General features: G+C 34.7%; 1 protein-coding gene across 1 annotated transcript; it reads right to left on the reverse strand.

The window, feature by feature from the left end:
- Positions 1-19,003: 19,003 nt before the first annotated feature.
- On the reverse strand, positions 19,004-41,015 carry LOC149576189 (adenylate kinase 4). The gene is made up of 6 exons (XM_089816610.1): positions 40,870-41,015; positions 33,583-33,728; positions 33,356-33,475; positions 33,000-33,167; positions 28,343-28,432; positions 19,004-19,521 (listed from the first exon to the last, which is right to left on the reverse strand). The coding sequence occupies exons 1-6, from the start codon at positions 40,982-40,984 to the stop codon at positions 19,423-19,425; spliced, it is 738 nt and encodes a 245-aa protein (XP_089672736.1). The 5' UTR covers positions 40,985-41,015; the 3' UTR covers positions 19,004-19,422.
- Between the last annotated feature and the right edge of the window lie 31,074 nt (positions 41,016-72,089).

Here is a 72,089-nt window from a genome sequence, read left to right on the forward strand (position 1 = left end):
GTAATCCTCAATATTAGACACATGCTTATAGCTAGAGCAAAGTTGTATATGATCCTTCACATAATTCATTGGATCATACTATGGCCTAATGACTTCATAGTCTTTCAATTTGATATTGCCTTCAAATGCCTTAATTAAATTCCTTGCATCTGACCTAGATGCACAAGAGTATAGTCCTACAACGATTGGGAAAGAAATTCTCCATTTCTTAATAGCTAAGAACAAGGTATTAACTTTTAGAACTTGTCTACATAATTCAATTAACACTACCTTGTCTTTAGGGTACGTAGGAAACCTCTTTGGAAAGCCATCGAATGCACCAATTTAGATGTAAGAGAATGTTGGGAATTGAATGAAGCAGCACCCAAATTGGGTCACTATCAAAATTGCCTCTAGTGGAAATCTTCATTCAACATACCCTTGTATCTCTTTGCATAGCCTCATGATGAAGTCATCATTCACCTTCGCATACTCTTCATACCTTTTATCCAGTTGCAAATATGGGTAGAATTCATAAACCTTTGTGTCTTTGTTAAAATTCTCGATGCTTGGCAAGCTCGACCACAAATGAATGGTCACCAAAATGTATACCAAATGTGATGACATGTAAAATTGTTGGAACACCTTTGCTGAGTTCATCCGACTACTCAACTCATAACAAATAATTTGAGCCCAATCAATATTTTGTCCACCAACACATATTGTTTGCACCAAAAAGAAATGGTGCTCAATAAAATTTAGGATTTCCTCATGTCCTTTTAGTCTCAACAGCAGGGCCAAGATATCTACTATTTCGCACATCATACTGATTCTAAACAAAGGCTTTGGGATCTTAATCTTCTTTCTCTTCTATGGTTGGAACCATGTTGTCAAAATGTCACCTTGCCTCGAAGTCTTTTTCTCATTGAACATGGAGGCAGATGAGACAAAGTCAATATCATAGCATTCTACTCGGTCTGGAATTACCAAATGTGCTTTGCATAAGACCTATGTTGAGCATGAGCAAGACAAAATCATCAGGCATCTTAATTTACTTACATTTTACATCATGTTAGGCCATGCATTCCCTAATGAGTTCAGGCACCTCGCTGCCATTGGAAAACTGACATCCTCCACAAGCCCACTCTCTTTGAGCTTCAAAGTGATAGGAAGAATGAGCTAATTGTTAAGTCTTCTATGCAAATCTTTGAGATTATAAAATCTAAAAGATGTGCCAGTATAACTCTTAAGCTCATTCACTAATCCAGGAAAGCTATCAATTCCACCAATCTTTTTGGCCATTTTCTATATAACATCACACAGAGAAAGGAAATTCATGCAGATCATGAAGTTATACCAAAATTCATGAAAATCATGAAATTATACCAGTTGCAATATGTAGAAGTGAACTTACCAACAATTTGATCTAATTGAATTCAAATTTGAATGTTGGGAATTGAATTTCTCATGTCACGTGACTAAATGATGGCCCTTAACTTTGATTTCTCCTTTAATTGTGCAATGATTGAATTTGCAATTAATTCAATTGGTTAACGGTTCCATTTCACATCAAATCCATCATTAACAGAAGGTCATAAGTAGATTTTAACCTTCAAGCTCTAGTGCAGTGAAAAATGGATTTTATGATTATCCCTCTTAATATTGGCTTTTGGAAGAGTAGCTCGAGAGGTAAGAATCCACCTTAGATGAAAAAAGCCTTATTTGTTGATCCTTGGGGAGAAGCCTTTTCTACTTCTTTCCGCAATGCTCTCTTTCGTTTCTTTTGAAGGAGTAGGACTTTCTTTGCTTTTCGAAAAGCCTTATAATGAGGAAATTCTCCTTTGTCAAAAATGCACCAATTTGAGTGTGCTTCCACAAGTGGAGAAGTTGATACTTCACTTTTCCTCAACCACTATGCTTAGTCTTCTTAATTTTTCCTATGCGCCTTTAGGAAGCATATTAGTAGAATCCCCGCATGAATATTTTCCTTCTAAAATCAGTCGCTACCCAAAAGTGTATTAAACTTACCTTTTTGGAGATGTAGCATTTCAAGTGCGCTTTTGGACTGGAGAAGCTTGTTTTCATATTTTCCAAAAAGGCCTTTATACCTAAGCATTTTTACCTTGGAGTAGCCCATTATGAGAATCTCTGGACAAATATTCCCTTTGAATAAGTCGTTGTATATTTTAATTTTGCCTTGTCAAAGAAGTGGGTTCTGGAGTGCTCCTTCAGCGGAGGAGTAGCTAAAATGGTGCAACTTTGACGCGGCATGCATCTATATGGAATTGGCTCATCTGATTGCTTCTTTGGATTGCAATTCATCTAAACATCTTCAGGCAATACATTCTTCATGCTCACACCTGGTATACTTGCTCTAATTTGCTCCTTCAGGAAATCGGGGTCATGAGTGTGTTGGCGTACTGCAAATCATCATTTTATGCCATGGCTCTTCATGTCTTCAGGGTTCTACTTCAAAAAATTCTTCCAATACTCCTTGCGAAAAATAGGGTTTGGATCATTCGATTTGAACTATTTTTAACCAAGGCATCCTTCTTTCAGAAAAGTGAGTTGTAGAGGAACAAGGAGAAGTCAACGAGGTGATTCCCCAAATACGCCATATTTTGACATTTCTAGTTTTTGGGTCTTCATAAATGGTTCTTCTTTACTTGAAATCCTCCCTAGCATCTTCGAGATGTATAGTACACCTTCATGTTTTTGTAGAATGTGTTTTCAGATAATCGTATAAATGGCTTCGTTGCACTCCTGAAACAAGCATTTCCAGACATTGTTCAATACTTTGCTTTTCCTTCATCTCCATGGATTTGGGCATTTAAATCTTTTTGAGCATGATGATACACTATTTCCCTTAGCACATCCTTCCCTTTTGATCCTCATAAATGTATTCATCTTCCTCTGTGCAATCTTGGGAAGTCTTGTGTTGATCCAACATATTCTAGGCTTCCTTCTCATCAGGGGATGATGCTCTACAACACTCCCTTCTAATCCTAAATCACCTAAGACCATAATACACCAAAATCATGAATCCATCAATAAAGGGTTAGGGAGAAGGCGAAGCAAGGAAATCCCTAAAATCCAATAAGAAGGCTTAAAGGAAAATGATGAGAAGAAAAGCCATCTAATGGAAACCTAGAATTGGACTTTAACACCCTTGTACTTGACTTGATTCCAAGATGAAAGATTAAAAAGGGAGAGACTGAAAGTCTAGCAAAGTTGGCTCTTATTGTGGACTTAGGAATTCAAATGCCTAAGCAAGGGCCTGGCATCTTTGGTTTTGCATAGCAAGAATAGAAAACACATGAGAGGAAAACTAAACTAAGCACACAACAGAAAGAAAACTAAGCTAAGAAAGAAAGAAAGTGACTAAACTAGGAAAGGAAAGAAGGCTAGCTAAAGCACACAACAAGAAAGGAAACCTAGACTAGCAAACTAACTATGTAGGGGTTGCCTACTTTCAATTTTGAATATGATATAACTTCAGGTTCTGGCCATCGTAGGAATATGGAAAAACCTCTCTCGTGGCATAGGCCAACTTCAAAGCACTATTTTGATTAACTTGAACAATTTTAAATGGCCCTTTTCAAAGAGACTCAAATTTATGATACATACCTTTTGGTTCACGCCTTTATCCCACAGCAAGACCATATTTTCTTGCATAAATCTTCTTGGCCTTGCTCTCTTGTCAAACATGCCTTTCAGTCGCATCTAATGTTGAGTGATTTGATCTACAAGATCTTCTCTTTCCTCTTAAGGGTGGGTTAGGTGCAAGATTCTCTTTTCTAGCCCACCCTTGAATGTGTCGTCTTCAATTACAGTCTTCAACATGCATGTGGCAAGCTCCAGAGGCAAAGGTAGATTGGCTTCAACTCCATAGACTGATTCAAATGGTGAAATACCAATAGCTTGCTTGGGTGTGATTCTATTTGTCCATAATGCATCATGAAGCTTCTTATGTCAGTTCCTCTGGCTATTTGAAACTAACTTCTTCATAATGTTGACCAAGTTCTTATTACTTGACACGGCTTGTCTGTTTCGTTGGGGATAGTAATCAGAAGAATGGTGCAAGTGAATGCCATTGTCATAGAAAAACTCAACAATATCTGTAAGTGAATGCCATTGTCATAGAAAAACTCAACAATATCTGTAGATGAAAATAAGAGGCATTGTCCATAATTAGCTTCAATGGCACACCAAACCTGACAAATATATGCTCCTTTAGGAATTCACACACAGCTTCAGAAGTTGTCTTCTTCATTGATTTGGCCTCAACCCACTTACTCAAGTAATCAGTAGTCATCAAGATATGAGAGTGTCCTTGGCTGGATAAAGGATTTATGGGTCCTATAAAATCTAATCAATGTCATGAAACAAGGATTCTATTATTACTAACCTAAGGGGCAGAGCAGCTAGCTGAGGCTTACCATAAAACATCTTACATTTTTCACAGTTAGCTACCCACTTATAGGCATCACGAAACATATCAGGCCAGTAGTAACATTGCCTTAGAATTGTAAATGCTATGATAGTAGAGGAGAAATGTCCTCCACGTGCCTCATCATGAAAGGCTTTTAATATATTCACTTACTTTTCCTTATCTCTGCACCTTAAAAATGTGTCATTAATAGCCTTCTTGTATAACATATTTCAAGGCCTTAATCTCTAAATCTCTTATTTATTTGGCACTTAATCCTTGAAAACATTCACCATAAGTAAGAAAGTATGCAATATTGGAGAATCAAGGGTCTTGAAGACTTACCATAAGTACTTTTGGAGCATCTTCTATTTGATTTTATTTTTGATTCTCTGTCATTGATCTACACAATCCATTTTTTTGGACAAGCTTGGTTGGTATGATCTCTATGTCATATTCTTGAACCTTTTCCACCCAAGCTCCTCTTGTATTGCATCCAATGTCTTGCTAGGTCAAAATGCTTTTGACTACAGAGTCTGGTACATGTATCACAGAGTGAGAATGGAACATATAGAATCTAAATTTCTTGAGTTCTCTTATCAAGGAATAAGCATGCTTCTCCATCTGAGAGTACTTTAGTTCATGGTCTTTGAGAGGCACACTCATGAAGGCATAGGTGTCTGCACTCCCTCCTTGTAATCTTTCATTAGGATGTAAAAAAGTGTATGAGTTGATGCATAGTAGTAGATTATAAACTCCTTAGTGTAATATGGATGCACAAGAACAGGGTACTTGGCTATGGTTGTCTTTATCTCCTCAAATGCCTTCTTTCCAGCATCACTCCATTTGAAAGTTTTATTACCTTTCATCATGTCCACTATGCATTTTGTAATCTCTAAAACGTTTGGCACAAAACACCTCAAAAAGTTCACCTAGCCAAAAAAAGATTTTAATTCAATCTTGCTTGATGGAAGGTTAAGTTGCTGGATTGTTTTTACTCTATATGGATCAATTATAATGCCTTCTTGAGACACAATGTGGCCCAGCAACTTGTCTTCTATAACACAGAAGAATGACTTCTTGGGGTTCAATGAAATATCATGCTCTCTGCATATTTGTAGTTCTTTCTCCAATTCCTTAAGATGGTCTTTCCTCTTCTTGGAAAAAGGTGTGAGGTCATCCAAATAGACAACAATGATTATGTCCTTTAAGTCACCAAAAGATAGATTCATGGCAAGCTAAAATGTTGCACCTACATTAATTAATCCAAATGGCATTCTATTGTATGCAAGTGTTCCCCATGGAGTGGTGAACAATTTTTTATACTGATCATCTTCATTAACATATATATGATTAAATCTAGAGAAGTCATCTACCATAGACATCAGTTTTGGTCCTGTAACTATCTGCAAGAGGTAGTCCATGTTAGGAAGTGTGTAGTTGTCCTTGAGTGAGGTCTGGTTAAGGTTTCTAAAGTCTATGAATATACTTATCTTACCATTCTTCTTCCTAAAAGGTACTATGTTGGCAATTCAAGTAGAATGGTGGATTGGATATATAATCCTAGCTTGTAGCATCTTGTCAATCTCTCTAAAGATTGCATCTTCAATTATAGGATTATAATTTTTTCTCTTTTACATAAATGGTTTTGCATCCGATTTGAGGGGTATCTTATGCTTGAACTTCCCATTCATGAAGTTCTTGATGTCTTCATAACCCCAAGCAAAGATCTCTTGATAATTAATGAGCAATTTCTTCATTTCTTCATTAGTGCAGCATTTTCCAATATTTATCATCTTAGGACTTAACTCACTTCCTATGTTTAGCCCATCATATTCAACACTAGTTCCTCCCTTTCTCTTCTAATGAACATATCATGTCTATTAAAGAGATTTTCCAATCAAACCAAGTGGGGACAAATCTTGCTACCTTTTAATTGAATGATGTTTGGCTCAAGCTCTTTCTTGTTGTCTAATAGCAGGTCATGACATGGATGAGTACTTCCCTCAAAGTATTGCTATGCGCAAGGTCTGGTTCCTTCCATGAAGTGATGGATGTGTTTGTCATTATTAAACACTTACCATGATTATGTATTGTCAGGCACATTGGGTCTAAATAGGACTTCAACCTTGTAGAGATGATCCTCAAAATCTGGATGAGGAAGAAGTAATGATGTTGATACTGCTAAAGAATCCACTTTAGTGTTCTTCTCTCTAGGCACTCCCACAATAGTGAAGGAATCAAGGTCTTCAATCTCATCCCATACCCTGTTACGGTAGTTTCTCAATCTGTGATTCTTCACTAAATATTGGTTTCTGACTTGCCTGACAATTAGCTCAGCTTCGCCTTGATCTTTTAGCACCTTGACTCCACTTTGTTTGTTCTTGTTATGCCTAGGAGAAGAGTATCATATTCAATTGTATTGTTGGTGTTCTTGTACTCCAACTTATATGCAAGATGAGTCATCTTTCCACTAGGTGATACCAATACAACACCAGCACTACAGGCCAGGGAAGCACAACTTCCATCAAACTCGAGAATCCATGTTTGGTCCCCATCAAGTCGCTCTACATCTTCGTGTATCCTAGGTGCCTCAGTGAACAACATGTAATTGGAAAATTGCATAACTTGGTAGATGATTTGGGCTTTGGGATCATCTGACTTCATGACTATGAATTTGACCTTCTCCTTTGGTTCAAGCTTGACGTTCTTATTTCCAATTGGTATAATTGCATGAGACCAATCAAGCTTGATTTCTCCTCCCATGTCTTTACAAACACTATGGCTTAGAAGCATGTCATAACTAGTTAGTATGTCTGCAACTAAGATAGTGAGCTTTAGTCTTTTGGTAGGGTGAGTAACTATGGCAACTTGGGCATCCTTAATCTACTCGACAAGGGGAACTTGCTTGGCATCCATGGAATAATAGTACCTAAAGGTCTTATTCAAAGGCACACCTAAAGCTCTAGCTACGATAGCTGGCATTACATTATCTAGTGCTCTAGAGTCTATTATGCAATTGCTTAGATTATGGTCATTTATTAACAGGGAGACATAGAAAGGATTTTTTTTTGGCCAGGGAAGGTAGCAAGGATAGTAGGTTCCTCTTCTTGGAATAACTTAGGTAATACAGGCTCTTCTTGAGAAGGGAGGCTTACACTAGCACTAACTATATCTTCATTCACAGTAGCAATCACAATAACTTGATCCTTATTCTTATCTCTATTATCACTTTTGCAATACTCAACAAGCTTTTGCAACTGACTTGGATTGGACTTAAGGTAATCAAGAGAAGAAATTTGGATTCTTGCATCCTTACAATACTGAGCTATATCAAATGAGTAAGATGACTTACCATTTTTCTCTTTTTGTGAAGTTGAAGGTATAGGATCACTAGAATTACCAAGTGAAGAGGGCCAATAGAATTAGCCCAAGGTATTTTCATGCTTTCTAGTAGAATAATAGGTACTGAGTGGAAAGTAACACTTGATGCAATGACAATCCCATGCAAAGTTAGGGCATTGCAAACTAATGGAGGTTGTGTCCTAAAAACTGGAGGAGAAGAGGACTTTCTTCATCTTCACCAAGCAGGATTGATAGGTAGAGTAGAGCTCTTCTGATATCCTCCAACTTAACTCCTCTTTTGGTACAGTGAAATATGGATTTTCTTACTCTCCCTCTTAACATTGGCTTTCAAAAGAGTAGCTCGAGAGGTGAGAATCCGCCTTAAATGAGAAAAACCTTATTTGTTGATCCTCAGGGAGAAGCCTTTTCTACTTCATTCCACAATGCTCTCTTTCACTTCTTTAAGAGGAGTAGGCCTTTCTCTTCTTTTCTAAAAAGCCTTATAATGAGGAAATTCTCCTTTGTTAGAAAGATGCCAGTTTGAGTGTGCTTCCGCAAGTGGAGAAGTTAATACTTCACTTTTATGCAACCTCTATGCTTATGCTTCTTATTTTGTCTTGGGCGCCTTTAGAAAGAAGATTAGCAGAATCCTCGCACAAATATTTGCCTTCTAAAACAAGTTGTTTCCCAAAAGAGCATTAAACTTACCTTTTCAGAGATGTAGCATTTCGAGTGTGCTTTCAGAATGGAGAAGCTTGTTTTCATCTTTTCCAAAAAGGCCTTATACTTAAGCATTTTTACCTTAGAGTAGCCCATTGTGAGAATCTTTGAGTGAATATTCCCTTTAAATAAGTCATTTTATATTTCAATTTTACCTTGTTAGAGAAGAGATTTCTGGAGTGCTCCTTCGACAAAGGAGTAGCTAAAATGGTGCAACTTCAATGCAGCATGCATCTATATGGAACAGGCTTGTCTGATTTCTTCTTTGTCTTAAAATTCCTCTAAACATCTTTAGACAATGCAATCTTCATGCTCACACCTAGTATGCTTGCTCCAATTTGCTCCTTCAGGAAATAGGGTAACGAGTGTGTTGGTGCACTACAAATCATCATTTTCTGCAAAGGTTCTTTGTGTCTTCGGGGCACAGCTTTGAAAAATTCTTCCAACATTTCTTGTGGAAAATGTGGTTTGGTTCATTAGATTTGAATTTTTTTTAACCAAGGCATCCTTCTTTCAAAAAAGTGAGTTGTAGAGTGCATTTCTAAAGGAGTAGTCAAAGAGGGGATTCCCCGAACATACCATATTTTGTCGTTTATGGCTTTTGGGTCTTCATAAATCATTCTTCTTTACTTGAAATCCTCCCTAGCATCTTCAGGATGTAGAAGTACACCTTCATGTTTTTGTGGAATGTGCTTTTGAAGAACACTATGAATGGCTTCTCTACACGCCTGAAACAAGCATTTCTCGACATTGTTCAATACTTTGTTTTTCCTTCATCTCCATGGCTTTCATGGCATGAACGAGGGTTTCATGGCACTAGGGTTTCATGGCACTAGATTCCCTGTATACAATCACTCTTCCATATTTTATTTTGTAGCTCTAGCGTTATTTTCATGGGCTTCCTTGCATATATCGATAAGTGTCCTTATGAAACACTACTATGTTGTTGCAGTATTGGGACTATCCTACAAGAAACCTTTTCTTCTCAAATCATATAACACTTATTGTTTCACTTTTTATTCTTGTAAGAGTAGTTGAATTAACAAGGGGTAAACAATCCTTGATGTCATTTTATCTTCCATAGTGGTTCCTTAGCTACCTTTGTTGCAATTAATACTTCATCATCCTGGCTTGTTGGTCACTGTACCTAATATGATGTTATTTTCATTGTTGTCACTATGCATTAGAAATTAAAATCTTGAAAAATTTTGATCTTTTATGACTCTTTTAGTACCATATTTGTCCCCCTATAGCATTGATGGTAATTTTAGTTCCATTGAAAGATATTGATTTATTATTGTTGCAAGGACCATTGCTTGACCTCTTTATACTTTAGCATAGCTCAAGTAAGGACACCATTATCTACTCTTCAAAAAGAAAATCTCATTATTACTCTTTACTTGGAACCCTTCTACATTTTGCATTAGGGTTGCTCATTGATGTTTTTCATATATGTTATTCATTTAATGGTTGCATGTTCCTTTGATGATTGTTGTATAATTCTGTACAATTACCTCATAGTTATCTTCATTTTTAGTTTCTCCCTTGATTGTAGCTATCTTTATTTTTTTTATCCTTTTACAAATAGTGAATCGCACATTTTTACTATTGGTTGTCCCTTCTCTTGACCATAACATCTATGATTACAAAATGCTTAGAGTGTTCCTTATATGACTATGATGTGGTGGTATTACTTGATGTGACTATTATTCAACATTATCCCCATTAAGTTCACTACCATTTGTATTTCTTATTTTGATATTCTTGAAAGCACGCATGTGACTATACTAAGAGCCATGTCTTAATTACTACTTTCTATAGGATGTTACTCATTGTTAGTGCTCTTGTGGCCTTGTGGTATTGATGAATCACTCTTCCATTTTGGAGTTAAATGATCCCTTGTGTATCGCAACATCTTCATTTGTTCATAGCCACCATGTTGATACATTGGAACAATGTTTGGCCTTTCATAATTGTTTGTATTCCCTTAATGAATTCATGGCACAATTTTATTTTTCTTGATTAGATCATTGAAGTTATACCCCATAATAACAATGATACCTCTTGTTGGTGATGTTTGAAGGCATTACAATATTCTCAAATGTTGATTGCCTTTTCACTTTTCCTTTTTACTATTTTGTAGCAAGGTAGTCTCTTATTGTAGCATTGTCACCCTGATGGCATTTGGCACTATTTCATTTGAGAGCATTATTATAGACGTAGCATCTTGTTTAACAATGATAGTTATATGATTTCTAACTTTGTTCCCTAGACTATTTGTGGCTTGGGATGATCAAGATTCCTATAACAGTATATATCTTCAATTGCACATGATGTTATTGCATAAATGCTGATTTGAAAACTTGATAAGTTCTTATGATTTATTTAAATTGAAACTCTATTGAGATTATGTATGGTAGGAAACTTGAATAGTGGGAGCAACGTGATATGAATTTACTAGTGTTGGCTAGTTGATTCTTGTCCTTCATTTATTTGATTTCCTTAAATGGCCCCTTTTGATTAGATCAAAAGGTTTCAAGCTTGTATCTTATCCCTTTAATGATTTATTTTAAGTTGTATTGACAAATAACAAACTAAAAGGTTTCACATCTGAAAAATATGTCCCTCTAATAGTTTGGATCCTCTTTTTCTCTAATCTGCAACTTTCACATTTGATTTGGACAACTAAAAGTTTTCATGCTCCAAGCATGCCCCTTTAATAAATGTGTCTTCTATTAGCAATTGAATTAAACAATTGGTTAGAAGGTTTCACATCATGATGATGTACCCCTTCAATAACTCGGCGTTAATACTCGTTACAGCACATGACACAAAAATGTTAGATAAAAAATAATGGATCTTTTTGCTCCCTTGCACTTTTGGATGATGCTTTCATTCTCCTCGTGCTTTTTTATTCCCGTCATGCCTTTGTATAGCTAACTATTGCAACATGATGGATATGATATGTTTTTATTGGTGGGGTTCATGTAAGGTCCATAACTAAATCTTCTAATAAAACCTTTAAACACATGCAAGTACACATAAATGGTGAGTGCAAAATAGGAAAGGTTGCAGTTAGGACTACTTCAATTATGCTTCCATCCAGAAAATGATGTCTATGTTCCTTTCATGTTCTCTTTATTTTTATTTGAATAAGTAGGAATGTATTATGTTTATCATGCTTCCATAATAAGCTATACCCACAACTTGTCTAGGCACATATGTATCTTCTTTTTCTTTCAGTGGAAACACCCTACAATTTTTGTACACTGTAATGTATCTCATGTATATGTAAATGAATGAATCATTCGGAATTTAAGAGTAGCATATACTTTATTTATTTTTCTCTCTTTGCGACATATGAATTGAAGTCTAAAATGAACTAAACTAAAATAGGTAACTTCTTTTTCATAAACAATAACATAAGGAAAGTTACCTATAGACCTCTTAGGGGTTATTTTGTCTGCCCACACGGCTAGTTTTAGATTATTGTGCCAATCTCTCTGGTCATCTATGGTCCTTTTAATTGGCTTGATAAGATTTTTATTAGTATACTCGGCTTGTCCATTTCCCTATGGGTAATGATTGGATGAAGTACTCCAATAGATGTCATTTTCAAAAGCCCAGTCAATGACCTTTAAGCCTACAAATGCTAATGCATTATCATAGATAATAGTATTAGGGGTACCAAATATGTGTACCAAGTCTTGGTAGAAGTTCAGAACAGCGCCCTCATTTGGTTCTTTTGAAGCTACATTCTCTACCCATTTAGTGAAGTAGTTTGTGGTTGTTAATATCTATTCGTAACCAACACTAGAAGAAGGGTTTATAGGGCCACTAAATTCCAAGCCCCACTTGCTAAAGGGATTCTCTATTTGAATATGATACAAGTGACGAGTTGGTAGTCACTACTTTCCAACAAAGATAGCATATTTTTCACATTTTCTAACCCACATACATGTATCTTTAAACAGATTTTCCCAATCATAACCAGCTCTCATTATTCTGAAGGCTATAGTTCAAGGTAAGTAAAGACTACCAGCTTCCCTATCATGAAATTATTCAAGGACTTTATTAATCTAATTGACTTCTATACATCTCAACAAAACTCCATTAAAATCCATTCTATACAAAATCTCATTCAAAATAGTGTAAGGAATAACTTGTAATCTAAAATGCCTTCTCTCCGGATTATTATGGTCTTGGAGGCATTCATCGGTCACAAGGTAGGAATCTGATTTGCATCATCAAGTTTTAGAATCTAATTTTCCTATCTTTTTTTTCATGGACACCTTCAGGCAATTGTTCATACAAGCCTTTACCTTTGACCAACTTCGTGATTTGATATCATAATCATATTCCATCACTTTTGCTACCCGACTAGCCCTTTTATCGTTTATATCCTCACTTGACAAAACAAAAACTCTTTAACGGATGGTCTTTTACTTCTTGGGTTGTTTGCCCTCTTGTTGGGAACTCTGGTGTGTTCCTCTGTTTTGTCGGGTGGTTTTCCACGATTGTATTTTGATCCTCATTGTTATATTTTTATGGCCTTTTGTTAAAAGGTTTCGAGTCCTTTCAAAACCTATTTTTACTTAATCAAAACCAACAAATGAATCCTAATGTTCACCAATAAATGTCTAAACTTCTTAAGACTTCTACTTACAGCTAACACATTTTTTTCAACAAACAAAAAATATAGCTCGTAGTCCTATAAAGCTTGTTTGAACATGTGATTGGCTACTCTTTACCTTGTTTTGTTGCACCACCATGACCAAGATGTAGTCAACATTGCCAAATGCATACAATATGAAATCTTAATCATAGTCTGGATTTATGAGTGTTGAGGTTGATGCTATGGCCTCTTTTATTTCTTGAAAGCTCTTCTTCCCCTCCTTGATCCAACTGAAACTCACATTCTTCCTCAACATAAAAGTTGGTTGCAACAAAATAGCAATATTCGAAATGAACCTCCTTATAAAATTTATGCTATTGAGAAAATTTTGAAGAACTTTCTTGTGAGTTCGTAATGGAAAAGCTACCATAGCACTATTTTTTTCTAGATCTATGCCAATACCATGCTTTGAAATAATATGACCAAGGAGCTTACCCTCATGAAACTGCAAAGATGCACTTCTTTGGATTTAGAGACACGTCAAACACCATGCATCTCTAAAAAATTTACCCCAAATGGATGAAATAATCATTAGCATTTTTTGATAAAATAATGATGTCATCTAAGGAAACCAAAACAAACTTGTTCATGAGGCCATGAAATGCCATTTCCATATGCTTCTAGAAAGTTGCATCAACATTAGACAAACCAAAAGGCATCTTTTTGTATGTCATAGGCACCCATTGAGTTCTAAAGATTGTTTTGTATTGGTCCTCCTCTTTCACCAAGACTTGTTTGTATCCTAAAAAATCGTCTAACAGAAAAACGTTGTTAGAACCTAATGGAATTTACAAAATCTATTACATTTTGGCTCTTAAGGGAGGCTCTATTTAGGTCCCTAAAATCCACACAATCTAATTTCACCATTCTCTTCCTTGTTGGAACTGGATTAGACACCCATTTCATGTGTTTAATTGGAAAAGTGATATTGACTTGAATTAACTTACTCAATTCAGCCTTCATAAGATGCTCTAACTTAGGGTTTAGGGGCCTTTGTTTTTGTCTCAGTAGTTTAGCACTAGGAATTAGTTATATAGTGTGATGGGTTAAACTAGGGTCAAATCCTGTTAAATCATTGTATTCCCAAGCAAACATGTCACTAAATTCTTGAAAGAGTGAGATGAGATCTTGTTGAGGAGCTTACCTTTGAAGATCTCAATTGATTCGTATTGCTCCTCCTTAATGACCATGCTGGATTTTTATCTCCTTAGTTGATCATCAAACTTGCAAATGGACTCCAAAGTCACCAATCCTTTTGGTAACTTGTTTGACCTTAAATATGCAATCTATTCTCTAAATTGTTGTTGCAACTTACAATAGTTACCAACTGAAAACTCACATTCTTCATTCAAAAAATTAGCGATCTACTCATCACTATCAAAGACCTAGCAATTAGTGTTGTTATCTCAAATAGAAGGGCTAACAACTATCTTAACGTGTTGTTGGACATCAACATTTTTAATTTCACCTAGGATATCAAATTCTAAACCTATGGAAGCCAACTTATTTGTTTGCCTACTCTAATTTCTAGAAATGGACAATAGATTGAATGCATCGAATTGTTCAACGATGCCCTAAACTTTGTGTGTATACTATTTTAACAACTCACTTTTTGTGACATTAATATCTCTTACCTTATTTACCACCAACTTGTTGTTCCCATAAACTCGCAAGCACTTAGTATTTCATTTTCCTTCCCATTCCAAGTCATGAATGAGAGATTCATATTCTAAAGTATTATTAGTGCAACTAAAAGCAAACCAAAATGTAAAATAATACTTTTCACCTTGGGTGGAAACCAAAATCATCTACCACCTCTACCACAATCATCTCCTCTATTGTAATCTTTACTTGGCACTAGTCCTCACACTCCTCGTCTCTTTCAGCCTCATCCGTGGGTGGTGGTCTCTCCTCCGATCCTATCAATCTAGGAATGGGGTGGTCTTGTACATATTACTCATACTATGTTGTCATCCTAGGATCAACCACATCCTTCCTCATTGTCCACAACTAAAAAGGAATCTATAGAAAAAATTGTCTAGCCATCTCAAATGATATTATAGGACCCCAATCTCGTCTCCCTTGATGGGTAGAGGCAAACTCTATAGTACCCTGAGGCATCCCCCTGATGTGTCCAAACTGTCTCATCACTCTGTTAACCATTTGTCTCTATATGACATATGACATCCTCCCAATCAAAAATCTCATCTCAAAGTAATAGCCCAACTACATCTTGACATCTCAAGACTCACAATCCATATATGGCCTCCAAATCACTGAACTAATGGTATCCAAGGTGTATCTCCAATACTCAAGCTGACCCATCTTAGGTTGGAAATGAATGGATGCATATAAGAAAACATATAGCTACCCAAGGCCTCTGCATCTCATAACAATTGGACGTGTGACACCTATGTGCTCCCACGCCAAAATGTGGAGCAATGTGACACTAGCTGACAATACAACTCATCTATGATATACAATCTAATACAAATCATGATATAGGTGTGCAAGTAGACACACTCCCCAATAAAAATAGACATAATTATTAATCATCCTATATAGAGTCCTCCGCCAGCCAACTACAAATATGGGACATTCAATCCGGACAAATATATGTTGTTATGCGGAGCCTAATCAGACTCGAAGGCTAATTTTTCTCTGCTTTATTTGGCACAATTTCCCTGAAGATTTTACTATGTACTACAGGGGCGGGGATTTGTGGGCAACACCCCCAAGACATGGTAAAGGGGTTATGCCCCTTGGAGGGTCTTGGGGTAGAGCCCTAGGTGCTATTTTTCTAATGGATGACTTATTCTAGCCCTAATTTTGTGAGTGCAAAAAGCTTGTAAAAAATGGCTTAGGGTTAAGATTTCATAATGTATGATGAGAATGTAGCTTCTTGCAACAATATTGAGTTTCAAGTGATTACAGATTGTAATCAAGTTGTAATCACTAGATAATAAGAAGATTGGACTCATTGTTAGTAGACGTAGCCAGGAATTGGGTGAACCACATTAAATCTTTGTGATGCATTTCTAGAGGTTACAAAAAAAGTTGAAAATGTAGGGTGAATTGAACAAAATAGAAAGTATAGTTTATGCTGATTAACAAATCTTTTTGCAGTTGTATGTCATTTCCAGGAGCCTAGATTCTACCTTTAGTAGTGCAAATACAGAGTACCAGCTTCAATCTCCATGACGCATTTCATGGGGTTACAAACAGAAAGTGTTGAAGATGTAGGGTGAATTAAACAAAATAGAAAGTAAAGTTTATGCAAACTAACAAATCTTTTTGCAGCTGTATGTCACTTCCAAGAGCCTAGACTCTACCTTTAGTAGTGCAAAGAATAAAACTGACACTGAGGCAAGTTATAAACAACCATCATCTTTTCATTAATCTTTTCACAAATTCTGAAGTCTTTAGACAGATCATTCAGTCTTCAATCACAAAAGTAACATTTTTTTTCCATTAATGTGCCACAATTAGCATTTATTATATTCATAATATCCATTGCCTTAATATATACATCACTAAATCAGTCTTAAATTGTACTTTTGTGCGTCCTAGACTATACCTGAGTTTCCATTACAAATAACAATAACTAAATGAATTTCTTCTATTTGAAGAAAAATGTAATAATGATTAAACCCACACATAAATATCAAACAATATGAGGATTAAGCCCAAAAAGTATCTCTGTCATCATAGTTTCCTACCCCTAAATTACAGCCCAAGGCATTTTATACTTTCTATAAGCTACAATCAGAATCATTCATATTTAAGATTTGAATTTCAAAAAGCGGATTTTAATTTTGGTGCACAGATCTCATCCATGAGATTTCAAATTTTAAATTTGAAAAACCAAATACCAAGGCCTAGGAAATATTATTGTCATTGATGTCAAAGGGTACTATTGTTGAGGATTTCTTATCAACCTCGTAGAAGAGAGGTTTATCCATTCAGCAGTATCATTATTAATAGAAAATGTATTGAAGATGTTATGGCATAAAGATTACAATATGAGGAGGATACCAAGAAGAGTCAGTATAACTATGTGCAACAAGGCCCATATGAAGGAGACATAAGTATGAATGAAGAAGAAACATACAATACTCACATCTTATATATATGATGGCCAACTTTGAAAGAAAAATGTATTGATTGTTGACCAACCCAAAACATATTCATGATGACATATACATGTTGACCAATCCCCTTCATAATGTACGACATAAAACTTGCAGATTGACCACACAATTTACAAAATGGCAATGACCCATTAATCACCCATGTTAAGTGATACACAAGAACTTAGAGGGGAGCAACAAAATACATGTTATGAAGCAGATTTCTAACATGAAGCAGCAATTCCATAAAACGCTGTGATTAAGAAAAGAAAAAATGCAATAATTAAAGAGAATGACAAAGAAATGTGATAGTATGAATGTTAGTTAAAACAAATACATTGTGATCAAGGCTTACACATCTATAAGGAAGATTACTAATAAATTATATGAACCAACTTGGAATTTAAATAACAACAATTCGTTAAATGGGTTTAAACTGAAGACAGAAAAAATTGAAACGCTAACCTTCTTAGATATTTGCCTCTTTCATGAATAGTCAACTCTTTTTCAAAGAAGGTTAAATAGAAAGTGTGATGGGAGCTAAAATAGAGTAAGCTGTAAAAAAGAATACCATTCAGATTTAGAGCACATTTATTCAGAAGACGGGAAGAATTTGGAGCACAGTTATGAAGCAATTATTTGTCATGGTTTTCTAGTTTCCATATAATTTGTGAGTTCTACTTGTGTTGCACAATTGTTAGATGTTATATTTTGGGAATGATATTGTACAATTGATGCTATTGAGATTATTGAGTTAAAAAGTAAAAGGTTGTATTAATAATTATATTGATTCCCCCCCACATTCCACAACGGCAGCCCTCCCCACCCAAACCACCTCAGTATAATTGTGTGCTCACAAAAGGCAACTGAGGATGGAAAATAAAACAGCAGTAGATAAAATTTTAAATATCCACAAATTTTCAAAATAAAGTATTAGGCCAATAATTTTTTAATAATATTTAAACTTTCAAATTTCATTTAAAAAGAAGCCTGACGCCAATTGGCATGGATTGGTGAGCCAAGTCCCAAATGAGTGACATGTAAGGCAAACAAAAATGATTTAAACTAGCCAGGTGTTCTGAACTAAAGACTAATTAAAAGCTCAAAACTAGCATCTGCTCAGTACTGTTGATAACAATATGTCTGTATAGGACAAGCATCAAAATGCCTAATGCCCAGACATTTTCACACGTGTCTCCCATAACCTGAATTCATTGCAAGCATGCTTTTCCACTCAAGTGATTTCTGCCAGCACCCGGTATTTTAAACAAATTGTCCCTTCATGATGGCATTAATAAGACGAAATTGTGGTAGCAGAGCACTTCCAAAAACACTTTAATAAAACCCAAGCAGAAGTAAAATTCTGTAATATGATCGGATGCTTAACTTGAAACAAGGCTCTCAGAAGTCAGATTTTGGATCTAGAGTTGATGAATATACCGTCTGAGCTCTAAAAAACCCAATTAATCATGGAAAAATGATTGCCCTTACCTTAAACTGTGCAATATGCCTCATATATATTCCAAAAAGAGTAAAAGAGAACCTGTGCTGTGTACGTTTGATAACCAAACCTCAGGAGTGTTTTAATGGCTACGCAATTAGATCATTAAGCAAAACGGCCATAAATTGTAATCACAGGTCTAGGAAGAATATTTAACTGATAATCATAAGCCCCTTTCTTGCTCTGATTTTTGGCCAGACAATACCTCATTATATACATTGACCTTGGAAGAATAGTTTGTATGATTTCTTGATTAACTAATAACCAAAGTAACAATTAAAATTAAAAAAAGTCATTTTCAAAATTCCAAGACACAATTACTCAGTTCCCACAATCACTCTCAGGAAACTCTTATTTATGGAAGTTGATTATTTATTTGATGCACAGCATTCTCAATGCTGATTTTTTTTCCCCATACATTAAAAAACCCAAGATATCAGCTTGTGGGATGGAACATGAGAAATTTGTAGTGGAATCAAAACTATCTGGGACATTAAATACCAAGAGAAAAGAACTGCAATGAAGAGAGTTCATGGAAGAACCTTATGGCCGATCTGACAATGTGCCAGAATCATTAGATAAAATCCTCGAATCTTATAACTCAAAAAAGACTTCTGAGGTTACAACAATAGCTCGTTCACTCCTACGAAAGTGCTTTCTGAATCTCTTGGGCAACATCCTTAGCAGGTTTCTCAGCATGAAGCTTACTAACAATGCCCTTTTGGACATAATAATCAATAACCTATAGGCCAAAAAGTAACAATGCATCAGTTTTCTCATAAAATTGAAATGATCATGGGTCTAAATAATTGTTTTTAGATAGACTTTCAATGCAGTTTACAATACTAGAATTTCATTGAGAAATACAGCTTAAATGACTAGCATTTCAAGAAGAAGAAAATTAAGTTGATATATATTCAAATATAATATGCCAAAAGTCGATTCATACATCCCATCTACTAATATGTATATTGAAATTAATTAGCACACAGCAATTCATAACTACTAGTTCAATAAGTACTCCAAGTAAACCTCAGGTGAGGATTGTAACCCAAGTGACAACTCTTAACAAATATTAAAGGCAAACAGCAACATCAATCTCCTACTAAGGACTGTGCAAACTTACACCCATTGCACACCAACATTTTGATGGGGATATGATGGCACAAATTCTCGATACCCTCAAGCTCAAGTTGTATATTTACCTTCTGAGGTAGACAACCCAAATGACTTTTCCCTTGCAAGGTCAAGGAGCACTGTCTCTCAGAGACCAGAGCAAACTGTTAATGATGGGACGCATCCATAACCATTCACCTACCACAATGGTTCCTTTTCCTTATGCATCACCAATTGCATATGTACATCAATAGATTTGATTTAGACTCGGGAGAGAAATTATCTCCTTCAAGTGGTCATTTTAGATTAATAAAAATTCACCTGAGTTCTACGTTTATTTTTCGGATTAATGGATGAAACTTCTAGTTAGGTTGACAGTATGAAATTGAACATCATAAAAAACCTTACAATGTCAAGAACATCCCTTTAGCCCATATCACAAGCCTAGGATTTATCATTTTACTATTTACCTTCCATTCATTCCCTCTACCTTGGCAAATAGTAAACTTGAGAAATTCAAACTGGAGGATACACCTACGGAAATGTGTGCATGACCTTAGGTCAACAATGGCTCATGTTGCCAAGGAGAGTAATGCAAACCTTGAATGACAGATATACTATCCATTGGGAATGAATGGTCAGCTCATGCAGTAGCAACCATATATAATGTGGGCACATTAACTAAAGTATCATCAAGAAGCAACTTTTGTACAAGATGGTTGATGTATGCTGATGACCATTCCAGTTGATGGGAAAGTTAGTTATATGCTGGTATTATTTGTAGCAGAGTAACAAGACTCACCGCGAGTCTGTCAAGTTTCCCAAGTCGGCGAGTCGAGCAAAGCTTGCCGGGTCAAAATGACCTGTGACTCAGGCTCAGCGGGTCAGGTTAGGTGACTTGTCTCACTCGCAGATCATGACTGTCATGACCTGGCCGCAGCAGTCAAGTTCAGATTAAGGAAAAAAATAAGAAAATGGTTGTTTTTTAATATATTTTTTTTGGCCTTTCTTATCCTTATAACCCTAAAAGGGCTTTCATAACACTCTATTGTGAGAAAAAAAAAGAGAGAGAGAGGAAGAAGGGAAATAGAGTGTCATTGTTTTGCAACCAACTGAAAGGAAGAGGAGAAAAGCTTACATTTGTGACATTGGAGCAGCTATATACTTGCATTTAGATCATCAAGGAGTTTATAGGAGCTCTTCTCAACACTTGTCAACTCAATTCAAAGAGGTAAGAGTTGATTTTTTGGATTTAGATGATTTTTTTCTCTGAACTTATGGGTTTTTTGGATGATTTTTTTCTATATGTTTATGGGTTTTATTTTACTTTAGATCTTCATAAAATACAATGCTTAAATGGTAAAATGACTTGTTGCACCAACCTTGACATTTTTCCTTGCTCATAATGGCTCCTCCAGTTAAAAAACCCAAGCTCTCTGAAGGCAATAAAAAAGATGAGTGCTGGAAGTACACCATAGGCTTTCCGGGCAGAGGTAGAACTCAAACAAAATGCTTATTTTGTAAGGTCATTAATAGTGGGGGGGTAAATAGATTGAAATACCATGTCGTTGGCATACGTGGTCATAATGCTGCGCCTTATAAAGTTGCAACTGTTGAGGCTCAACGTTTTTGTTATGTTGCCTTCGAAAAATATGAACAAGAAAAGGAATTAAAACAAAAACAATTACCAGAGTTAGCTCAGATTGGTTCCACTCCACTTCCCATCCACACTCATCTGGAACTGCTTTTGTATCCACTTTTACACCCCTAGGTTCAATACGTTGTGTTGGAAAAGGTTCCCTTCCCCCCTATGGTCCTAGAACTTTTGCTAGTGCTACTACTTCTACATCTATTCCTTGCACTGTTAGTGGCGCTGCCCCTGATAGTAGTACCAACATTACCTTTCGTCCTAGTCAGAAAATCTATTTTGGACAATTTTTGTGTTCCACGTTCCACTCCTAGTGCACAACCCTCGCTTAAGAGCTTGGGCTGGAATAAGGAGATCCATCACGCTAGAAGAAGAGCACTTCGCAAATTTTGGTTTTTCTGCAATATTCCATTTATTACAGCCAGGTACTTTTAATTTTTTTAATTCAATTTTGATAATAAAATTTTATAGTTTTAACTTGATGTTGAAATATGCTAATTTAAATGTTTTTATACATGTAACAACACTCCTTATTGGCAGGGGATGATTGATGTGGTTTCCATCAGTGGTATGGGGTTTAAAGCCCCCACTGAAGATGAGTTGAGTGGCCTCTTCTTACTAGAAATGGCTAAGGAGATGAAACTTGAGTTGGAGAACCATAGAAAGATTTGGAGCCAAAGGGGGTGTACCATTATGACGGATGGATGGACAAATAGGAGGAATAGGACTCTCCTAAATTTTCTTGTTTCTCGCGGAGGTAATTCATCATCCTCTACTTCTCAAAATCTAAAATTTAATGTATTATTGAATAACTAAACTTTGTTTTATTGATTATTCAATGATAATTATTTTGTTTTATTTTCACTTTCAGGATCCACCATGTTTTTTAAGTCTAGAGATGCTTCCCCACATGTCAAAAATGCAAAATACTTATGTGAGACTATTGAGGTCATAAGGGAGGTGGGGGAAGAGAATGTTGTCCAAGTGGTGACTGATAATGCAACTAATTATGTTGCTGCAAGTAAAATTTGAACTTCCAAGTTTCTAAATTTTTTATTTTAGTTTTTCATTAAAATTTTGAAAATTAAAAGTTTGTTAACACATCTAAATTTTTAATTGTTTACTAACTAATTTAAAATTGCTGCATGAAGACTTTTGATGGAGAGATGCCCAAGAATCTTTTGGACTCCATGTGTGGCCCAGATGCAAGTAATGGGTGTCAATCACTAAGATGTCCTAATATCCTTCCTTAGCAACTACTCAAGACTAGGGTGGTGGTGATTGGTTTCCTCAACACACCAACTTCACCTCACAATGTCATCCCTATCTTCCAAGTAGCCTCAAGCCTTCAAAAAGGCAACCAAAACTTCTCCACACGTCACTCCCTTGCACCCTCCAGGATCTCTAACTCCAATACACCTCTTTGTACCCTTTTCCACCATTTCACCAAGTTTCATAACCCTCTGATAGGTTTTGGGCTTCCTTCTAAGCCAAAACTACAAGTTGCTCTAGGAGGCCTAATAGGGGCTCTTTACTAGTAGCCCTGTCCAACCAAAACAAACACCATACTCCAAAAACTTCCAAAGAACTCACCCAACTAGTTACAGATTCTCTAATAACATACGAAGATCTAACTAATCCCACAAGATGGGTTCTGGTTCGACTCTCCTGACCCCTTAATTCTCGAGCCCCTAGTTTAGGACTAAATAGGGCTAATACCACTGTCTGTGTTAACATACCTCCAATACTGAAACCCACACCAAAAATACCTCCACCAACACTTAGGACATCCTTCCACACTGTCATCTACCAAATCTCAAGCACCCATGATTTTCCTTCTGCCTTCTGCAGCGTTATTCTTGACTGTCAACACACTAAGCAAATCAAATGCTTAGCTCAAATGTTGTCAGAAAACCCCAAGCAAGTGGGTGGTGGCAAAACAAAAACTGCAAGTCATCTCCATCCTATACCCCTTTTGTACACCAAGAACTATGGTTTTCCACCGTGGGGATTAGGAGGGAGACTTCATTATAGCTAAAACCCTAACCACAGCCTAGGTTAACCAATAGGCACAAATAAAACCAAAAGTGTTTTAAGCTTATTCCGCACGCCCAAATCAAACCAATACATTTACAAATAAACCAAAAGACAACTTTCCACAATCACAACATGTACTTAGCATCACCCTGCAAAAAGATCTCAAGTTTGTGCTCACTATCTACACATAGTTTCCCACCAAAAACTTGCTTTATTGATTCAAATTTCATACAATACTACTCCAACCCTTTCCTACGTTGAAGACATCCATTTTATAGGCCAAGCCTCTTGACCTTACACATTCATCCTTACATGATCAATTAAAACAACAAACTTACTGTTGACATTCCAATTTTGCGAGAAAAGTTGAATGACAACTTTTTTTGATAATTTTTGCAACTTTTCCATATTCCAAACAAATGACTTCAAATGCCTATCAAAACTTAAGGAATCATGCAAGAATACTAAAAAACATGAAAATGAAGATTACTAATCAACTCATAGTGTTGACCGATGTTGACTGACCTTTGACTTGCCCATTGGCCTTATTACAACATGCAAGAAATATGCCTTAAATGCATTCTAGGGATGCTTGAGATTACCTTATTGTCTTGGGTCATCTTGGACACTTATTGACCTCCTAATCTATCCAAAATTAGTGTTTGACCACCTTGTTTAGGACCTTGGGCCCCTGCACCAAGCCCATTGCCTCGTCCTCGTGTTAGAGGATATTGGCAAGATTGAATGGGTGAAATCATGTGTTGATAAGGCCAAATTCTTTGCCAATTCATCTATAACCATGCCTTGTCCTCAACATTATGAAGGAATACACGGAAGGAAAGAAGTTGGCTCATCCCAGTATCACAAGATTTGCCTCTAATTTTATCACTAAAATCCTTGCTGAGTTCAAGGTTACCTTTGAGGTGTACGTTTGTTGGTCCACGATGGACTTCCTCATCCTTTGCCACCACCCCTACAGGGATAGATGCAACAAAATGCATTTATGATGAAGAAGGTTTTTGAGAGCCATGTAAGGAGAATGTGGAGGTAATTTAAATTTTAAAAGCTTAAGTCCTAAAATTTATAAATTAATTTATCTCATACATATTTTTGTTTTATTTTCATTATGCAACTTTGCAAAGTTTCGTCATTCACTAAATTATTTTTTTGTTTAATTGTTCTATAGATCATTGAGCCTCTTGTAGCCCTCCTACGAGTTGCTGACGAGGAGAAGCCCGCTATGGGTTGCATATATAAAGGCATGGATAGGGCCAACGAGGCTACTAGAGCCAAATATGTAGGAGTTGAGGACAAGTATGGCCCTATTTGGGACATAATTGATAGGAGATGGCAAAATCAACTTCATAGACCCATCCATGCACTATTACCTCAATCCGGCATATTGTTTCCATGATGATTTCAAGGCAAATGAGGAGGTTCTTAGTGACCTATACACTTCGATATCAAAGATGGCCACTAATGCCACAAATATATTGCTTGAGATGGATGCCTATAATAGTGCAACATGGCCCATTTTTTCAGGTCAAATTTGCAAAGAAGGTCATAAAAAATTGCAGCCAGGTAAAAATTGCAAATTAAGCCTTATATAATGTGCAGTGATGCACATATATACTATCTAGTTTCTAACTTTCTAGCTTTATTGGTTGAAACTTGAAATGAGACTAATATTTTTTTCTTTTCCTTTTTTAAGAATTCAGACAGATGGTGGCAAATGTTTGGGCCTTCAACAAATCGCCATACGCGTATTGAGCCAACCAAGTAGCATTTCTAGATGTGAGCACAACTGGAGCATGTTCGAGCACATCCACTCGAAAAGGCATAACAAGTTGTCTGTGGAGAAAATGAATAAACTAGTCTTTGCATTACAACTTGCGCATTAGGACCAGGGAGATTTTGGATAGTGACACCTCCCCAATTACTCTAGAGGAGGTTGATCTAGAGTCTAAGTGGATCACTGAGGCTATTTATCTTGTCTTTGATGATGAGGACTAGAGTGGGTTGACAAGGCAGACAAAGAGGCTAAGGCCGTGGCTATGGCAGCAAAGGAGCAGAGAGATATAGTTGGTCCTAGTGGCACCTCACAAGCACTGGCAAAATCTACAGTTGATCCTAGAGGCACCTCTCAAGCTAAGGCTATGGCTAATCAATCATCCAAGACCTACCTTAGACACCTTACTAAGATGCATATTATAGATTATACTAAGGCTGGGGATGAGGATGAGGATGAGGATGAGGACTAGAAGCCATAGCTACAGTCTTGTTTTAACTTTTTGTTTAACATATGATTGGAACGTTTGATGAAGACTACTGATGTGATGGATTTGATATACATTTTGATGGGTTTCGTGGATTTTATATATCTACATTTTCTATTTACTTTAGCTACTATTTAGCAATTTACCTTGTACTTATGTAATCGATGTATGTTTATGTATGTGATCAAATTACCTTCTATTTCATGATGTATTGTGTCTTTAAGCTTTATTCAATAATGGGTGCATGGAATGTTCTTCAACTCCTAAAAAATCTCAAAATTTGAAGGGTTTTGTCACTTTGCAGAGTCATTGCTGAGTCACTGGCGAGTATGAGCCGGGTCATGAGTCGAGTTACCCTTGTTGAGTCCGAGCCGGGTTCGAATCTTGTTACTTTGATTTATAGTAGCAAGGTACATACTACACAATAAAGTGAAATTACACAATTAAATATAATTGGTTTGATAGCTGGTCATTACAAAAAAAAATCGGATGATGCACTATTATCTCTCATTGCTGAAAATTAAAGTGTATCAGCCTCCAAACAATTAACACCTACCAAATCTCTCACCAGCATGTTCAGGGGAGCCTTCTTATCTAGAATATAACTCGACAAAACCAAGCACCTTACATATTACGCTTTAAGAATGTATTACAATTCGAACAGTTGGCTACTAAAAGATAATATCATGATACCTATAAGGCTATAACAGAGTCCTCTAAAACTTGATTCCCTTGGCCTCTAATATGCTAGATATTTAAAAATTATAATAAAAGCACTCCAGTGAAATTCGTTTGGGGATTAGCCTGCTGTTGACTTGTTAAATCCTGCAAAATTGTTTGGAATCATCCAGCATCTGCCCAGATATTCTAAACTCAAGATTTCTAACCTGAACAAACCCGTGTGATTAAAATTCAGATCCAATCCCAAGGGTTACTTTTTCAATGCTACCTTTTTAAGTTGTAAATAGAAGTTAGAACAATTAATAAAGGTTATTATATCTTAACAAATTTATTATGCATTGCAATATTATAAATTTATGATAATTTAAATTTTAAACTTGGAATCTCCACATGTGAAAAGTCTCATATATAGCCGCCACTTGTATCTAGAAGTTTGCATTTCTTCTATTTTTTCCAGGTGGATGCTGATTTGAGAGGAAATAACATCTGAAATATGAGCTTCAAGATCCAAGATTTATATTTTAGACAGTTACACCACCTTGGGGGACGGGGGGATGGCGGAATGGGGGAACAAGTTTCCAAGATAGGGGGACAGGGGGGCCCTAATTTGGGGACGATGGCGGGGGACAGGAGGGGGTGTGTATATATACATATGGTACATTAAATGCTAGTTATGAAAAGATGTATTGCAATATAAGATATAAAGATGTAAAAGAGTAAATACTTGAACATTGGAAATCGAACATTGAACATAAATTGTTGAATCAGCAAATAGTCAACATCAGGACATTCCTCATCCTTGGCGGAGGTGGCGGATTCTAGTGGCACCCTTGCAGACGAGGGGACAGTCCCCGGTGCATCCAAGTCTCCGGGACGTGGGGCAAAAGGAAGGGGGGGAGGGGGCGGGAGGGGACCCCGTGTTACTATGGACTTTTTCCCCAAGTCCCTGGTGCGTCCAAGTCTCTGGGACATGGGGCAAAAGGTGGGGGGGGGGATGCATCCCCGTGTTACTATGGACTTTTAGATAACACTCGAAGAGGTCCAGAGACCATCACATATATAATATATTAAATGAATAAATAAGATATATACCCCTCATGTAGTACGTTTATTGCTAATTGGTAGTGAATGAGTTTGTGAAATGCCAAGAACAAATAACACTCTGGTCATTTTTCAATGGCTACAAGGCTGCAACAGGTATAGCTGAAGAGTTTCAAATTCATATGAGTAATCAATCTTTTGCTGTTCAGTGTTGTAAGAATTTCAATTGAAAGCCTGAAACATTTTTAATATGTATGCCAACTGTAAACAAAGTTACCTAAACCAATAAAATATTTACTCGTCAAAAGAAGATGTCTGTCCTACACTTGCAAAAGAAAGGTCTGATTTGGAATAAGCTATCATCAAGGAACACGAGTCAGGATCATACATATTATATTAATAATAGTGACACTCATTGAACACACTGAAACCTGCAAAATGAAGGCTCCATTCACCTATATTTACATTGCAAAATGGAAAGGCATTCATTTAAGGGAGTCGGATAACCAGACATTGAAAGGTGTAGATTGAGCTCAGCGCGCATGTACACGTACAGCAATTATTTGTGCCTCAATGGAATTTAACATTAGTGCAGTTAAACAACCAATTTATAAATGTTAGTTAGCCTCAAGACTGTCAACTACAAACTAAAGGAAAGCAATGCAGAAAGCAGAATAGAAATGGAAAAACTGCATTTCAGAGATATAATTTCACATAAGTTCAGTTCAATTTGAAAGAAACAAGAATTGTTTTACACAACTTACAGGCTGTGTTTGTCTGTGAAATGCTTCCAGCCTAGACTTGAGAACTTCTGCATTATCATCCTTCCGTTGAATCAATGGCTCCCCTGTGACCTGTCAAAGAAAACATCTATCAGAAATGCACAAATTATATAGAAGACCTATGACACCACTGCAATCATCTAAATATTCAATAAAAAGATCATACATATGTATATAATCATTACTTAGTTAATACAAAATATATACAGTTACAATCAAAATAAATTAGGGCACTGAAATTCGTACCACTAAATGCATTGACTCGGATGACACTGAAACATTCAATCAACATACACTCCAAGCATTTTCACAAAAATGAAAAACTATTAAACAAAAAAACAAATCTGTTGCCTGTGAAGAGAAATAATAACACTGAACCTGTCCAAAGAGAAAATAAAATAACTCAGCAGTTCCAGTATAGCACGGAAAATAATTTCATTTACCTTGGGAAACTCATTCAACAAAAATGAACTTGGCACAAACTTCTTTTTTTGTCCCCTGAATGGTATTTTGTGCATTGCCCACATAAACTTCATGGAGACTAGGAGATGGCATATCTGTTTTAAGATGATATAACTTGCTTGCATATGGATTATCAAAAAAACATATTAATATGAGAGGATTGTATGAATTCATTTATTTTCTGAATGTAATTGAATAAATATTTAGTCTAGGTTTTAGGTTGTAAGTATGTATACATTTAAAACTTTATTAGTTCTTTTGTATAGATGTACCTAACGTACCCAGCCTCTTTAAACAATATTCTCATACCAGTCTACCATACTTATATCCAAACTACAAATACAATTCAGTGGCTAAGAAATGAAGTAGTGGGCCTAGTTGCCATCATTGGTGTGAACTATTTACTTAAGAAGGAATTCTTGTGAGATTTTGGAAAGATTGTTTCTAATTGCTTGCAGAGACTGGTATACTATGATAAGCCAGTCCTCCTTGAAATATTGACAATTCCACCACCACTACATATATCCCTTCTCGACTCTCCTAAGGCTGGTTGCTTATGTTCTGTTTGAATGATGACAACCCTCCATTGGAGCATGGCAGTTTTTATTATGCTCTGACAATAAAGTCTTTTCCCATGCCATTTCACTCAGGTATTTTTTAATGTAGCAAGGTCAACAACTATAGATGGGCTGCAATGCAAATGTTTTCCCTCTATTATTTCATTTTTCTTCTAGAAGTAAAATTCAAATGCTTTCTCCTCTTCTATTTCCTTTTGCTTCTAAAGATAATCTGTAATTGGCTTTTTCATCAATGCAGTGAGCACGATCACCATGGAATGGGACTATTAGCAATCAGTAATCTTCAACCTATGCTTGCTCACTCTGAAAAGAGGGTTGGCTTTTCAGTGTTGCCCCACTACCTGCCTTGTTTTCTTTCTCCTCGATTGAAGTCCCTGAATTGATTTGGACAAGCTGCTAGAAATGCCCCCAATACATTTGCCATAGGCTTTTCTTTCAGTCTATTTTCATTTCTAAAAAATGAAAATTCTTCTTCATGAATTAAGGATCCTTCATAAAAGAAAATTGGAAAGAAGAACAGCACCATCCAACAAACAAATAACCAACCACCACATCTAAGATTGACAACAAGATGAAAGATAAATTGGTTGGAGATGGTCATTCCAAGAGTGGAAAAAATTACAAGCAGAGGGGATTTAGTCATGGAGGAAACTCCGTAGTTAAGTGCGCTTGAGCTGGAGTAGTACTTGGATGGGTGACCTCCCAGGAAGTTCTGGTGGTTCACCTCTGTGAGCATCACCTAGATGCAATGAGTGCTAAATATTCTATCCATTCTCATGAGAGATGGGTGCAAGTGAACCAATACTCATGAACATGGATCAATGAATTTGACACAAAAAAAAGAACTACACATTTGAATCCTGATAGCAATATCACAATTATCTAACCTGGTTGCAGGATCTAAATGAGGATTTTTATTGATAACTATATTACATTCATTATTTCAATTAAGTGTGACTTTAGGGTAAGATCCAAGGACCCTCCCAAAAGAAGACATTACATACCTGCTGAATGAGAAATCTGGGAATGAAAATGACAAGAATGTGGTAGAAGTAGTCTTCTTAATATCCTATTTCCTTAAGTGGCTACATTTAAAAATTATGGTATAGTCTCATATATTCTTGCAAAAAGCTAAAAATGGTGGTTACTAAATGTAAGACAAGAAAATGAAGGAAAGTTGAAAATTGATGAATAAAATGGCCTTCATCCTGAACTCTCTTTGAAGTATTGCATAAAGTTGGAGGTTTGAAATCTGCTAATATTGGACAAATTACATGAAATTGGATTGTTTGAAGTCTGCCAATATTGGAAAAAGTGCCTCATTTTCAACTGAAGGCTTCAATTTGGATTGGAAAGGCTGCTGATGGCAATGGCCCCATAGTATGGCTAGATTTCATCAACAGATTAGTGTGGCTGCTTGCTGACAACATGGACTTCGTGAGGTTGAGAGGCTTTTGATGGGCGCTAGGCATTCTTTGATTAGAAGTCTTGGTTAAATTTTCTATGCAGGAATGTGATTTCGTACTGTTTTTCAGGTCTAGAGTCCCTAATCATAGATGTCTTTAGCCAAAACAAAATTGAAAGACAAAAATTTGAATTCATTAATTATCTTAGTGAAAACAACAGGATGAGGGGCAGCCAGAAATCATTTCATGATCTGTCTTCCAATGCCTGCAAGCACCGAAAACCACTGATATAATGTTTCGAAAAGATTGTTATTAACAACAGAAACACCGATGATATGTCAAAGATGTTTGGAAACTAACCATAAAAGAAGTTAATGCTTTGAGTAAAGACAACCCTGAAAACCATGTGCACCGCTTGCTTCAAAATTCAAAAGCTAAAAAGCATGGATATATATATCTTCTTCTTCTTTCGTCTGATAATATCTGTTAATATTTATTCATTTTGAACAAGTGGACCAGCAATATTAGTTTGACAAATCTGGTAGATTTTATCATGCCCTTGAAATCTACCATTTTAAATTTCAACAATAGTACTTCATAAACCCTGCAAATTAAATTGCATCAAACTGTATCCACTAGCCAGTGATTTTTATCACCAAATTTCTATTTTGCTATAAGTAATAGTTTAGGGGAAAAAATTGAGACCTAAGAGATTTATTAAAGAAATATACCCAATTTTTAAGCAACACGCCAATTTAAAATATGTAGAAATTCTTTTATGAATGTTTATATTAAATTTTCCTATATATTTCTAACTTCTGTACTGGTCTTCCCAACATTTCCCAGAATTCCATACTTTGAGATTTTCCCTTCCAACTAATCGAAGCCTAAACTTCATAAAAATCAATCACAGGCTGCAAAGAATCCCACAAGTCACAAGCTGGAACCAGAAAAGTTCTCTGTTTCAAAAATAAATAGTTGAAGGACAACGATTGTACTGCACAAAGAATTCAAACAATTAATCAATGTCCTGAAAAACTTCAAAAATTTACAGTTGGTTAAAGAACTTGATACTAACAGAAAATTCAACAGTGTGAACAAGGAGAATCAAAAAATTTAGAAGGCCCTGAATAATGTCCCCAGTTTAAAATATTGTTAAGAGGGAAAGCAACCATTTAAAGCCCTCGTTTACTAATAATAGTTTCAAAGGTGAAATCCTACGGATTAAATTTATGAGTGTATTTTTAGTGAATCTTAAAAAAAAGGATCCACTTAGGCTGATCAGATGTCCAATTTCCTGTTTTAGAATGAACAGCTAAAGTCTCGTCTTTAAACAATAAGGAAATTTTCTACATCAGACCCTGGACATTTTAAGACAGTAAGCAGGCCACCATCCATCCACAAAAAAAAGCTTTCATGGTCTATATCATCATGAAGATATACATGGTAATAGTTGTATGATGTAAGCAAGTTTGCAAAAGCCACTCAGGCCTTGACCTTCCTGCTCCACTAGTTGCATCGTTTTCTTCATCTGATAGCATATTTAACAGCAAGAATCAAAGATACAAAAAGACCTCTAATAATCTCTCAACTCTCCAATAAATATTATTGCTAAAGGCAGAGACAGAAAATGTGTATAAACTTTTTCAATTTATTAATAGTTATAAAGGAATCTTGCAATGAATTAGGTTGATTAGTGACCATTTGCACCAGATGATTAAATGAAAGGTAATCACCAAGGCTGATCAGCTGTCTGATTTCTTGTTTTAGAAGGAAAAGCTAAAATTTTGGGTTAAAAGAATAGGATAATCATATGTTTCTACAGCATATCCTGGACATTTATAGACAGTATGCAGACCACCATACTATCCACAGAAGAATCTTTCATGGTATATATTATTGTGAAAATATGTATAGTGATAGCTAAATGATGCAAGCAAGTTGCCAAAGCCACCCAAGCCTTGACCTTCCTGCTCCATTTGTTGCATATTTTCTTTACCTGACAGAGTATATATTCATCACTTCTGACATATGCAAAATGAAACATTTAGATACATTATAAAGCAAGGTCCAAAAGTAACATTGTCAAATGATAGCATACATGTAGGAGACAAACGTAAATAGAAACATGGTGAAAATCTAGATTCAATTCAAAATATCAAGTAAAAATCACTTAAGATGATTTTAGCATACATCATCAACACCAGGAACTTTTGGAGGGGCAAATTTTGTGTGATATGATCGTCCACTAGCTGGATGCATCCAACGACCAGTTATACGCTCCTCCAGAATTGCATCATCAATAGCAAAATCCAGTACTTTATCAATTTTAGTCCCTTGTTTTTCCAACATCTCATCAAGCTGTACCAACAAAAGAATGCCTTATAAAGAATACAAGAGAATGAAAATCACAAGTAAAAGATGATTAATTCAAAACAAACTTATTTTCAAAATAGTCAATGAAAATAAATGAGTACGGCAATGCTTCTATCTTTTTATATTTGGATAGTGAATAATGTTCACATACAGACAAGGATAAGATTCTAGACCTTCTGAGCTTGAACAACTGTACGGGGAAAGCCATCAAGAATAAAGCCTTTCTGGCATGACGGCTTTTTAATAGCTTCATCAATAATGCCAACAACCAGATCATCAGAGACAAGATCTCCCTGTATGATCCAATGCAATTTTTCAGGTTATAGTTATAAAAGAAACTCTTCAAAAAAGCAAATATACTAAGCCATTCAAAACTCTAACTTCCAATTCTTTACTCAACCTTATCCATTGCCTCCTTAGCTTTTATGCCCAAGGGAGTTTTGGCAGATACAGCTGTTCTTAGCATATCACCAGTTGCCAAGTGACATAAGCAATATTCATCTTTGATAAATGGTGATTGAGTGCCTTTCCCCGATCCAGGAGGACCTGCCACCAAACATAAAAGGCTATGAACGAAACTAACACACAGACTTAATGCACCAGCACTAAGCCTGCTTGTTGCAAACTTCAGGAACCAGCTAATGATAAGAAAAAATATGCTGGTAGCACAAGAACTCAATGATTGAGATGAAAATTAATTATATGAATGAAAATAAATTTAGATATTCAAAACTAAGATACATCAAAAAGCATAAAGCTTCAGTAAGCAAAAATAAAGTTGATTAGTTAACCTGAAACATCAGCAAAAGAGAAATTTAGATTAATCCAGGGTTTTAAAAACAGCAAAAAATGTTTTTCTCTGTTAAATTAAGAGATTACAGAAGATCTTTCCATAAGAGACACAATCAAGAATCAGAGTTGGAAAAGGAAGTTACTAAAAACTACCTAAATGACTTACAAATAGAAAGTAATTAAAATCTATCTAAATGACTTAAATGACCATTATAAGCTAAATATAGCAATATTACTTTAATACCCTCCTTAATGATGATTCCACTAACTACACCAAGCTTTCCCTGAAATTTTACAAACTTGTCTAGACTTTAGGGTGGGGTCCCATGGAGGGGCTTAAGCTTCTATTTCTCTGTTGCCCGGGAACACGTCCCCAGCATTAAAACCTCTGTCCCCGTACCGGAAACGTTTCAGGGACTTTGGGACGGCTAGGGGACCTCCCAGCCCCATCCCCCTTTTTTCTGAAAAAAGGGGACAGTTGGGGACGCCTTGGAAGTCCTTACAACGGATGGGCATCCCCAATTTTATAGACAACACCAGCACTTATACACTTATAAAATATTTTTCTTTTATAAAACATTTTCTTTTATAATTTTAAAGTGGGCCCCTCCTTCCAAGTTCACCCTAACATGCTTATTATTGTTTGGTAGTTGATTCTTGCTATTTGGTGCCCTCTGACTAGTATTTGACAGCATCACGTTGAGAATCATGGAATTAATATAGCTGTTACACTCACGCTACAAGCTCAAAATTATGTAGCAGATTGTTTGCAAGGTGTTGGGAAAGTCTGAAAAGTGCATTATAGACCTAGAACATTCATTCTTATGTCATTTTCTGGCAATAAATCAGTGCTTGGTTGGTTTTGGGTTGATCTAGGTCCTTTGTGGAATATATAGTGAATATTGGAAGTTGCGTCAAGATACCGTCATATCATAACAAACCTATACCATGATCAGAACTCTGTAGAGGACCTTTCTGTATTAATATCAATCCACTTACAATGAATTGGAACTGTAGTTTCAAAATTAAATGATAATAGTGTGTTTCAATTTGGAAGGTGGGTTATTGTTCTTGTTGCTATTGAAAATGATTCTAAATTATGTTTTAGGTATATTTGAAATTTTTATATTATTATTTTAATATTACATGCACATTGTCAATAATTCCAAATTATGAATGCATTATAGTATATTGAGCATTATGTTTGATTATTGAAATGGTGTATGTTAAGGTTCTATGATATTTAAATGACATGGTTTATCCATGTCTTCGTATGAATGTAATGAATATATGCAAATTTCCCTATATTTATATAGCTGTCTCCATTATGCACTGTAAACTTGGAGCTTGTCCTAAGTATTTAGTCATTTCATGTATTTAATATTTGTTGCCAAGTCAACTTGTGGCTTGAGGGTTTATTTAATGTGAGTGTTTATTTAATGCAACTTACTAGGCCAACCTATGGCTTGGTTTGGTATAAGTAGAGGGTGTTGTCTTGTCTATAGTCATTCAGATTAGCATGGAGTAGCTGTGAGGCACGAAGTTTAGCAGAGCTTGCAAGCACAAGTTTAGATTCTTCTTGGGGTTTTCTACCAGAGTGTGGGTCTGGGCTAGCTAGAGTTTGGATCTTGTGAGGTCTTGCAAAACAGTTATTATAATTGCTTATGTATTTGGCCATAACCCAGAAGGCCTTAAATCTTATTACTCTATTATGAGAATATGTGTTGCAATTGATCTGAATCTTTGAGTTATCATTGTTCTTCCGCTATTTGGTTATTTGTTGGGGGTTTAGGTTAGTTCTTTTGGGAATACACCTACGTTGTACTGCATTAACTGTATATTTCATTATCAATAAAAATGACATTTTTGTGGTGTGGCTGGGTTTTCCCCTTCAAGTGGAAGGGTTTTCCCAAGATAATATCTCTTGTGTCTTTTGTACCTGTTTTTGTTCTTTCTTATGGTTGTTTATCTTTATTACTTGTGCAAAACATTAACAAAATCTACTATGAATACCCATTTGTTTATTTAAGATTTCAAAGTACTAGAAGAAAAATCTATGAGGCTAAAAACTTCCTTAAATTTCTGTACTTAAACCTTTTAAGCTGAGCTGCATTAGAAATTCATGGGATCACTAGTTTTAAAATATTCCTAAAAAATCTCTGCAACACATTTTTAGAAAGCTCCCTCCATGAGACCCCACCCTTAGTAAGAAAATCCAACTGCCTTCCAATATGTTGTTGGGTAATGAAGGCATCCCTCCCACTATCCAGAGATACAGAAAACAAAATTAAATTGAACTTCAGCTTCTCAAATACCATCGATTTCTGTTGATAAAGAATCAGAAAAAAAAAATGAAACCCACGAATTGTGACTACCCACAATTTCCTGGAAAAAAATCACTCTAAACCTTCACAGTTCCACAAATTGAAGTAACAGGTTAAAAACCCTTCACTGCTTCAGAGAAATACAGCAACAATTTCTCAATACTTTTGCAAAAAATGCTGTTCACCACAGAAACCCTAGGGGCAAAAAAGTGTCCAAAAACCCATTGTATCGCAGCCGAAAAAACAACTTTTAAAGAAAAAAGTGTACAATAAACAGGACCAAAAAAGAAACCCTTCTTTGCGCTGCTCAAAAACAAAAGCCATCAATTTGAGTCAGTAAAAATTGATCAAAAACTCTTCAATAAACAACAGATGACCTTTGATTTTGTCATGACCATAAATTTTATTTAAAATAAATCTAAAAACTTCTGAAAATTACCAGGAAATTTTCAAGTCAATTGACCGTTATATTCATATGCTCTTCTGACATCATGGAATGATAATGATGATTGATTGATTACAAAGCATAGGAATACTCCTTAAATAAGAGATTACAGAAGATCTTTCCATAATGAAAACGATCAAGAACTAAAGACAGAAAAGAAAGATATTAAAAACTGTAACGTCCCCTTTCTAGCATTCATAGCATGATGTTGTCGTTAGCCTATTTCCCCACAGTCCCGTAGACTAACTAGGACATTAAAGGGGCTTAGAGGCCATTTGGCCTAGACAGTTTCAGTTGCAAGTCTTTCTAAGGGGTTCTAAGGCAACTTTGGGCATACTTACTATTTATAGTAAGTCATCTTGGACATGGCCGGACATTCAGTCACAGTGGTATGTCGATGGTAATTGTTTAAAATCGACAGGAAGACTTATTTATCATTGATAAGATTTGTTATCATTGATAAAGCCATTTTATAAAGTTAAATTTAAATATTTAACTTTATTAATGCATAGACTATAGTTTGTGGGAAATATTTAAATTAAAAGAGTTCCCTTTATTTTTATAACACATTGGAGTAAGGTACATAAAGAGAGTTATGTTTTATCCCACATTGAGAAAACGAAGGATTGAGCTCTTGTGAGAACACTATAAAAGAAATGGAAGAGCTTTTTTTTTTGTATGCTTGGATGAAGATTAATGTTATGTTGCTGGATATCTGATTTCGGGCTTGAAGGACGGAATCCCTCTTTGCTAGCATTCTCTTCGCTGTTGGAAGACACAGTCAGGAGGATCAATGGTGTTTTCACTTCAGGAAATACACTGGGTTTCATTTGGGGCGTTCGCATAAAGAAATTTACAAGGGTTTGAGGTGCAGATCTGAAGTTAGTTATTGCTATAGTGCCGCATGAACAGTATTTTGCTACAGTCGGCATGAACAGTATTTTGCTACAGTACGGCGTGAACAGTGTTGGTATCAAGTTTACTTGTTTTTCCGGCTGATTAGAAGTTTGGAAGGCTGCCGACTACATCTGCAAAATACTACGGCAACTAATTCCAAGTTTCTTCTGTCAAATTTTGATACTTTGCATAATAATTGTTGAATACAAGTCTGAATAGTTGTTGCAGCCTTTAAGGCAGCTGTAAGTGCACATCTACATTTAAAAATCACCCTTTATCAACAGATTGAAAGAGTTTCCAGATTTTTCATATATTGTTGAATGTGTGCCAAGTGTTTGTGAAAATGTTATGATGTGTATTATGCATTTTAATGTCACTTCATAGTTGCTCGTAAATCTACTCAGTGGAAAGCAATTTATTGAGGAAATCAGCTTTATGAGTTTGCATACAAAGTGTTTGACAATATTCCTTAAGTTAAATTTCTACAAGTCAAAGTTCAAATCAGGGGAGGATATTACAAAAACTACTAAACTACTAAAATGACCATTATAAGATAATAACATTAGCCTATAAAAATACATATTTGTATATTTCCACCTAATATTCAAAATTGGCATTGCATGTACCAATGCACTAATGCTACAGATGCTAGTAGCTACCAACTACTGTGCTTAGCTCTTTTCTATATGGCATACTCCTCAGACTTTTGCAAAGCCTCTTTACAATGTAAAACAAAAGTTGCTTCAGGGTCGAATAAAAGAGTGTGGAAAGTGGCCAAGTAGTAGAGTATCTTGATCAGTTTCAATATTGAAGTGCCATGTTTCATGTGTTCTAATCACCTACTTTGTTCTTCACTGATGCATTCTCAGGGTACAGAAATCTCTGTTATCCTATACAAAAGAACCAGCGAGTTTCTTTCTTTCTAGACTGGTGTTAGGAACCTCCCGTTGTAATTATGTCCATTCCAGTTGCATTGCTCACCACAAGCATCCCTAAAATAGACTTCTATTGAAAATAATATGAGCACAAACCCAGAGCAGAAGCTTATTTTTTACCAAAAATAGACAAGCTACTGCACATTTGTAAACACGAAAATCAATTTTCAGTGTCAGTGTTCATTTTTCTGGAAAATTCACATATAGGTGTATTTGTGAATGTGAATTCCCCTTAACACAGGAAGAAACGTGGAAGATCTATCTTTGTCATATTCAACATAAAAAATTAAAAAACCTTACCCCAGCACTATTCCCTCGCAAAGCAGATTCTGGTCACCAAAAATAAAACAATGGCATAAAAAGAACTGTGGTGAGGATATACATCGAGGCATTCACATATTTATTATTTAAAATAAATAATATAAAATTTCTCTTAAACTTTAAGCCTACATTGCCAGTTCAGGTTCGGGGACAGATTTGCCTATATGAGAATCTGATTTGTAAATGCGTGAAAAAAAAAATCTATTCTGATTCATATGGTTTCATGTGTGTGTGTGTTTGTCTATACGTTATATATACTAAAAAAATGAGAAAAATATACATAATTGTAAAACTAAATCATTTCATAGCATAAATCTATGATGCTTGATCATTGATCAATGCCAAATGTCAAAGATAAACATTGAAAATTTAAATACATGATCACTGATCCATGTTCAAGATTCTAAAAAAATTAATTTAAGTGACTTTGGCCCCACATTTTCTTTGTTTCGCCCATGTGTCCCCGAGGCTCTGTGTGGATCCACGCAGCATTCCCCTGGATCCATCACAGACTGATTCGCTAATCCAAATCTGGTTCAGACCCTGCCCCGTCCAGGGTGCGAATACAGTAACATAGTTTTAAGCCTGTAAAAAAGTGCTGTGACTGAAGATAAAATGTGAAGATTGACCTATGTATTTGTTTAGAACAAACAAGTAAGGCTATCATGCATAGCAACTTAGAATCATGTTAAATAGTAATTTAGAAAATATCAATGCTGTTACTAGGTGGCAAGAATTTACAATAGCTATAAGATACCGCAATGATTCACTGGATAAGCTATAGATATTTTTTTAATATATATATGATGTTAAATAGCAATTTAGAAAATATCAATGCTGTTACTAGGTGGCAAGAATTTACAATGGCTATAAGATACCGCAATGATTCACTGGATAAGCTATAGATATTTTTTGAATATATAATATTATATATATATATATATATATATATATATATATATATAGAGAGAGAGAGAGAGAGAGAGAGAGACGCCCCTTAAAGAATTGGTGACATCAAAGAAATGATAAGATTTTAAATACTGCTTGCCGTGTACTGAAAACAAATGAATCAGAATAGCCTGCGTGCACTTAACATTCAGAATGCCACATGAAACTTGAAATGAGTATTGCTTGAGGAGAGATGATGGAAAACTTGGATATTTTATGAATACTTATCAAGAAATTTTGGATTTGACTATATGAAATTCCTAATGATTGTCAAAAACACATTTGAAGGTACGATCTATCCTTATTTGTTTACCATTACTGCGAGAGTCGCGCCCCAGGAAAGATGCAGTGTATTTCTCTTCCTAATTATATTTTATTCGTGGGAGAGGCTAAATTTGGTCTTTAGATTTAAGGAAGACATGCTTGAAGTGAAGCAGTGTGATTCATTAAACTGGAAACCAAGCAGGTGCAAGATTACAGGCAGGTTCATTGCAATATTTGAGTTTACCAAATGGCCCTACAAATGTAACGACCAAACTTAAAGACAGGCATTGATCTACCAACACTGAATGTAAACCTGAATAAAAAAATGCAAAATTGTGAAGTGCGGGCGAACCAGACACATCCATATACCAATATACAATACGAGTTCCACATAAACATACATATACTCGGGATGACACTTGAGGAGGGCATGCCCGAAGAACAGCTGATGAAATTTCTAACCGGGTAAGCAATTGGGCAATGAGGGATCGATGAAAACGAAACAACCCATGTATATGATCCAGTCTAAGTCCACCGAACAAATAAACACTAATTGGGTACAAAACAATATAATCGTCTGAAAACCCTCGAAAACCCTACATTCCAGTTACCCACTAAGCCTAAAAATAAATAAAGAAATCCCTCCTTCATTTAACACATGAAATAAATCTAAGAGAACTGATATACCATACAAGACAAGGCATGTTTCTCGTACTAATGAGAGAAGAGTTTAAACGTCCAGGAAAAAAATACAAACATACCCACTAAAATGAGGCGTTTATCAGGCTTGCTAGCACATTTCATTCGCCGAAGCAGCTCGGTCATGAGATCGAGAGAGGGCACATTCCCCAGATCCAAACCATTGGTAGTCGCCATTTTCCTCTCCTACTCTCCTCGCCTTCTCCACCAATATCAAAGAGAGAATATCAAACGTAAAAGTAGACCAAAAAAGTAAAAGCACAAGGAGGAGCAGTGTGAATGGAACTCTGTAAATATCCTCTTTAAAAAATATATATTATCGGAAGTTATTATGAGGTTGTATCGACATTACAGTCAATGTTAGTTGAGGCACTCTGATCGATCGTAGATGCACCTAACGCAGGTAATTATTAAAAAAAGTTCGGAACTTTGGTCTTTATGGTGCGGTGGATGTTGGGAACATAGTACTCGTACCAAATGTCCTTGCTTGCTACGCCTTCTGAATGGACCATTATTTTTAACAATTTTTTGTCCGACGCTTTTCATGACCTTTGGGTTTAGTTTATTCTACGTAGAACAACATTTTTTGGTTTTTCATGACTTTTTTCTTGGTTTAGTTTATTGTAGATAATTTGAAATGAAAGAAAATTATTTTAATGTCTATAAGTATATGTGGGATAAAACAATTGGGTGGCTCATGTTGTTAGGTATATTTTGTTAGGTCTCCATTAAAAAATTAAAGTTACTTTAGAATATACTTATATTTAAAGGCTGATTAAAAGCGTTTCATTGAACTTGAGTGTATTTGGATTTTAATGTAGTTTATTGAATTTATGGAGTTGTGTATTTGAATTTTAATGTAGTTTATTGGATGGATAAAATGATTGGCTGGCTCATGTTGTTCAAATATACTTTGTTGGATCACTATTAAAATATGGGATTAAGCTACTTGTAATGTTCTTGTATTGGAAGTGATTAAATGCATTCGATATATATTTATGAAATGTGTATTTGAAAAACATATAAAGGGGAAGTAAAATTATTTTAAGGGGTTGTTTGGCAATGAAAATATGAGTGGAATAGGCATATGTAAATTTTTAAAATTTCAAATTCTTTGTTTGGGTGTACCAAATCGGAATTGGAAATATTCCAATTTTGGCTAAAAAATAAGCGTTTACTATTCCACTTAAATACGTGGAATTAGAATACGTATTCCTATTCAAATTTTATTTTTTCAAAAAACATAATATTTTCGGGTCCATGCTCATTTTTTCATGTGTTGTTTTGGGCTTTGTCATTTTCTTTTGCATCAAGCCAAGGAATTTGTCATGGGCTTTTTCTCTAAGCCATGCCAACCCTTTCTTACAGCACATCATAGTGATATTCATCCACAATTGGCTTACATTTCCACAATGATCTGAGATTCGATCGCACGATCACACTCTACCAAATAAAAATCACTAATTTCTAAAATATGTCACAAAATGCCTATAGATTTGCCAAGAGGACAAAGTATTTCTTCGTACAACTAAAATTTGTCCTCGTGTTTCTTCATCAGATCCCCATTATCATAGAAATTAATGTCGAACACGGGTTCGGGAGTGCCGACGAATTTCTTGATTCAAAATTTTTAATTTTGTCTAACCAAATACAGAATAAGAATATGTATTCTCTTTTGCTATTCTAGAATAACAATTCCAAAATACGTATTCTTATTCCTATAGCCAAACGAACCTTTAGAGACTTAAAATTCTGTTGTTCATATTTGATTATTGAATCTTATTTTTTATTCTATTGCATAAGACTTGTTTGGATTTTCGATCACTCTTTGGGGTGGGGGGGGGGAGAGAGAGAGAGAGAGAGAGAGAGATTACAATTCATGTAGAAAGAGTAAGTAGTATTAGATGTTAGTGTGAAATTGTTTCATCTTTGTTTTTCGAATTAATTATATGTATTATTTTCACTTTTCATATTATATAATAAAATATATATGATCACATCTAAAAAAATATTAGTGAAAATTTAATATAAATGGTGGAAAATTTATAATTTTAATGATTATATGGTCAATATTAATAAAAATATTATGAGGCTACATAGTTCTTGTTTGATGAGTATCATATTTTGTTCATTGGATATTTTGAGTAGAATTAATATCTAAACTTATTAACAGAAACACAACTTATTTGAACATTATTTTTTATTGTATTATCATTGTAGATAAATATAGTTGGTATAAGGTTACATTCAATGCATACTAATTCCAAATATAATAGCAAAAAAGTTATAAATGCAATATATTGTTATCGAATTTTTGTAATGCCCACCTCTAGTTGACTTTTTCGATTGTACTGTCAGATTCTTTTAGGTTTGTTTTATGTTTATGTTTATGATTAGCAGTACTTGGTTACAGATTAGATTAAATGGTTACTAGATTAGATAAAATGTATTTCATATTCAGTTGATATATGTGTTGAGTTACTTAGTTATTTCATGTGTTCAAGATTATTTCGATGATGTTACATGTATGCTCTTATAGTAATTTTAGTTATTTCATGATGTTAGTTAGAGGAATGATTTGTACGCAATTTTATGGTTACTTACCCCATACTTGCATGTGTATGGTGTATGTGTATGTTTTCTTTATGTTTGAAGTTTCTAATGTGGTTAAGGGAGGGAGTCGTAATCACCTGCTAGTCGGGATCTACACTATGTACCACTCCCCGTCATTACCTATTTAATTTAGAATATATGGGTATGTACATGTGTGGATTTTATGCAGATTGTAGGTACCAGTTATCAACTTCCATGAATTACCAAGATGAGCATACCCTATCACAGTATCTCAATGGTATAAGTGGGGATATAATTCTTGAGTCCAAATCCTAACCTAAGCCAATTGTCCTAGAAAATAGAACAAGTATCTGAGTTAGTTTCACCTTTCCAAATTCGTCAAGTGATGTGAATTCGTGCTTTTGACCTTGAAGTTTGTTTTGGTATTATGTACTTTATGATAGGTTTTCATATTTGGTTTTGTGGGTCTTATGATTTTTTGTTATAATTAAATCAAATTAAAAGATAATTTAATGATTTAATTTGATGAAAATTTAATTTAAAAAATTTAATATTTAATTATATTTAATTAATTGAAAGAATTAAATTTAAACATTTTATTGAAGTTCTAATTTTGGCATGCTTATATTTATTTTATTTAATAATTATTATTTAGGAGTTTGATTTTAAATAATAAACTCTAAATAATATTGTTAGTTAACTTAATAAATATTATATTAAAAACATCTCGCAAATTAATTGAAGGGAGAAAGATAATTAATTTGATAAAGATATTTTAATTAAATGGAAAAAAGGTTGTGCATGAATATTAAAATATAACAAAATAATAAAAGATAAAGATCAACGAGTCTTCTCCCATGATTGCACAATCGAAGTCCTAATTTTTAAGAGAGAACTCTTTATTAGAGATCTAGAGCTCATTTTGCAATAACACGGGTTTGGAGGAGCCAATTTTCGAAAGGAGGGTTTTCGAAAGAGAAGGAAATTCTAGCATGTTTTGTGTGTTCGTTGTTTTAGCATTAGATCCAAGTAGTATCTTGTGGGTTTGTGTAGTAGATGCTCATTCTTGTTTTTCTCTATCTTCTCCATGTTTGCAAACTTGTTTTTAGAATTGAATTGAATTTGAAACCCTTATATGTGGTTTTATCATTCTTCATTTGAGAAAAAATCTATACATGATTTGAGAATCTAAAACCGTTGTATGTGATTTTATCATTCTTCGTTGAGAAATCTCTGTATATGAATTGAGAATTTGAAAACCCTTGTTTGTGTCTTTATTGCTCTTCGTTTTCAAAAATGTTTGTAATGAATGGAGGGATTGAAACCCTCATTATTAATTTGAGGTTTCCTATATGGATTTGTTAAAATCGAGATTTGGGTTTTGAAAAGAAAACAAATTTTGTTTTATAGAATTTGACTAGTTGGTTCGAGTTTCTATACCAAGGTTATATTGGAAATTTTATCATATATATATATATATATATGTAATTACACAGTAAATTTGTAATTACTATGTAATTAAATTATTAAATATATTTTTAAAAAGTGACTCTTATAGTGATTTTAGTTATTTCATGATGTTAGTTAGTGGAATGATTTGTATGCAGTTCTATGGTTACTTACCCCATACTTGCATGTGTATGGTGTACATGTATGTTTCTTTATGTTTGAATTTTTTGATGTGGTTGAGGGAGGGAGTCGTAGTCACCTACTAGTCGAGATCTACACTATGTACCACTCCCTGTCATTGCTTGTTTAATTTAGAATATATGTATATGTACATGCATGAATTTTATGCAGATTGCTGGTACCGAGTATCAACTCCCCTTAATTGCCACGATGAGCGTACCCTATCGCAGTATCTCAATGGTATAAGTGGGGAGATAATTCTTGAGTTCAAATCCTAACCTAAGCCAATTGTCCTAAAAAATAGGACAAGTATCCGAGTTAGTTTCACCTTTCCAGTAATTGTTTTATGTTTATGTTTATGATTAGCAATACTTGGTTACTGGATTATATTAAATGTATTACATATTTAGTTGATATATGTGTTGAGTTACTTTATTATTTCATGTGTTTAGGATTATTTCAATGATGTTACATGTATGCTCTTAGAGTGATTTTAGTTATTTCATGATGTTAGTTAGAGGAATGATTTGTATGTAGTTCTATGGTTTCTTACCCCATACTTGCATGTGTATGGTGTATGTGTATGTTTTCTTTATGTTTGAAGTTTTTGATGTGGTTGAGGGAGGGAGTCGTAGTCACCTACTAGTCGGGATCTACACAATGTACCACTCCCTGTCATTGCCTGTTTAATTTAGAATATATGTGTATGTGCATGCGTGGATTTTATGCAGATTGCAGGTACTGGGTATCAACTTCCCTGAATTGCCAAGATGAGCATACCATATCACAATATCTCAATGGTATAAGTGGGGAGATAATTCTTGAGTCCAAATCCTAACCTAAGCCAATTGTCCTAGAAAATAGGACAAGTATCTAAGTTAGTTTCACCTTTCCAAATTTGTCAAGTGACATGAATTCGCGATTTTGACCTTGGAGTTTGTTTTGGTATTTTGTACTTTATGATGGGTTTTCATATTTGGTTTTGTGGGTCTGATGATTTTTTGTTATAAATCAAATTAAAAGATGATTTAATGATTTAATTTGATGGAAATTTTATAAAGAAAATTCAATATTTAATTAATTGAAAGAATTAAATTTAAACATTTTATTGAAGTTCTAATTTTGGAATGCTTATATTTATTTAATTTAATAATTATTATTTAGGAGTTTGATTTTAAATAATAAACTCCAAATAATATTGTTAATTAAATTAATAAATATTATATTAAAAACATCTCACAAATTAATTGAAGGGAGAAAAAAAATTAATTTGATAAAGATATTTTAATTAAAGGGAAAAAAGGTTGTGTATGAATATTAAAATAATAAAAGATAAAGATCAACGAATCTTCTCTCATGATTGCACAATTGAATTCTTAAATTTTAGGGGAGAACTCTTTATCGAAGATCTAGAGCTCATTTTGCAATAACACAGGTTTGGAGGAGCCAGTTTCTGAAAGGAAAGTTTTCGAAAGAGAAGGAAATTCTGGCGTGTTTTGTGTGTTCATTGTTTTAGCATTAGATCCAAGTAGGATCTTGTGGGTTTGTGCAATAGATGCTCGTTCTTGTTTTTCTTTGTCTTCTCCATGTTTGCAAACCTATTTTTAGAATTGAATTGAATTTGAAACCATTGTATGTGATTTTATCATTCTTTATTTGAGAAACCTCTATATATGATTTGAGAATCTGAAACCCTTATATGTGATTTTATCATTCTTTGTTGAGAAATCTCTGTATATGAATTGAGAATCTAAAAACCCTTGTTTGTGTCTTTATTGCTCTTTGTTTTCAAAAACGTTTGTAATGAATGGAGGGATTGAAACCCTCATTGTTAATTTGAGGTTTCCTATATGGACTTGTTAAAATTGGGATTTGGGTTTTGAAAAGAAAACAAATTTTGTTTTATAGAATCTGACTAGTTGGTTCGGGTTTTTATACCAGGGTTCTATTGGGAATTTTATCATATATATATATATATATATATATATATATATATATATATATATATATATATATATATATATATATATATATATATATATATATATATATATATATATATATATATATATATATATATATATATATATATGTATGTATTATGTATGTATGTATGTATGTATGTAATTACATGGTAAATTTGTAATTACATTATTAAATATTTTTTTTTAAAAGTGAATTGGGTGGGCCTTTTTATTTTATTTTAAAACAATAAACAAAAATAAATAAAATTTAATTATGTTTGGATGGGCGAGGCCCACCAACCCCCCACCCCCTTCTCCTCCTTTCCTTGTTTTCATCGGCACCCTAGCTACTACATGTAGTACCAAGTCTACCGTAAGCAGACCAAAGGGCTGTCACAACAGGCCCAAGGCTATTGCGGGCAGTATGGTGTATGCCCGGCGGGCCTTAAATGCTATTTTGTTTATCCAAAATATTTTGTTTTGTTTTTTAATTTTAATTTATTAAATTTTAAATTAATAAATATTTTAAACATGGTGTATTTTAATTTAAATAATAAATGATATTATTATTATTTTAACATATAATTATTAGATTACATAATTTAAATTTTTTTTTTTTGTCAAGTTCTGCCTAGGGGGCAATACCCTTTTTATTTATCAAAAAAGAATTACATATGGATCTTAGATATCTCCATTCCTCTTACATAATAGAAACCAAGACCATCCAACTAAAACAACCTAAATTCAATGGATCAATTACCCAATTCCAATACCAATATTGACCATCCTTACTACTACCTTAGCTAGGAAAATGTTACCATTGGCTTGGTAAAAAGTCTCAAATTTACTCAAATCATTTTCCTTGGTCACACATGACTTGAAGAGCGACTAAGATTTCTTCATGATCATTTTTCTTACCTTCTGCCTCCAAGCAAAATAGGCCCAAAAGATCACCACCCAATAAACTAGAATTAATCAACTCCATGGCATTCATAACCTCCAGTTATATCTCCTCATTAACAATCCTACATATCAATCCATAGGTTGTCAATGGATGGCCTGAAATTTGAATGATCGGTTGGAACAAGTCATGGATTAGCTTGTCATCATGTATGTGGCATCCTTCCCAATAGTCAACACCCAACAACACGATGATAGTCTCATTTTCCTAGTCGTTTGCCTTCTTGAAAATCTTGCTGATCAGTAACTCTAGTGTCTCCTCCCACCCTCCACCTGTGAACACTTATAGTGAACACCAAGAATGTATGCCATGACTGCGCTCCTTAATGACTGAATGTAGAACGATGGATTTGAATCGAGTGGATAGCCTGCACCAAATTTGGAGCAAATTCATATCATCGATATGATAGATCTAGAAAGAGATATGGAGGACCACAAATATGTACTCCAACTTCCACATCGCTACCAACACACCCTCTATTTCTAACTACATCTACCGATAAGACATTGCTTAGACCAATAGGAATTATTGCATCCTGACCAAACTCCAAATCTTTCAGGGATTCTACCCCCAAATTAGCCAAAATATCTATTGTCTTATTCCCTTCTCTGAAAACATGTTGAAGACAAAAGTCCTGCAACAATTTGATAGTTGTATCTATCCTTGGAAGCCAACTAGAAAGTTTCCAATTGCAAAATTCAACTATTACTACTCTGTTAATAATAATTTGTGAATCTCATTCGATAACAACCTTGTTGATGTCATTGTTAGTACACCACCTCAATCCAGATTCCAAAGCCAATATTTCAGCCAAATTATTGGTAGTGATACCAACACTACGAGCAATTTCACATACCATCTTACCATTCTCATCTCTAATAATAGCTCCCAATCCACTTTTACCTTGGTTTCCTCTACTAGCTCTATCAAAATTCAACTTCATCCAACCTGGTGGAGGTGCTTGCCATACTGTGTTCCTCCTCTGTCCCTTCTATTTTAAACTCATTTGAACATTATGCATATTGAAATGCCAAATGCTTTCAATGTCAAAATCTCGACTGAAAATATAATTTTTTTCCATGAGATTTAGAGATGAATACTTCCTTGATTATTGTATGAATCCTTTGTTTTAACTCATTCACTATTAGACTTTATTGTTTGAAAATCCTACAGTTTCTCTCCTTCCATATGTGCCACACCAACATTGATAGGAAAATAATCTAGAGAAGGCTTCATTTAGATTTAGCTTTATCTATAGTCCATGAAGCAAGAAAATCTAGAAAAGAGTTATTTTTTACTGTTGGCCACTGGAAACTGCCTAATAACCAATCCCAGCATTCGTAGGCATAAGGGCACCAATAAAGTAAATGCTTGTGCAACTCTTTTGCCTTCTTACAAAGGATGCACCAATGAGGGCCCTCAATATCTATCATCTTCAATATGTTGCCTGTTAGAATCCTGCCATGTAATGCAACCCAAAGAAAGGCTCTAGCCTTAGGTAGAGGCCCTTTACCCCAACATAATTTATATGGCTAGTATTTGTTATGATTCCTTTTTCTAAGGAGTTCGTATCCCATATTAACTTCACAAGTTCCTGATTTAAAGGCGGACCAAATTAAACTATCTACTAAAGAAGATCTAATCACCATTTTGTTTTGTAGAATATTCTATAATAAATTGGATTGCTGTGAAGAGTCAACACCTATTCTTCTCCAACTTGACTTCGTTGAGGTTGAAGATTCAAAGAATATATAATTTGCTACCCAAATGCCTTTCGATGCTTCCATTGTGTTGACCCAATATTTATCCATAAAAAAAGATTCAATAGATGGTTCACCATTCCACGAGTCCCTCCAAAAGTGCGCTCCCCTGTCATTGCCAACCTACCACATTAAGTACCCTGTGATCACTTTGCAACTTTCTAAATATGTTTCCAGAAATGAGATCCCACTAGTGCATTGGCTATTGTCAAAATCCTACCTAGATCCTAACTATCGAGATACTTAACTACCATAATCCTACACCATGGTTTCTCAGGAGAATTATACAACTTTTAAATCAACTTCGCTCCCAAAGCCTGATTCTGGAGGGACATTTTATGTAAACTGCTCCTCCATCCTCTTTTGCCAAGCAAGCAGTATCCCAACTGATGAGGGGAATCTTCTTCTCATCCTTAGCATCTTCCCAAAGAAACTTCTTAAATATACTTTCCAAGCCATTAATCACTCTGCTAGGGAATTTATAAACTAACAAATAATATTTTGGGATAGCAGATAAAACTGATTTGATCATTAAAATTCTCCCTACCTGAGATAGCCATCTATTTTTCCATGATGAAGCTTTTTCTCGACACTTGTTAATAATGTCCTCCCAAAAGCTCTTGTCTATTTGGCGTGCGAATAAAGGTATCCCTAAATATGTGATTAGGAAAATACCTTTCTTAAAACCAAAAATCGCAAAAGGGTGAAAGCACAAACTTGTGTCACCATTTGTGATATTTGGAGGGGTTACGACCGAAATAGTTTCAGCCATAACGGTTATGGTCGAACAAGTTTTGATCGTACATATGTGGCAAGTTTCCCCACCGACGTGGCATGCACAGTTACAATCAAAACACTTTCGGCCGAAATGGTTCTGGCCGTAACCCCCATGTTTCAAATGACTCAAAATATCACAAAAATAGCCAAAAAGTGATTGACGATAATTTTATATGCTAGGGGGTTACGCCCAAAACAGTTACGGCCGAAACCCTTTCAGCCGAAACTACCTATGTGGCATCCTAGGTGGCAGCCACACAAGCAAAAATAAGAACTTCTACAAACTTCTCACTTTGAAGGCCAATTTGACTTACTAAATTGAAGTTTTTTTTAAAACTAAAAATATAGTTTTGTAGGTCTCAGAGTCAAGATTATGATTATATAATTTTTTTTAAAATTTTGATTATGGATAATATGTTATAATTTGAAAATAGTACAAGTAGGTATTTTAAGATTCAGGAAGATGTCTATTCAAAAATAAGAAAAAAATAGTAAATCATGTTCAAAAATTATTATTTTTTAATGCTACACTAGAGAAGAGAGTCTTCTTCAAGAATATGTAATTTGTTTTTAAAAATATGTAGATTAGATGGAAAAAGTTTGACGGGAGAAAAAAACTATCAATTTCTGATAACTTTGACTTTGACTAGTTATAACTTAAAAAATATTAGCTGCATTTCAATTTTTCTTTTTTGGTGCACTAGGTATACATGTTGACTCTAACATATTCCAAAATCAGACCAAAATATTAACATTTTCATCTATTTGTTTGACGAGAAAAAAACTCTATATTTTTAGCATTTAAAAAAAAATTAAAAATAGACTTAAAAAATTTTAAAATAGATAAATTTTTCACTTAATTTTTTTCAAAAAAATTACAAACATAAACTTCATCTAATTTTACACATTTCATTAGTTTACATCATCTTCAAATTCTAAGCACAAATGCCACTTTTATGTCATTAAAGTTGAAGACTTTAAATTCTGATATCACTTCTCCTTTATAAAAGGTGACATAGGTTTGTGCTTTTACCCAAAAATGGCATTCCTCCTGCGATGGGTAGTACTCAAAAAATAAATCTTTGATTTATGGTGTTCATGCATTGACACAACTATCGTGCATAAGTATCCAACACTTCTTTAATAATCTCTGTCTCCTGAATAGTTGCCTCCCCAAACAAAATTGTATCATCTACAAATTGAGAATGTGAAAATGGTTCCAACCCATTGTGTACCAGAATACCTTTCCATCTACTAATCAAGGTCTATTTTTTGGTGAGTCTACCCAAAAATTATATCATCAATACAAAAAGAAAAGGGGACAGAGGATCTCCTTGATGCAACCCATTAGTAGCTTGAAAATATCCACAAACTGAACCATTAACAAATATGGAAAAATGAATTGATGACATACAAAAAGATATACATCTAATCTAATCTATCCTTGTGAGAAATCAATTTTGGAAAGAACTTGCCATACGAATGACCATCTAACTTTGTCATATGCTTTATTGACATCAGGCTTGACCATCATACATGGTTTCTTCGAGGAGTACAAACTATGAACTAACTCACCCCCATTAGAATGCTATCCACAATTTCTTTGCCCAAAACAAATCCATGTTGTTCTTCAGAGATGACCTTGTTAAGAATTTCCTAGAGTCTATTAGCCAATGCTTTAGACAATATTTTATAAAGAGCATTACATAGCGAGATAAGATAAAAATCACGCATAGAAAGACACTCTTATTTCTTAGGAATGAAAGCGATAACTATGTTATTCAACTCCTTTACAAAATGCCCATGTTTCCTAAAAGATTTTGCCATTTTGAGAAGATCGGATCCCATGAAATCCCAACATTTTTGAAAGAATTCCAAAGGAAAGCTATCTGGCCTTGCCACTTTGTAGGGAGGATTATCAAATGTAGAATTTTTTATTTCCTCAAGAGTAAAAGGACGCATGAGCCAAGAGTTGTCCTCATCCTTTATGATTTTATCTAGAATTGTTAGAGACTCTGAAGAATTACTAATCTTTATATCATTTGATGCTCCTAATAAAGCTTGAAAATGGCATGTCGCAATATGTTCTATTTCTATCCGATCATCAAAACACCTCCCTTACTCATTTTGTATGTTGTTAATACTATTTGTAACTCTCTTAGATTTGACAGAGGCATGAAAGTATTGTGTATTCAAATCCCCCTCCTAAATTTATATTTCCCTTGATTTATCTCTCCAGTATATTTCTTCTCTATGTAATAACTCCATCAATTAATTTTTAAGAGATTGCTCCTTTTCAAATTCCTCCTTAGACACGCCAACATTAAATACAATCTGGTTGACATCTTCCAATTTAGCCTCCACCCTAAGCTTTTCTTGAAAAATGTTTTTGAATATGTGCTTATTCCATAATTTGATTTTATTCTTGATCCACTTAAGTCTTTAAACAAAAATGTAGCTCAGAGTGCCCTTATAAAAGTTATTGTATTTCCACTAACCTTCCACATTGGTTAGAAAATCCTTATTCCTCCACCACATATTTTGGAAATGAAAGTTGCTTTTAGGACTCTTAACATCATTTAGAAAACTCAATTGAATAGAGAAATGATTAGACAAGGAAAAAGGAAGAATGCTAGCATCCAGATTGATGGAGGAGTTTAGCCAAAATGACCCTATCAAAAATCTATCCAATCTCTTAGAAATCCTAGCAAAGTTTGCTCTTTTGTTAGTCCAAGTGAATATGCCATTAGTTGGTACCACATCAAATAAATTACTCCTAAATACAAAATCCTTGAAATCAGCCATTGCTTGATTTGACATTCTCGATCCACCCATCTTGTCTTCCAGATCCAAAATTGCATTAAAATCTCCAGCAACTATATATTTATTATCCTTGATATCAAAAATCTTAGAAGATATAGTTGTCCACAACTAAGATTTGGCCTCTGTTTTGATTTAACCATAAACATTAAATATATGAAAATTGAGATTATCCTTTTTGAAAATTACTCTACCATATAGCCAATTTTCATTTTTTTCCAATTCTTGCATCTGAGTAGACTTTGGCTTCCACAGCAATCCCAAGCCCCCCACTGATCCATTAGCAGCTTGAAAGTATCCTCCATAATTATTACATGAATAAAGAAAGCTAAGAGTTGTGTCCAAACATAATTTAGTTTCCTGCAAAAGAACAATATCACTGTCAGATTTTTAAAATGCTCATTTTATCAAGCGTCTTTTGTTAGGGGTCGAAAGGCTCCTGACATTCCAAGTAACAATCTTCATTTCTCTCCAAGGGAGATCCCTACTCCCTTGGTCTTCTTCATGAAATTTTCCATGCTGCCAATCCCTTTTTCCTTGGCCCTCTCCTCTCTTCACTGCCTAAGCAATCTCCTCCCCCTTCCACCTTTGGCTTTTCCTAAGAGAACATTTGTCGATTGACTTATGACTCTCATTTCTATATTTTCTATATCATCACTTGATAGAAAAATTTCCAAATTTTCCATATCATATTCTATCTCTGAATCTGAACGAGCCTTGTGATTTTGAGTCTCTATCAGAACCTTCAATTTGTCCTCCTTCTCCTGGACATGTCTGGAACATTCTCCTTCCTCCATTGAAGTGACAGTCAAAATGGATAAAGGTGGATCATGTGGCTCCTACACAATGATTTTTTGAACCATTTTCTACAGATTTTTATTAGGCAGCCATGCTTTAGGAGGCTTCATAGATACTCGATAATTCACCCTAGTATGGGATTTCAAACCACATCTATTACACACCATGGAAGACATTTCAATTTCAAACTATTGTTTCCAAGAACAATTTCCTCGACTAAAATAAATAAATTAAGGAATGGACTGAACTACCACAATCTTCATACATGCATATAGATAGGAATCATTATCAATAATTATTTCATCAACCTCCAAAAGCATCCCCAAAGATTTCCCTATGCATTCCAAACTAGAATCTCCCCAATACTCTAATGGTAAATTGTACAACCGAATGCATATGGGCTTCCAGTACACTACTAAAGGAGTTGGATCATTTTAATTTTTTTCCAAGGTTGCAGATATGGAGGAAGTGACCGTAAATTCCAATTTGTTTGAGGATTTGTTCTCGCTCCATATTTTTGAAAATGGTAATGAAAAAGCCCTTAGGAATAAATTTGATAACAACCTCTTTACTCCATTGCTCCCATACCCAATATCTGATCAATTCTCTCTTCAAACGATCTCCTGCGAATCTACCAATAAATGTTGATTTCTCCCGCAACACTACATCCTCATCAGTTTCTGCAAGAAGTTCTATAGTTATGTTTTTGGCATTGTTCCCCGAGTCCCTCTTGGATTGATCATGTATAAATGTCTCACTATGCCATTTCCTCCTACCATTCCTCTGCGTAAAAACTCCATTGTTGAAGTTTCTTTAACATTTGTCGTTTCTCTCCATCCTCCGTTTTTATATTTATTATTATTAATAATATAATATGAATTTATTATTTTATCAATAAGTTAATAAATATTTTAATTAATAATTAATAATAATTATTAATGTATAATGATAATATATTTATTTGCATGTATATTTCAATACTATTTAAAATATAATATTTTATTAATACCTTTATCAATAATATATTTTTTAATGTAGTAGATTGGTAGTTGTAATTCAATTGGGGAAAATTGATGTTGTTTTTTATTAAGTTCAGATTTGGTGATATGGTTCATTTTAAATGGAAATGATTTATATTACCAGGGAAAATTTCTGATTCAAAAAACTTAGTAATTAACATACTTTAAAGAGATGAAAACTATAATGTGTATGTTTATTGAACTCTTATGTTTTGATAACAAATTGAACTATGAAACAATGTTTAAACAACTTTATATGTATTAGTTGAATCATCTAGGATTCTAGTGAACTTAGAAACCATAGTGAATCTGGTAACTAGAGAAATGGAAACTGAAACTCTGATTGAGATCAAAAAGATTATGAACTGTAATACTTGAAAATGAAAATGAGAACTTGAAAATGTATAAGTGAAAATTAAACCTTGGTATTTTCAAAACCTAATGTATTGAGAAAGTTACATTGTAAGTACTGTATGCGATGTGTGATTTACAGGTGTCGGGCTCAAGTTGACTTAGTTCTTTAACCAAATTAGGTTATATCATTAGAGGCTTGGGAGTTTCATTCTGTGATGTCATGGTGATGTTTTGATTACAATATTTTTTACCTAACCATGGTGATGTGTCAAGTGTGTGCTATGATGAGTTTGATCAGATGTTTCGATGTGCTTTCCAATTTTCTTGTGCAAGACTAAGGTCAATGGTGTGACATTCCTGATATAACCTTTGAGTCTTTGATCGATTATCCTTGATTGATTCCTAGTTGCTTATATAGGACTAAGGTGATTAAATGATTTATTTTTTGTGATGTCATGTTATGAAATGGATTTGGTTTATGTGTACTTGATTTTGGATTAGTCTTGTTAGGATTATCGTATTGGTGGAATCTGTGATTATGATCAGTAATATTTCAATACTTTCTAGTTGCTTGTTTAAGAACTGATGTGTGGTTTACAACCATTTGAGATCTTTTGCTTTTGCTGAGCTTAGGGTAGGTTATTTGTATGTCATGTTGGGAAGTGGCTTGCAATGGAGGCTGAGGCCCTAAAGAGGTTGGTGGGTAACCCATTGTAGGTTATTTTAATAAGAGATAAGATTTCATTAAATGGGTTTTAAATGAATTAATAAGGTATTGGTACCACCATATGTCACTAGTGGGTTTGGAGTATTAAAAGACTACTAGGGTAACCTTAGAGCTAACTTGTTAGTATGCCTTATCTAACGAAGGATACTGATGCCGCATAGAGACACTGGGGGGTCCAGAGTCCATAGTGCCTACCAGGGTAACCTTAGAATTGGCTCACGTGATGACACTTACCCACTTGCATAGTAGATTTCCTATGTGTTTATGTTTCCTCTAGGGTTAGTTGTGTATTGGTACCCTTTGAGATAATTTTCTTTCAGGTGATTCCTTGAACCTAGATGTTCGTTTTGACTTGTGTATTGTTATCCTATTTGGAACTTGAGTTTATCTCCTTAGCGTAGTGGGAGTGGGCCATTTAGGTTCTACGAGGGTAGGTGGTAGTGCAATTTTCGTATACCATTGAGATCCGACTGTTGGATGTTGTTGCTAGAGGTGCTTATGCAGTTACACCTTTCTTTCTGGTTCTATATTTTTGTTAGATGGTTATATCCTATTGTACTATACTTGATTTATCAAAGATCTTATGCGATGTATATGATTGATGATGTATATTCTTTCATCCTTTTATACCCCGTGACCTGTACAATAGATGATTGTGCATTCTAATTATTACCAAGTGGCATTCAAGGTAATTGTATATTGTTTAAATGGAATTTGTACTTGTTGTTATTCTTTAATATGGATGTGTTGTATATTGCTTTTAGTGTTAATTAAACTTAGATGTGATTCAACGTCACAAAACCTTAAGAGATGTAATTCATTTATGATGGTTGTTATGTATGTGAGTTAATGCTTTCACTATATTTTATCTTTTTTTGTTATTGCTTCCGCTATATTATATATGTTGTTGTTTATTATCTTTCAAAAAAAAAAATGTTTAACAAACTTAGTGAAACTTTAGGTTAATTTCTTTTGGGTTCCCTGGCAGAGTGTTACAATTTTGAAGTCATGCGTGTTGGAAAAAATGAAAAAGCTTAGTCATTCTTGGTCATATCAATGTGTGGTGGACATTGGTGGCTAAATGGATCTGGTAAATGATGGATTAGGGTTCGGTAACACATTTTGGCAAGCCATAAGTTAAATTCAAATCCAATACATTTTGATTCTGATGGTGGCTAAATGTGAATAATTTATTTATCTTATAATATGATGTATTTGCAAGTTTAAAGATCATGATTTATGGGTGTGGTTGAGCAAGTTGTTGAATGTCGGCCATAAGAAATGGATATGTACAAGCAAAGGAGAAGTGTTATTCTAATATCATCTTCCTTGTTGAATCCTAACAGGTTCTCCAAGGTAAATCCATTAAATGAGTCACTCCTAACAAGGTGAGCATGATAACAACATGTCTATATATTAATTCACTCATCTAGGGTGAAATTGAGTTAGAAATCCTCCAATAAGGTTACTCTTGACAAGGTAAAACTCCTAATAGGGCTAGAGGCAAATCCCTTAACTGGGTGACTCTTGAAAGGGTGTGTTATTAACAAGGCATTGTTGCAAGCTCCTAATAGGGATATGCCTTTAACTGGGTGTGCTTTAAAAGAGTGAAAATTACTTATGGGTACTAATTCCCACCGTGATTTTTCCCTCTAACCAAAGCTTTCCATATGGAAAAAATATATTTTTATTGTGTTACTTATGTGGATGCTTCCATGTGTTATTTTCTTGTTGCTTCACAAGTTAACATTGGATAAATGTAGCTGAATGTTCTATTGAGTATATATGATTTGGGTTAATCATTTGGTAATAATCTAATAAAAGGTTTTAATCTTATAAGTTGATGGTTCACCCTCACCCACTAATCTTAGACCTTATAATACTTACACAAGTCTATTTATTTATTATTCAATGTTTATCTTGCTTAGTTCTCTCTGAATTATTTTTGTTTCTCTTGCATTTACTCTTGTTGCATGATTTGATTGATCTCCTTGAGGTCTCTTCAATTAGGGACTAAATCACTCGTCGTCACCATTTATCTTGTTCCTTTGCACATCAACCTTGGGTTCATTCATAGCTTACAAACCCAACATCCTCATATAAGATATCATCCTTAAGAATACCTTTTGCATCATCATTCTTGGGTAATTTTTTATCACCATCCTTAGTTTCAAGACCTATAAATCCTCCATTAATCATAGAAACTATGTTAGGATTAACGAGACAAAAATAATAATTACATACAAATATAACCAATATCAAAAAATAATAAATCACACAGAAGAGAACACAAGGCACAATGATTTAACGTGGTTCACCCAATCCCTAGGCTACATCCACCAAACAATGAGTCCAATATTCTTATTATCCAGAGATTATAATTGGCAATCCCTTATAGCTCAATACTGCCACATGAAGCTACAATCTCATTATACATTATGAAATCCCTAACCCTAAGCCATTTTATATAAGCTTTTTATCACTTACAAAATTAAGGCTATAATAAGTCATCCAAAAGAAAAATAATAGCTAATGCCTTTTACAATGATAAAGTTAGTTAAGATTTTAGGGGTGTTGTCCCTTGACCCCACCTTATATTGCGACAAGGAGCGCACCTAGGGTTCTACTCCATGACCTTGCAAGGGGTGTTGTCCCCAAACCCCTATAGAATAATCTAGGGGAAACCATGCTGAATAAAATGGGGAAAATTAACCTCTAAGTTTGATTAGGCTCCACATCACAACAATCTCCCACTTGGAAATTGATCAGACTCCACAATAATAGCCTCTCACTTGGAAACTGATCATTGACCTGCTAAACCTATAGCTCCTACTAGAATGCAAAACTATCACAAACTCTATTGCTCTTTTATTTTGTTCAGTCTAGAAGACTAACCAAAGCTAAAGAGGAATTCAGCTTCTCCCTTGTCACTGGCTTTGTAAACATATATGATGGATTGTCATTTGCATATATATTTTCCAACTTTAATTATCCATCATCCAAAACTAGTCGAATGAAATGGTACCCCAACTGTATGTGTTTTGTCTTTAAATGCATAGCAAAATTCTTTGCAAGATGAATATCTAGCTATCTGTAAACAAGTCATTGTCCTTTTTTGGGTGTCCCAATTCTTCTGTCAAGAAATGAAGCCATATCATCTCCTTCAGTTCTTCTATAGCAACAACATACTCTGCCTTTGGAGTGGATAAAGCATTCACCTTTTGTAACTGACAAATCCAACTCACTGATGCTCCACAATTAATAGTAAATACCTAACCTATAGTACTCTGCCTAATATCTTGATCGTAAGTCAACATAGCCTTGTAAACCAGTAGTAGAGCCCCCAAAATGTAAATATTTAATAGATGTTCCTCTCAAATATCTAAGAATCCATTTGATTGTATTCCAATGCTCAATCCTAGGATGACTCATATACCTACTAACAACTTCCACTGCATATGCAATATCTAGCTTAGTGCATACCATAGCATACATTGAACTCCCTACAAATAAAGCATAAGTTACCTTGGACATTTTAGCCTCCTCTTCTTGTGTCTTTGGACACATCTCCTTAGTTAATTTTAAGTGACTAGGTAAAGATGTGCTGACAACTTTGGCATTCTCCATAGAGAAAAGTTGCAACACCTTAATATTATCAACCTGAGATAGTGTCGATTTCCTATTTTTACCATCTCTACAAATTTTTATACTAAGGGTTTGCCTTGTTGTCCCCAAATCTTTCGTAGAAAATGATGTGTTAACTATTGTTTCAACCCCTTGATGTGATCCATGTCAGACCCAACTACAAGCATATCATCAACATGTAAACATAAAATAATGTACTTGTCATCATCCAACCTCTTAAAATAAATACAATTACCTGAATGATGCCTAGTGTATCTATGATTATGCAAATTTAAGATACCATTGTCGAGGTGCTTGCTTCAAGCCATATAAACTTTTCTTCAATTTGCACACTAAATTCTCTTTACCTTTAACCTCAAATCCTTGTGGTTGTTCCATATTTATGTCTTCATCCAAATCACAATTAAGAAAAGTTGTTTTAACATCAAGTTGCTCCAAATACAAATCTTTATTGGCCACGATAATTAAAATAGTGCAAATAGAAGTTATTTTAACATGAGAAAATATCTCATCAAAATCAATGCCCTTTTTGTGCACAAATCCTTTTACAACTAACTTGATTTTAAATCTTTTCTCACCTTCATCCTCTTCTTTCAACCTGTAAACCTATTTATTATGTAAAATGCTTTTTCTTGCAAGTAACTTACATAAATCCCTAGTCTAATTTTTCAGCAACGAATCTGTTTCATTTTTCATTGCCACCTACCACTGAATCTTTGTGTCGACGTGCACAAATTCATCATAACATTTAGGTTCACCAACATTTGTTAATAAAATAGAATACAAAGAGGGAGAAAATCATTTTGGAGGTCTGCTTATCCTTGTTGACCATCTAAAATTCATCGGAGTATGTGGTATTTGTTGTTGCAGTTGTTGCACAGCATGAGAGACTAATGGAACATCATCCTTTTGAGTATCATCTAACACTACATAATCATTTTATTTCTTCTCATGATATTGCAATAGATCTTTGTACAACACTTTCTCATTGAATATGACATCATTTTATGATTTTAAAAATCCCAAAACCTATAACAAAATTCATCAAATACCATATCCAATAGCTAAACATTTTTTTGACTTAGCTTATTGCTTGGTTCTATTTTCATAATCTATGCATGCAAATGCTTCACGAGTAAAGATTTTGAGAAAAGAATAACTCGCCTTCTTACTAGTCCATGTTTCCTATGGAATACCATGACCCAAAGGAGAAGATGGACCTCTATTAATTACATATACAATAGTATTGATAGCGTCTGTCCACATATTTAAGTGTAGCTCAACATGCAACCTCATACTCCTTGCATGCTCCATTATTGTCCTATTCATACGATCAACTACTCCATTTTCTTGTGGAGTCCTTGGAATAATTTTATTTCTACGAATACCATTAGTGGAAAAATAATCTTGAAATTCATTACTACAATGCTCACCACCATTATTAGATCTGAGATATTTTAATCTTTTACTAGTCTCATTTTCAACCAAGCATTTCATTTCTTAAAATTTACAAATACATCATATTTATGTCTAAGAAAATAAACCCATTATTTTCTAGTTGCATTGAATCAATAATAGTAACATAATAATGAAAGCCACCAAGGGAAGATACCTGAGTTGTTCCCATACATATGTATGCACAAGCTCTAATTTCTCATTTTTCTTTTCCTTCCCACTCTTCGCAAAACTGACTCTCTTCTATTTTATATGCATGTAACTTTCATAGAAATCCATATTGACACATTTTATACTTGATAAAACTTTCTTTGAATAATGTAATTTCATACCTTTCTCGCTCATATACCTAATTCGATTGTGCCATTGTGTTGTATTAGAATCCACAGTATATGTTTGTTGTCCATGTTCAACTATAACAATTGTTCCTGAATATTACTTTTTTTTTTGAAACAATTAAAGTAGATGGAACAATATGACTTACACAAAGATATAAGGTGCCTACTTTCACACTTTTTTCTACAACAAAGGAACCTATTGAAACCTTCCAATTTCATCAATAAAAGTAAATGTTCAACCCTCATCAACGAGTTTCCCTACTAAAATTAAATTCCTACTCAACCTTGGAACATGTCTCACCTCATGTAGTAGCCAATGATTCCCATTCTACAACTTAATCTTAATTATGCCCTTTCAGATAATCTAACAAGGTTCATTATGCCCCAAATAAACAAGCCCAAAATCCCCTTGGACATAACCAATAAAATAACCTCTATGGGGTGTAGCAAGAAATGTAGCCCTTGAATCTAAACCCAAATAAAAAAGCCCAAAATCCTCTTGGACATAACCAATAAAATAACCTCTATGGGGTGTAGCATGAAATGAAGCCCTTAAATCTAAAACCCATGAATCATTAACATTTTATAAGGAAAGAAGAAAAGCATCCTCTTTATATTTATTACTTACCACATTTGTCTCCTTGTTTCCATCTTGTTTGTCTCCTTTATTTTTCTTTCGAGTCCAACAATCTTTCTTCTTGTCCCCTGGATTCCCATAGTACCAACAATCTCTTGGTCCTCTACATTGAGACCTCTTCCCCTTTGACTTTCCTCTTGATTTCCCATGATCTCTAGTATTATTTCCTCCCTTATTCATTTTGTCTAAGCTTTGTCCTTACTTAGAGTAACACTAGTCACATCATCAAATTTCAGGGTGTTGGATCTAGAAACAAAATTACTCACGTCCATTACCAAGCCATTCCATCTTTTAGGAAAAGAACACAAAATCAAGAAAGCCCTAATTTCTTCATCAAAATTGACATTTACAAAAGATAACTGACTAATAACCATACTAAACTCATTTAACAAATCGACATCAAATCCACCTTATGCCATCTTTATATTAAATAAACGCTTCATGAGAAATACATTGTTTGAAGCGGAGGGCTTTTCATACAAGTTTCCTAGGGGTTGTATCAACTCTTCAGTCATTTTTTCTTTGGTAATATTAAATGCCACATGATGAGAGCCAATTATAACCTATTTAATGCTCCATTTTAATCTATCTTACGCACTTTCCTACATACTTCTCTATTCCATTTGTATCCCATTTTACCATTATAATGTTGCATATAGTTTAATATAATTAAGTAGTATTTAATATTGTTTTGGGATTAAAATATGGAAAATGCATTATTGATTATGTTTTACTAATCTTTACTACTGCAGCATGTTGATTCGTTGTTGTAGATCTTCCTATTATTTAACAACCTCCTATCGCCTATCAGTTGGGACTGCAACTTCCTATCACTAGAATTACTTTAGTTTGTTGCAGATTTATTCTTGTGTGTTCTAGATGCACTCATAATCCCTCATATCATAGGCAACATCCCTTGATGGCATATTGCTCGGACACCTTTCGCAAGCTTATGCTCTCGGATTGACACGAATAGACCAAGCTGAATTTCATCATAAATTGTTAATTATTTCCTTATTATTTGCCCCAGTGTTGGCCTATCATTTTGGTGCTGTTGCCGGGGAAAGGTTTCAAAGGCATGTTAGCTTGATGAGTTGAGTTAGGAACAATGCGTTAGGATGAAAGCTTTTGCAATTGCTAGCCTTGCTTAAGTAATTAATCTTAATTTGTGTTGCTTAAATCATATAGATGCATATGTTTAGAGTTTGCAAGTAAGGCTTAGAAGTCAATTTCAATTTAACATTGTTGTGAGTTATTGTTGGTAATGAAAGTAAGCTATTTTGAAGAAAAAATGTTAAAATTGATGCATTTTCAAGGTTGTTCAAGTACATCAATTTTAGGTGCAAAATGTTTTAAAAATGAAAAATTTGAAGGGAAAGCAAGGAGCACCTTGGTTTCTGCCCTCAGACCCATGCCTTCAAATTTAAAAGAAAAAGAAGAAATTGGTGGGGAAATCACATTGACCAAAGGTGAGATTTTAAAACCCTCTCTACCTAATGAATGCAACCTAAATGTTCTCGATCTTTCATTATCACAGGTATGTACAAATGGTATCTTTATATATGACCAAGAAAATATCATTGATGAATTCTTAGAACAATGTGATTTCGATGATGAAAATCTAACCACTTGTTGTTCTAACTACTATAGGGAAGATGCCTAATGTATATGCTCAAACAATCATGAGAACATGGTGCATGAGGTACAAGCTATTTCTGATCCTTACCATGATAAGGGTGGAAGTGACCAAGTATTCCTTATAATGGATGAACAATCTCAAGCACCAACCCAAGAAGATCAAGGTATGCATTTTGTTGGTAACATGTATTGTCACTCTAATTCATTACAAATTCAACATATTTCTTCAAAATGTACTTCTCCACCTAGCATGCACAATGAATGTAATCATGCATACTCACAACAACCCGTATATCCCTCTTATATTCCACCATATCCATCCTTACCATCTACATTTCAACCTTCCTTCTTATTCCCATCTACCTTATCTCCTCCACACTTCTTACCATATTCATTATCTCATTCATATCATATTCTACCCACTCCACCATATCCACCAAATGAAAATATATTGACTCATACAAGACTTCATAATAAAGTGGTTAATAAACTTTCATGGATCCCTTTACCATATAATTATGTGCTTGAAATTGATAAATCAACATTGGAATATATCAATGGACTTAAGGAATGGGATTTTGGTTTAATTAAATTAGAAGAACAATATTATTATTTATTGAAATATAATCAACTTTGTTCTTCTTTTCCACTTAATGAATTCCAAACACCTACAAATGAGCCCATACTTCAAATTGCATCAATTTTAATTAATGGACTCATGAGTGGGTGTGTTAATATCAATCACACACTAAGTAATATTAAATCATATGTATTCCATATTCCACAAATGTGTTGCCAGATCCTCTAAGATCTATATTCTATTACTTTTGTACTTACACATATTGATATTTGGAGGCCTATGATTAAACTGTGCATTCCTCATATACTTGTTGATCTGGGACCAATAATTGATTAAGCATTATCATAAGGGATTCTTTGCATTAATGGCCAAAATGTTAAAACTTGGACGATTGTTAATCCTCATTGTTGATTCTTCTCATTGTCCTAAGAAGACCAAATAAACTATGGATGATTCATTTATTTAACAAGGATCAAAGTATTAATATCCATATTTTCTTTATTCTTGGTTCTTGTATCTTATAATGATCATTCATTGATTATACATGCTAATTTCTTGATTCCTTGGACGAGGTGACTTCTCTCTACTTTTATAACCTACAGTTTATTTGGGAATCCATCCATTGAATTATTGAAATATTTGATTTATCTATCATTCAATAAGGCTCACAAAATTCTAAAGATGTGTTACTCTCTTTGGGTTACCTAATTTCTTTGGTTATCCTAATGATTTCATGACCTTGTAGCATGAAGTTAAGTTGGGGGGAATCCCTCGAATCTTGTGGTTCTTGGATGATTTCAAATCAAGCTTCATTGATTGTTTTGTTGGTCCTTTTAGCAAACCTCAACACGTGACGTCTCCACAATTCAAGGTATGTGCTCTACTGTTAAATTTGCATTGCTATTATATGAACACAAGAGTTTATTTGTATTTATTCATTCTATCAAGTATCTATTCATAGTAATAACTCTATCTTATCATTTGTAAAACTAAATAACCTACTTAATGATAGATTTATTGAATGGATGATATTTATTTACTATACTTGATATGCTTGGTTTAGAGAATGTGGTTACAGGTCTCTTGTTGTGGTATGATAATCTTAGAATCAATACCAGTTGATGATGCTTCTCTACACAAGCATTGCATAACACATAATGTTGGATTTGTTCACATTGTGTGGGTTTTCTAGCTATCTAGTGCATATCCATTTCACTGGTACTTCACTATTCAAGATCACACACAAATTTTGGCATAGGGTGTTCACCACTTTGAGACAAGATTTCTTTTCTTTGGTGATTAATTCAATGGAGGAAAGTATGAACCATGGTCTATGAGGTTCATTATTATTCAACAACACATCTTACAATACTTTTAATACAATGCCAACCATTACACTCCCTCCTCGAGTTGTGTCTCTCTGGAGTTCTATGGATACATTGGTGACTACTATTGGTTTTCACTCCATACTCATATATTTGGTGATGAAGGTGTGTTACTTGAAACATTAAATTTTCCTACCATGGATATTTCACAAGCTTCACAAGAATAGGGTTTTATATCTTCAAGAGATGTCTTCTTATTTAGTCAACATAGAAAAATATGAGAATCATCATCCTTGTGAGTAATACTCTTACCCAAGTGTCCTAGTATGTTTTGAAGTTCTACTATCAGTTTTCAGATTCAGTGGTCAGAGATACATAGATCAAAAATGTTTCTAGTGCAGTGGTTTGTGGTTCCAGTTCTGATGAGGTTATTCTTAGTGATCATTTCAAGTTTGTTATGCAATCAAGTTTCAACAGTGCCTTCTATGTGGTCATGGTCAAAAATCTAGATTTGGATGGTATCATTTTTCATCATCCATGTCGAGATTTCATTTCTTTGGTCATTCTATGTAGTTATTGAAAAATTGGAAAAAAATAAATCAAAAAATCAAAAAAAAGAAAAAGAAAAGAAAAAGAAAAAGAAAACGCAATAAAAGATCCAACAATGAAAACCTTTGGGCGTTGTTGGCCAATTAACACTTGAAAACTGATTTTCGACAAATGTTAACTACAAAATAAATCCTTAATGGTGAAAACTATTTTTACAATGCCATTAAGCAGTGAGTGATTGAAAATTGGCTTGCCAACAATCACTTGTCGTTATCAAAATGTGAAAATAAATAAATTAAAAATTTAAAAAATTGAAAAAAAAAAGAAAAAGACAAAGAAAAAGAAAAAAATGCAATAATTGGTGTTCCTGGTTTTTCTGCTAATCATTCTTTTCAGGAACACTCATTGGTTTAAGTGGTTCTTTCCTTTTTGGCACCTCCTGTCACTCACTCTTGCAGCTCTACTCCTCTTCAGTGTGATCCTCAAATTCTTGATCACCCCTAGTACATGTTGCATGATCTGTTGAGGTGTTTCAGTGGATTTTGGTACCTATTGTATAATCTCCAATGCTTCATTTGATAATGGTGGCCCCACAGATTGCCCTCTTTGTCCCATGTTTTATGATTGCTTCCAGTGGTCTTCTTTTTGCTGCTTTCAGTCATATGGTGGTCTTCTGTGGCGTTGCAATACAATTTTGGGTGCCTTTGGTGGCGACAGTTGCTGAGTTACTCCATCTTCCGACATTCATGTTGGTAAAATAATCAATTTTGTTTTTTTCCTTATTTTTTCTCTTAACTTTATTTGTATTGCTTATTATATTGATCACTATGCAACACACCTATATATCCTCTCCTTGTTTCCCATGGACAATCAACCTTTAAGATGGGGGGAGGAATTTCATCATGTTATCTTCCATCCATCTCCCTTAATAATTCCATCATGCTATCCATTATATCCATCATACAATATCCTTTATCTCATCTCTTCTATTTCACCCATTTAAACTCCTCTTGTGCAAATTGAGATAAAATTTCCCTATATGTAACCTTTTGAACCATGATGCTATACAAAGTAAAAAGAAAAGAGAAAAGAGAAAAAACTTATGAAAAGTTAAAAGAGATTGGAAGCAAAGAAAGGGATTTGTGTTTATATATAGATTATCATGGTTCGGTGTAGAGACAAAGCCAAAACAATAAATCCAAAGTACTTCTAGTTCAAACTAGAAACCCCTTGATAATATTAATTGCACGAGGATGTGCAATAAGCTAAGTTGGGGGGAATGATGAGAGCCAAATATAACCTATTTAATGCTCCATTTTAATCTATCTTACGCACTTTCCTACATACTTCTCTATTCCATTTGTATCCCATTTCATTCCATTTTACCATTATAATGTTGCATATAGTTTAATATAATTAAGTAGTATTTAATATTGTTTTGGGATTAAAATATGGAAAATGCATTATTGATTATGTTTTACTAATCTTTACTACTGCAGCATGTTGATTCGTTGTTGTAGATCTTCCTATTATTTAACAACCTCTTGTCGCCTGTCAGTTGGGACTGCAACTTCCTGTCGCCAGAATTGCTTTAGTTTGTTACAGATTTATTCTTGTGTGTTCTAGATGCACTCATAATCCCTCATATCATAGGCAACATCCCTTGATGGCATATTGCTTGGACACCTTTCGCAAGCTTATGCTCTCGGATTGACACGAATAGACCAAGCTGAATTTTATCATAAATTGTTAATTATTTCCTTATTATTTGCCCCAGTGTTGGCCTATCACCACACATTGGACCAGGGATAAACAAATACTTCCAAGTGCCTTTCAATCCAAAATATCCCATTCTTCATCTGTCATAATGGTCAGTTTCTTGGATTTTCCTTACAATGGCTGCCATAAATCCTTTTGATCATGATAGTCATCCATTTGTATTTTCAATAATTGAAAGTTTTGCCCATGAAACTTCTCAACCTTTAGCTTACCCTTGCTTTCCATTTCTCCCACTCAACTGTGAGACCTTCTTGTAGAGCACAATTGAAACCAACCTTGTTCTGATACCACTTGTTAGGATTAACAAGACAAAAATAAAAAATACTTGCAAACATAACCAATGTCAAAAAATAATAAATTACATAGAAGAGAACATAAGACAAATATTTAATGTGGTTCACCTAATCCTTGGGCTACGTCCACCAAATAGTGAGTCCAATATTCTTATTATCCAGTGATTACAGTATACAATCCCTTACAACTCAATACCACCACAAGAAGCTACAATGCGATCTCACTTAATGGCCATAAATTTCACCTAATCATTTTGGCAAACCCAATGTACACCCCTTCTCTTTTTGGAGTTAGACTATCCTATCTTAGGTATCTTCTTGTGGATGTTGGAATTGGTGTCCTTAATCTATTTATTGTTTACCTCCTTTTGGTGAATCTAGATTTTGAGCCTTTCCTTTGGGAGTTAGATTTAAACATGGTATTCTTTTGATGTATCATGCTATTTATGGTCACCATTGTTAGGATTAAGCTTAGACATAAATAATAGTTACATGTAAATATAAGTAATATCAAAAAATAATAGATTGCACATAAGAGAACACAAGACAACAAGATTTAACGTGGTTCACCCAATCCCTGGGCTACGTGATGCAGGAGCATCTTGCAATAGAAAATTTATTTACAAAAAAATTTAAAAGATTTTTTTTAAAAATCTGGAGGAGAGAGAAAGTGATGAAAATTAGAGGAGAAATAATAAAAAAAAATAAAAAAGGGGAAAAAGGAGAAAAGAAAGGAAAAGGGGATTTCTATTTTTGAGGTGCATAGGTGGCGTAATAGAAAAAATAAAAAATAAATGGTTGTCATTCCATTTATTGAGGTGTGTGGGAAGAATTCCAGAAAGTTATGAATATTGTAGAAAGTTGTGGATATTGTAGAAGGTTATGGAAGTTGTAGAAGGTTGTGGATATTGTGTAGGAGGAATTCTAGAAGGTTGTGAATAAATCATGCATTGGGTAGTAAGTGCCTGTTTAAGCAACGCATATGAGAATTTCTAATCAAGCTTGAGAAGGAGAAGCTCGAGAAGGAGGAGTTCTAGAAGGTTGTGGATAAATCATGCATTGGGTAGTAAATGCCTATTTAAGCAAAGCCCATGAGCATTTCTAATCAAGCTTGAAAAGGAGAAGCTCGAGAAGGAGAAGCTGTGGAAGGTGAAAGCTTTGGAAGGAAAAGCTTCAAGGTGTGAAAGAGAAGGAGGAAGTGAAGAGTGAGTTTTCTTGAGTCTGTGGACAAAGCGTTGAATGTGAGGCAGTTTACAGCAGGATTGTGATGGAGTTGTGAGTGTGTAGACAGAGTGCCGAATGTGAGGCAGTTTACACTTGGATCTTGGATAAAGTTGGAGAAGAACTAGTACCTTTGGTTTAGAAACAAGGAGGTTGCTTGGTGGCTTGCGAGCACAAGTTGAGATCTTGGAGGTTTCTACAAGAGTGTGGATCTGGACTAGCTTGGGTTTGGATTGGATCTTGAAAGATCTTGTAGAAATGTTATTGTAATTGCTAAGGATTTTCAAGTTTAATAAAATTTCTTGGGAAGCATTTTATCTCTCTTTGTCTTCATATTCTTGCATTCTTGGTTGTGATTTGGTAAGGGTGGTGTGGCCCTTCGTCAGTGGTATCAGAGCATACCTTCATCAAGTGGTATCAGAGCAGGAGTTCCTGAGTGTACAAGCAGATCACCAAAGTGTGAGGCAGTTTGTACCAGGACCTTGGTTGGGTAAAGTTTATTAGAGTGGGAGTTCCTGATCATGCAAACAGATCGCCGAAGTTGAGGCAATTTGCACCAGGACCTTGGGAGGACATGCAGATTGATTAATGGATGTGAAGATGGAAGATTGAACTTTTTGAGGCATGATCGTAGAGAGCTTGTGGATTATAGATCCATTGTCCTAGACTTGTAATGTGGTTCTTGATTGTTCGTGTGAGGTGGCAGGTTGTGATCTGACTTGCAAACAACTCAAGGTTGTCACAAGGAGCATGGGAAGGATTTGTTGTAGAGGGTTTACAAAGATCTTGGAAGATGGATCTGAGAGGATTGGACCCTAAGATGATTGCAAAAATCCATGATATAGTGGAGAAGAATTTTTCTAAGATGTTTGCTCGGTTGGATGCTAGATTGGCTGATCAAGCTAAGAAGGTCAAGGTGGAAGAGGTTGGTTTTGTTGATCAATTTGTGGAGCCTAATGCAGAACCTACAGAGAAACTAGAGGTTGTTGCTAAAGATATTCCTAACCTTGTTGATGTTGGGACAAAGGTTGGTTTTCATGATCAATTGGTTGAGTTTGACATGGAGACTGCAGAGCATTTGGTCGTGGATGATCTAGTTGATGTTGGTGATGACTTGTATGTTGCAAAGCACTTGGTTGTGGATGATCTAATTGTTGTTGGAGGTGAGTTATGTATTGCAGAGCATCTTGTTGTGAGCAATGAGATTTTTGGTTTGGCATATATTTATGGAGATCTACATGTTGGTGCTGATATGGAGTTTGTTGTTGCTAATGCGAGGTTTGTTGCTGCGGGTATGAATTCACTAGTCGCTGATGTGGATGAGGGTTTTTTGATGAAGCATTATGTTCAATTTCTTGGTAGGAATGAGCATGTTGATTGGATGGTTGAGATGCTGGTGTTTGACATATGGATGTAGATGTGGAAGATTTGCAGGTTGGTTTTCTTGTCCCCATTGAGGTGGAAACCTTTGGTGAAGATGAAGATGGTTTTAGACCTTTCTTTTTGGCATCAAAGTGTGGGATACGCTTTTCTATCTACCGGGGGAGTTTGATGCAGGAGCATCTTGCAATAGAAAATTTATTGACAAAAAAAAAAAAAAAAAATCTGGAGGAGAGAGAAAGTGACGAAAATTAGAGGAGAAATAATAAAAAAATAAAAAAGGGGAAAAAGGAGAAAAGAAAGGAAAAGGGGATTTCAATTTTCGAGGTGCATAGGTGGCATAATAAAAAAATAAAAAATAAATGGTTGTCATTCCATTTATCGAGGTGTGTGGGAAGAATTTCAGAAAGTTATGAATATTGTAGAAAGTTGTGGATATTGTAGTAGGTTATGGAAGTTGTAGAAGGTTGTGGATATTGTGTAGGAGGAATTTTAGAAGGTTGTGGATAAATCATGCATTAGGTAGTAAGTGCCTATTTAAGCAACACATATGAGCATTTCTAATCAAGCTTGAGAAGGAGAAGCTCGAGAAGGAGAAGTTGTGGAAGGTGAAAACTTTGGAAGGAAAAGCTTCAAGGTGTGAAAGAGAAGGAGGAAGTGGAGAGTAAGTTTTCCTAAGTATGTGGATAGAGCGCCGAATGTGAGGCAGTTTACAGTAGGATTGTGATGGAGTTGTGAGTGTGTAGACAGAGCGTCGAATGTGAGGCAATTTACACTTGGATCTTGGATAAAGTTGGAGAAGAGCTAGTAGCTGCGGTTTAGAAACAAGGAGGTTGCTTGGTGGCTTGCGAGCACAAGTTGAGATCTTGGAGGTTTCTACAAGAGTGTGGATCTGGACTAGCTTGGGTTTGGATTGGATCTTGAGAGATCTTGTAGAAATGTTATTGTAATTGCTAAGGATTTTCAAGTTTAATAAAATTTCTTGGGAAGCATTTTATCTCTCTTTGTCTTCATATTGTTGCATTCTTGGTTGTGATTTGGTAAGGTGGTGTGGCCCTT

Source organism: Cupressus sempervirens, chromosome 1 (genome assembly GCF_028749045.1).
Source record: "Cupressus sempervirens isolate cs-2001-9-10 chromosome 1, ASM2874904v1, whole genome shotgun sequence".
Lineage (NCBI taxonomy): Eukaryota > Viridiplantae > Streptophyta > Pinopsida > Cupressales > Cupressaceae > Cupressus > Cupressus sempervirens.

Bases quoted from the DNA above. Each gene is read 5' to 3' on its own strand.
- LOC149576189 (XM_089816610.1), bottom strand. From the start codon at position 40,984: ATGGCGACTACCAATGGTTTGGATCTGGGGAATGTGCCCTCTCTCGAT. The intron at 33,729-40,869 runs GTATGTTTGTAT...GTTTGGTGGCAG, and splicing joins TAAACGCCTCATTTTAGTGG to GTCCTCCTGGATCGGGGAAA. The intron at 19,522-28,342 runs GTAAGTTGTGTA...TTTGGCCTATAG, and splicing joins TTCACAGACAAACACAGCCT to GTTATTGATTATTATGTCCA.